Source organism: Natrix helvetica (genome assembly GCF_964273705.1).
Source record: "Natrix helvetica genome assembly, chromosome: 1".
Lineage (NCBI taxonomy): Eukaryota > Metazoa > Chordata > Lepidosauria > Squamata > Natricidae > Natrix > Natrix helvetica.
The window spans coordinates 57,154,159-57,226,247 of NC_138548.1; the positions used below are offsets into that span (position 1 = coordinate 57,154,159).

At 40.1% G+C, this 72,089-nt stretch overlaps 1 protein-coding gene across 4 annotated transcripts; it reads left to right on the forward strand.

Annotated features, from left to right (window-relative positions):
• The first annotated feature begins 5,321 nt into the window (after nucleotides 1–5,321).
• Nucleotides 5,322–52,178, forward strand: SYNDIG1L (synapse differentiation inducing 1 like). 4 transcript variants are annotated; one of them, XR_014173959.1, is made up of 6 exons: nucleotides 5,322–5,896; nucleotides 38,567–38,676; nucleotides 39,006–39,469; nucleotides 43,341–43,478; nucleotides 48,235–48,441; nucleotides 49,607–49,725. XR_014173959.1 is itself a non-coding variant. In XM_081937250.1 (5 exons), exons 3-5 carry the CDS (start codon nucleotides 39,053–39,055, stop codon nucleotides 49,763–49,765), a joined length of 714 nt encoding a protein of 237 aa, XP_081793376.1. In that variant the 5' UTR covers nucleotides 5,322–5,896; nucleotides 38,567–38,676; nucleotides 39,006–39,052; the 3' UTR covers nucleotides 49,766–52,178. The 4 variants fall into 4 exon arrangements, 2 of the variants coding, with proteins under 2 accessions (XP_081793376.1, XP_081793377.1); XR_014173960.1 differs by having other exon boundaries at nucleotides 48,238–48,441; XM_081937250.1 differs by lacking the exon at nucleotides 48,235–48,441 and having other exon boundaries at nucleotides 49,607–52,178.
• The last annotated feature ends 19,911 nt before the right edge of the window (nucleotides 52,179–72,089 follow it).

The window sequence follows — 72,089 nt, forward strand, 5'->3', positions numbered from 1 at the left end:
CTGCTTTAGCCTTTGCCCTAGTAGCAATCCTCTTGAAACAGCAAAAGTAATTGTTTGAGGAAAAATCTAGATTGGTGAAATCATGTCTTATTTGATATCACTTACTATATGAGATTTACTTATGCATTGGTAAACTTGTTAGGTCTCAGGAATTAAACAGCATCAGGTCTGGTTCACATTCAGTTGAGATTCTCTCAGGAAATCCAAGGACTGTATGCTAGACCAGGAAATAAAACAACTCAGAAGAATGCAAATGGAAACCATATCAGTGCTGCTACCAAAAAACTTACATGATCCATGAAGTTACTAGAAGTCACCTGAGTCAACAACGTATTTATCTTCTGTAAAATTATTTTAGCAGAATTTTTTGGAAAGACATGAATTAATGCCTACCTATAACAATTAGACTTGGACTACAAGGCAATCAAACCAATATATACTAGAGGAGATCAACCCTGACTGCTCTTTAGAAGGCCAGATCCTGAAGATGAAACTTAAATACTTTAGCCACCTAATGAGAAGGAAGGTCTTACTGGAGAAGAGACTAATGCTGGGAAAGATTGAGGGCAAAAGCAGAAGGGGACGACAGAGAATGAGGTGGCTGGATGGAGTCACTGAAGCAGTAGGCATGAGCTTAAATGGAATCCAGAGGATGGTAGAGGACAGGAAGGCCTAGAGGAACATTGTCCATGGGGTCGGAAAGGATTGGACACAACTTCGCGACTAACAACAACAAATAACAATTAATCCATTAGCTCCTCTTCTGTAATATTTATGTGAAATGTTTCTCTTGCAAAGATCTTGCACTTTTTGTTGTGATAGTTAATTAGAGCTACTTGCTTTATATTGGACATTGGGGAATGTGGCATTAGGGATATGATTGTTAGGGTAAATGGAAAAAGATTGCAGCAGTCTAAAGTAGAAATGGGCACTGTTATACTAAAGGTTTCATCATGCTTGATCATTGGCCATGTTGGGTAGGGGGAAACTGGAATTTAACAATACAAGGACAAGTAGTCCTTATGTGCAATTGCCTTATTCAGGAACCATTCACAGTTAAGACAATGATGAAAAAGAAACATTATGACCAATCTTTTGTGACCTTCACAGGTCTGTAAAGCAAAGGAAAACTGAAGTAAGATCATAAACACAGTTGTATTTTCATTTTAAAATTGCTTTGCATAACAACTGAGTTGCAACTCCTAATTGTGGCAATTCTGTCCCAGTAGGCAGAGGGTCATATGTTGCTACAAAGACAAAGCACAAAAACAGAAACAAAAACCTGAAAATGCTCACTGAAAAGAAACCACATCCAAGTGATACTATGCGTGAACCAGAACAGTCCCAGGTCAGACTCTGTGGTTTAATAAAATTAATCAGGGGTGACGGAAGAAGTGTTCTGTTTTAACCCTTGAGAGCAACACTGAACTGCTGTAAACAGAGCCAGTGATCTGATTCAGTATAACAAAAAGGAAATGAAACCTGCAAACTTATATCAGTCTTCCCCAACTTGATGATTGCATTTGCTTTAGACCTAAGTCCCCTGGCCAGCATGGAATCATGGCTGAACCTGGAAGGTGAACGGAAGAACAGAAGCACCATGCTAGTAATGTTGTCTAATGTTGTATACTACATCTTCTCATTTGAGATTCATAATTACTGAATTTAGGTTTTTTATTCAGGGTGAATTCCATGCATTATAATGAATTATAGAAGCCACACACCTGTGTAGCATAGTTGTGCAATTGTTTATGGCCGTGTTCTTGGGAGTTGGGAGGCCCTGGAGGATCTCTCACTGTCAGAACAGAGAGTTTTCTTGATTATTTTAGACAAGATACTTCTGTTGAACCTGTATGACTCAATACTTATCAAGGTCTCACAGATCAGTGACTCTCTTCAATGTCTGAGTTGCATTTACAAGAGTCTATGAGTCCCAATCCTGGGGGGAAAAACTAATAAACTTGAGGTGGGCTAATATGTGATATAATACTTTAATTTAGTATGCTTGGGACATACTGTATTTGGCTCTTTTGTGCACACCAATCACTTAAAAGTAGTTTTGAGTTAGTGTTGAGATAATAGTAAGTAGAACTGATATTCTCTGATATTGACCCATAAAAAAATCTGACTTTGCAATGTGCTGATATACATCTAAAATCTTTGAGGCCAAGTATACAATAAATTCAGTGGACTATCTCTGAGCAGCTTTTCAGCTGATTGATTGAAAAGTTTGGTTTGGGCTTCTTAAATGAGGAGAAAGGATATCTTTCTTCTCCATTTGCCATATTTCCAGTTTAAGTTGCTCCCCTCCCCATGATTCCCCCCACCCTAAATTTAAAATTAAGGGAAAAGTATGTATTTTGACCTAATAAGGAAAACAATGAAAGGATCAATGTAAGAGAATATTTGTATCTCATGTTAGAACTGTGGGGTTATTACCCAAGCAGGTAACATCATTAGTGCCCTGATGATGTTACCTAATTGGATAATGAAATGTCTGCAAAAAAACAATCAAGCTCAGTGAGCCCCAAGGACCCCAAAATGTAAGGAATCATATAAAACATAGAAATGACAAATAAAGCTTTAATCAGCCTTCTCTCTCATTCCCTTTCCCCAACAGAAACATTTCACTTCTCATTGCAAAATTTGCATAGCTTATTTTCTTTATAAAGGTTTAAATGGGAAGTATAGTTAACTACTTAGGCATACATCTTTAAATTGTGACGCATAAAAACAGCATGACATAGCTGTTCAAAAATTATTTGGGAACCTTGAAGAATAGCACAGGTGAGAAGCAATATTAGATCCCAGGGATTAAAAAATGAGAACACTAGATTGAAAATGTTCAGGCAATGGAAGAGATAAAGTCAGTGAATGCTTTAAGGCTGCCTTTCTCAATATGATGCTCTCCAGAATGGACTTTCAATTCTCAGAACAGCTAAGAAGGATGGAGGGGAAAGGGAAAGGAAAGTTAGGGAAGGATGATATATAATGTAAAAGAAGCAAATTAAATACCATCTGATGGCAGCTTAAAACATTAGCGCAATAAGCACTTGGGGAGGAGTATTGGTGAGTGCATGGGAGTTTTCTCATTAATGTAGGTGTACATGACTGATTTTAATGATTTCAGAGAAACTCTCATAAACAAAGTTGACCAAGAACCTGCTGATATTTTTCTAGAAGAGCAGCTGAATAATAACAATAGTAACTGGACAAATTCCTTGTTACATCATGCATTCATAGCTTCATTGTGGACCTAGGCAACGGACAAAGACCTTCATGTATCAATTATCTTTATAATCAAGGAGGTGCAGGAGGATTTCATGAGGGGTCTTACAAGGACTCTTTGCATATTTACCTTTCCCAGAAAAACCCTGCATTTCTATCCAGAATATCTTTGGTCCAACACAGCCAAAATGCAAAACCGCTTAACTTCTTAGTGAAGTGGATGTCCTTTTAAAACTTTGTGCCAAAATGTATTACACAATAGGTTAGATAATAGTAAATTGAACCAGATTTTCACCTAAGAATACTTTCCAAAATAGGTAATAAGTAAAATCCACATTAATAAGCTATTTAAATAGGAAATATATTGCCATGGAAGAGATAAATTCTGCTCTTGACCCTTCCAATTGCTGAGGCAGACCAACTCCATACACTTCCTCCATAGGGAAAGACCAGAGCAGAAAGAATTGTTAATATACCAAATTTTGAGGCTTAGTGATAAAGTTAAGGAATACAGGATGGAATAACATTTGTGGTTGCCTTTAAAAATGCCCCGGGTTAAGATCTATACAAGTGGTATATCATTTTACTGTATCTGATATCTTCTTGTTCATTCTGATGAATAGTGCTTTGATTTCTTGATCTATCTCACCTTTTTGTCCTAGTATAACCTAAGTGCAGAATTTCTCATTGCTTGTTTTCTTTTAAGTGTAAGCACTGAAGATTGGACCTTGTCTATATAAGATATAATTGATCTTTCCCCAAACTGAATTTCCATATTCAGCAAAAACATCTGAAATCAGATGCTGAAACTGAACAAATATAAGGAGCCATTATAATCATACTTGGCTTTTATCATCAGCCTGTGCTCATCAGGGATAGATTGTCTCTATACATAGAGTACAAAAGTCATAGCCAATGGCTATTGATGAATCTACTCTCTGTTGAAATTACTCAAGTCTTTCTGCAACACTGTATCATCATAAGTTGTTTCACTGTGATCTAACTGGCTATTGGCAAAAAAAAACCTAGATGATTCTTGGTTTGATCAAACAAGAGGTCCCTTTGACATTGCAATAAATCAGCTGCAGTATACACACAGATACAATTGTTCAATAACACAGGAATAAAATTCTACTGGAACTAAAACAGAGAGTCTACAAAGATATAAGGATGTAGACGTTTACTTGCATTTATTTTCACTTACACAGAATTTAGAGACATAGGTGAGTTATTCATCCCATCCAGCCACTCCCTGCCTCCAGGTGTTGGTCTGCTTGGCATTTATCACAAAGGAGATAACTGTTTACATGAATATTTGGCATACCCACAGCAGTTATAAAGGAATCTGAATTCTTCAGAAAAGGATCCCACACTCTTTTTGTCACCCTCTTCCCTTGGTTGACCAAACAAAGGGGTTGGGAGAAGATGGATCTTTACAAGCAGCCCATCACTGAATCTAAACAACTTTGCACATAGACTGAATTAATTAGCCATATTTTTTTAAAAAAATCTTAACTTGTTATCCATTCTTTATTCTTCAGACTGCCATTGATTAAAAATTCTCCTGCACCCAATCTTTACCTATGGAATTAATTGAAATTTACTCTGTGGTAATTGCACTTAGAATCAGTATAGTAATGAGTTAGTTTATATGCTACAGTTAAAGATACTGAGAGAGGTGCAAATTAACATTCAACCAAAAATTTAAAAAAAAAACCCGTTTTGGTTACATTAGGTAAATTGCTTCATCCCCTTTCTTGAAAATATCCTCTGGCACAGGTGAGAACATCTTGAGGTTGCAACTTTGGTGGGACTGGACTGACATACCCTGCTCTGCATCAAGGGAAGAAGGGGGCATGTAAAGGGAGGTGTTGAATTGTACTGGTATAAATATACTGATATTCCTGGTAATCGCCGATGTGAATTGTTTCAGGATAAGAGGCAACTGCTTGGTATAAAACTTGGTTCGTTTATGCAGTAAATCGAGTCAACAAGCTGAATGAGATGTGCAGTTGGAAGGAAGCTTCATTAACGACCACGAATTTTACTTTGAAATTACAGTAAACATTCATGGGGCTGAGTTGTTTAAAGATCTTCCAACGGTAGAAAGGGGGGGGGGGGAAGGAGGGGGCAAAAAGATGGAGCACAATCTCTGGAAGAGGTCTTATGCTTCCTGACTGCCGTTGACTAAAACAGAGCTGGAAGCCCTGAAAGAAAAGGGAGGCGACGCAGGACGGAAAGGCAAAAGCTCTGCCTTAAGTTAAAAAAGAGAAGAAGCGCGCCGGGAGCAGAAGCCCCGCGTTGGCAGCGCCCCACTGAGGCGGCAGGCGCGCCGAGTGGCGGGCGCTCTCGTCCGGAGGAGAAGCCAGGCTTTGCGGCAGCCGGAGGGGCCGTGAGGAGCAGCGCATCTCCGCCCGTTGCTCTCTCAGGCGCATCCCCAGCTCAGCTCTGACTCCGCCTGTGCCGCCGCCGCCGCCGCCCTGCCTCTTGGGCTCCGCGCTGCTTCCAGCTGCGGACGCTCGCCCGCTACCCGAAATTCTCCCGCCGCCGCCGAGGACCAGCCGAGCGTGCCCAGCCGGGGGGAGGGTCATGCCTGCGCCCGGCAGCCTACGCCCCGCCTTCCTCCAGCTCGGCGGGTGAGGCAGCCTCCTCCTCCTCCGCCGCCCAGGTAAGGCTCCGAGAAGCGCCTTCCCTTTCCCCTTCTTTCCCCGAGCGGGCGGCTGTTTTGTGGGACTGCGCTTCCCGAGCAAGCCCGGAAAGTTTCCAGCTTCGCCCCTTCCCCTCAAGTCTTTGCCGAGAGCCGGGGCGGCTGTGGCCGGAGGACGGACCGCGGGGTGGGGACGGGGGGCACCCGGCGGGCAAATGCGGGGAGGGCGGGGAGAGAGTTTCTTGCCTAGTCCCGGACGGAAGTTCGCGGGGCGGCGAGGCGCTTTTCGTCTCGCCCTCGGGAGCCTTGAACGCGCGGGAAAGGTGGCTTCGCTTCCCGCCACGCCGAGGAACCTGAGGGCGAGCCCGGGCTGCCGTTACCATGCAAGGTTAGTGGGCTGCTTGTCGTTCCGAAGCCGGGGCTACTGCCAAGCAAACCTGCTGGAACGGCTTGCCCTAAAAGGCTGTTCCTGGGCAGTTGCGCTGCATCCGGGGGAGGAGAGCCCCCTGCCGTTTCCTCGCCCGCCGCGGACGCTGGCCGCCTCTCGCACCTGCTGGAAGGGCTGGAAAGGCCGCTTTGAAACGCCGCCGCTGCCGCCTTCGGTGAGCCTCTGCACGACTCAGTAGGCGCTGGGCTCTAGCTGGAGACGAGTAGATGCCCATCTCTTGGGAATCGAGTCCGATATGTGTCCGTTTCAACCCTAACCCTAACCTTACCCTAAGCTGAGCGAGGCACTAGTCCCAGGTCTGGCAGTTACCTTTGTTGAGGAAAAACTCTATAAATCCAGTTTCTGAAGAAAAAAAAACTTAGATTGGAGGAGGCGAAGAGACCCTGTGGACTTCAGAAGGGTATTGGAGTTCCTTGTGAGGTTAATTAGGGAGAGGATTATCCTCAGCCATTCGTTGTGCTCTGTGGAAAGGATTCGAATCCAGAACTGGAAAGTTAGGGTTGTTTGCCTCTGTTTAAACAAGACTCCTTCTGTTGGTATGCTTGGTATTTAGCAGAAGCTCAGGTTCTCTCAAATCTGGACACACCTCAGAAGGGTCAGTTCTGGTCCCAATATTCCCAGCTGTGGCTGTGCATTCTGGGCATGGCAGTCTTGACACCTCTGGAAAGCACCAGTTTGGGGCAGGCTTGTTTGCACCTGATGTACTGTACTTTAATTTATGCCATTATAATCTGACATTTTCTGGGCATGCTGGGATCGCAATGATTAGAATTCCCTGCCCAGACCCAACCTATTTTAGGGCACCAGATTATGAAGAGCTGGTCTAATCTACAGTTATCTAAATGATTAATAAGTCTGAAGGTATCTAAATAGTTGATATTTAGAGAAAGCCTGGAGTCAAAACACCTTGGATGAAGAAGCCATCTGAGAACAATTAAAAGTATGATAGGAAGTTCTAAGGAGCCCAGCCTGCCAAACAGGAACAAGAGTTTATTGGATTTAAGGATAGGCAGAGCCCGTTTCTCTCTCCCAGCTTTAGGGGTCTATTAACTATTGGACCACAATGGCAGCATTACAGAAGTGATGCTTACAGTCTGTAAATATGTTTCGTACTTTGCATCTATCATTACTTTTGGTTCACATTGACTTCTAATTGAATATAAAATTGAAAACTTGGAAGAATAAACCTTTGGTCCCAATGACCAACTTAGATTAGACCCTGAATATAAAATTAACACTAGCAAAACAAATATTCATTTAAAAAAAAAGGATCTCTGCTGCTTTCTGCCTGTCTTCAAGAACATCCACCTCTACACACATAGGAGGAGAGACAAAGTCAGGGACACTTCTGTTGCCTGCATAATGTAGCCCCTGTGTTGCAAGAGTCTCATACCCCATTTCCCCATCTCCTTCAGCTCATCCTGTGAAGCCTGAGCCAACCAAACTCTACCATGTCCTGCTCTTCGGAAGCCTATCATGCTTCTGGGTATGAGACTGGATATCCCTCTAGGCTTGTTGCTGTGACACATTTCTAGCTGTTTCCTCCAGGCAGGTTAGTTTTGTCACAGGTAGTTTTTGCCACTTTCCTCAGAGGCTTTCTGGAGAATAGCTTTCTCCCTTCCTCATTCCCTCTCATTACAGCAGGACTAGAGACATGACTATCATCATATAAACTAGCATGGAGTCATTTGGAGTGTGTGGGGGGGGGGGGGGATGCAGCAACTCATGTGTAAAACCCTGGAAGGCTTTCTTTCTCTGACTCTGGGAAAATTGGCTTTATAACAGGCACTTCTTGCGATGGCCCTCCTGCCTCCCAGACTGCTTTGTAGAATAGAATCCTTTCTTCTTTGCAAGAAAAGTCATTCCCAGCTATGCTTTCATCTTTATGCCTGGGACTGATTTCTCATGCTGGTTTACCGGATTGTTGCATGCTGATTCATTAATTAATTGCAGCTTTGAAATGTGAAGTTCAAATCGAGTTTTGTTCAAACTGCTGTTCAAAAAAAAAGGGGGAGTTTCCTTTCATCACCTATGCAAGTCTCGTTATCTTCACATTTCCAAGTGTATGTTTGTTATTTAACTAAGATATGCTTAGTGGAAACCTATTATTTCCTTTTTCTATTGAGGATTCAAGTATACTAAATTGGCACCTAGTTTAATTTCAACAATTTGACTGGTTTGAGGAAAGACAATGAATTAAACACATACACACTCGTAAATCTTAAATTTATTGTTCTAACTTTGCTAAGAGAGTCAAAAATGCTTCATAGTTTCAAGATGGAGGGAAATTGGATTCTATTGGAGAAGGACATACAGCTTTGCAATACACTTATTGCCAATCCCAGTTCAGAGTTGTAGGACCTAAAAGTGACTAGGTGAGCTCTGTTAACAGAAAGTGTTGAATGAAGGGTCGGTGCTAGAGAAGCAAGGCAAGTAATAATTTGGTACTAATGCATGTAGGAAAGAAACTGTGGGTTAGGTAACAGAAGATGACTAGAGATAACCTATCCTCAGCTTTTTAGGTGGCAAGTATGTGATTAATATTTAAATTCAGAAAATGATGGGGTTATATAAAAAGGAATTATATAATCCCCTATAATCATATATAGGAAAAATGCTATAGTGGTCTACATAGATTTGTTTAATGCTACAATAGTGATTTTTCTCAGCACACAATTAAGGGATTGCTGCATGCATTAATTGCGTTGTTTGTCTAGTTTAAATGGTGACAAAGCTTCTGTAATTTTCGTGTACAATCATATATATATCAGCTGTCTCCAATCTGGCAATCTCCAGATTGTAACGCTCAGAATAAGCCTGAAGTGTCAGGCTGGAGAAGGTTGATGTATACATCAAAAATGAATGTAAAAAGAGAAACTACATGAGATGCAATTTACATTCTGTGCAAAAGCCTAAAACATACTCTTTAAAAACAAACATTTTTTTGTTTCTGGTAACAGATATGTAGAATGCAGAGCTGAACGGGGACTGCTTAACTACTTCTCCATCTTCCTTCACCCTCCCTCTGTAATATCATCTGCTCTTCCTAGAACAGTTCCAAAGGCAAATTTGAAAGAGCAAATATATGGAATTCAGCTAGAGTGGAAGAAGATGGGGACTAATACTTATCATTAGCCTATCCCTAAAAATATTACCTATTTCCTTCTCCCTTTCTTTGCCATTTTCTAAAATTACATTACTTTGAAAAACTCTCATGTTCTTTTCCAATCTAATATCCCTTCTTTCTGAAGTGTGTCTGTGGAGCATCTGGGAAATTATTTCCCCAGAGAGATGTTTTATGAGGACTTTTATAAGAGAAATATGTTTGTCACATTTTGCTTTATTCCCTCAACTTTTCCATTTTTTAGAAAGAGATTTTCAAAGGTGGTCTCTGAAGATTACAGATCTGAGAGACATAGACATTTTGTTGAGTTAATGGACTAAGAACAATGAGTCAATCCAATATTTGTATTCCAAGACAACCTACATTTTAGAATAACCTGCACGCTCACAATAATATTTCTGGCATTTCCTCATCTCAAGAGTCACTGTTTCCACTATCTGAATGCAGAAGAGAAAGGGAAAAAGCTAAAACAGACTAAGCACAAATCTATAGATCACAGAGCCTTGCTTGGAGATTTCTTACCCATGCGGTTCTTAAGTAATGCTCTGTGGATTTCAAGGGAAAAGGGTGCTTTGGAGCATGCAAGGGTGCTCACATATTCTTGTTGGTGATTTTTTAAACTAGCTGCAGCAGGATTCCAAAAAGAGACATTTAATTGAAATAGTTGCTGGCAGGGGTTGCATAGGTACTCTTGTGGATCTTTCTCTTTCAAACTCCAATTTTCCATAGCCCTAATCATTAAAACACCAAATATTCAAGACCTTGGGAGAAAGGAAAGCTGAAACGTGGAGAATAGTTTGGCATTTAATGTGATCAGCTTGATCAGTACTTTTCATTGAAGCCAGTAGAATTTATAGCTATGACTACCAATGTTGTTTCAGCATTTGAGCTGAAATATCATATGAAATATGATAATCATGTTCTTCAACCATTGACTGATTGACAGAAAATAATGGCAAAAAAGTTACCGACAAATGATGCAGTGAGAAGAAAAAAAGGAGAGCAGATTTCAAATGAATTATACACTTCCAAAGTGTCAATTACTTTAAGTGATTTTTGACCTGGATCAGCTGCACTGAGATATATACAAATCTTTTCAGATATGTGCATGGAAAAGTGGGCCAAAGCAAGGCGCTTGGGTGCATTTGCTCTGTGATTTTCAGCAAGAAAGAGATCCTCTTTCCCAAGCAAACTAGCCAAAGTTGATTTAGTTCTTCAACCTGTCTCCCTACATATGTCAGCTATCAGCTGGAAAGATCCTACTAATAATATAATTATAATGAACAGGTCATGATACTGCATGTACTGTATTAAATAATCTAATCAGTTCAAAAAGACATCCAAAGTGCAATTAGGTAAATTGTTGATGAATATTTAAAAATGCTGGCCAGTAGATCCTTAAGCACTCAAGGGTTTTTTATGAAGAATATTTTTGTTCAAAAAATTTACACTAAGAGTTGTTAATAGTGTTTCAAATGGTAAATAAATATGCTGTTTTCAGTTTAATGTTCTGGTACAAAATTTAGTTTAACTGGGCCTTCATAACTGAAAAGATGAAAAAACATAAACAAATACAATCATAAACTTCTAGTTCAGCAAAAATGTGAATGCCTGTATTCTCAAAGGCAAAAATCAAGGAAGAAGTGTGTTTCTTTAATTGGTGAGCTTGCACTTTTAAAATGTTCATTCAGTAATTCATGATTGTAGAAAGATTGAGAAATCCTCTCTAGAATACTGTCAAATATTCAGTGCCTGCATTTCAGTCTTTTCCCTGGGGCCCAAGATAAGAAAAAAAAAACACCAAATACTTTGCAAAGCAGTTCTGTCTGTAGAATTGCACATTTACTTGTTACAGCTTCCAAACCTAGTGGTAAAGGCTATGTTTTGCATGCAAAACGACTTCGAGGCAGCTGTTGACATTTCCTGTTACAAAGCAAGTAACATATAAAGAAGATCTCTTCCTAAATAGACATTGTTGGCCCATATGGAGAAAGAGTCCAACCTCTTCTGCATTTCAAAACATTTTGCTATTTTACACAAAGATCAATATACATGTTTGTATACTCTTAATTTTACGACAGCAGCACTCAGTTGTGGCTTGAATTGACACTTCAGATAATGTTCCCACTTCATTGATACTAATGAAATCGTTTCACATATTCAGCTGTAAATTGTATAAAATTATTAGAATACATTCCAGTAAGAACTAGCCTTTACTCTGTAGAAATGTTTCTCTGTCCTTATATTCCAAAGTAAGAGAAGCCAGAGGTTTGATAGTTTGGGCAGCTTCAGATCACACTGTTTCATATTCTGGAAAGCAGAAAATTCTATAATGGTATCTTATGGATAATTTCTCTTCTTGAAAGGTTGACCTCTGTCTAGTGCGATTGGAAAATCATACAGTTTGGGAGATATCTGCAAGGATGTCTAATCCATCCTGAATTGATACAAGGATTACCAATTTCACCATTCCTGATATGCAGCTGTTCAGTTCCTGCTTTAAAATCTCTTGTGGAGACCATAGTTCCAAGAAAATTGTAGAGTTACAAAGTAAGTCCCCTTCCATACATGTGGAAAGGGTGAATTTTCCACCTTTTCTTTGATTGGAGGAATTAATCACTTTGATGTAGTGGTTAAGGCACCAGGCTAGAAACCGGGACACCATGAGTCCTATTCCCATTTTAGCCATGAATGCCGTCTGGGTGACATTAGGCTGGTCACACCATCTCTGCCCAACCCAGATCACAAGATGGTTGCTGTGGGAAAATAGGAGGATGAAGGAGGATGCATTAGGCATGTTTGCTGCCTTGAGTTTAGAAAAATAATAAGGGCTGGGTAAAAATAAATAAAATAATGACATCAATTAGTCATTTCAGTATGACTAACCAGTGAAGTTTTACTGTATTTTTATTTATTATATTTGAAAATACAGTGATATTATGAAGTATCATATACACCCAATAAAAAAACAATGTACTATTATGTAAACATGTTTTTTTTTAATATAAAACAATATGGCAATATAGAAAAAGCTTATCATGCTATTTTGAAGTGTCTGGATGGAGTTACCAAAGCAGTGGGCATGAGCTTAATGGATTCCAGAGGATGGTAGAGAACAGGAAGGCCTGGAGGAACATTGTCCATGGGGTCACAATGGGTCGGACACGACTTCGCAACTAACAACAAAAGAATGAGAACAAGAAAACCAGTGTAGTGATGAAGTCATTGGGCTAGAAACCAGAAGATTTTGAGTTCTAATCTTATGCATAACAGAAAAAAAATGAGAATAAAATGACAATATATTCATAAGAATAAAGGGTTCTCATTTTCCTTTAATGCTTCCATTTTCTTATATAAACGGATTAATATCATTGTCTGAAATATCCATATTTTAGAGTTCTATATAATAATCAAAACAAACATTCCTGAATCTAGTGCACTTGAATTGTAGTATATAAAAATGATCTATGTGTAGGTTTGTTGACTGGAAGAATAAATTATTTGATGAATTAGATATGTTATACTATAAGGTTTATTTTTTTTGTACATCATTGAGATCCTTGAGCGTCCTTTCTTTTCATTTATATTCCAGTCGGAACTGAACTCTGTATCATTCTCAATGTCACTTTCTTTAGTAGGTTTATGCAACTATGGTTGCATGTGAATTTCTCTACTCTCACTGAGATTTGCAAGTTATGATTTAGTGTCATTTTTCAATCTCATTAGTTTCCCCTTCCAGTCTTCAGATTTCTACTGGAGTTGCTACATCAGACCAATCATATACTTTATCTGCATGTGCCTTTCTTATATCTACAATCTGTCAGATTTCCAGTTTTTATCTCTGAGCCAAATATGCCTAAATAAATGTAATCTGCCCAAGCAGATAGGCTTTCTTTCTTATATAAAATATTTGCTTGGTGTAAAAACCTTACCACTACAAAATGAGCTCATCATAATGTGAAATTGCAGACTGTATGCTATATATCATCAGTGTCATAAAATATGAATTTATAAATGAGATATGTTATTTAAAAGTTAAATCCATAGATTAAGTTCTAAAAATCTAGGTGAGCGATATAACCTTCCATAGATCCCATTGTTGGAAGAAACAATGGGTTCGGCTCCAAGTGGGAAAAAAGACACTGGAGACATGGAGGCTGCTTGGAAAGATAGTTTAATGGTGGACAGGACCACATGGCTTGAGTCCTGAACAAAAAAGGTGATCACATGCTTCAATGTTGGGGAGAAGAAAAGAAGGAAGGATTGAGATGCTGAGTCCCTGGTTTTATGCCCTCTCTGGCCTTTGATCTTGAGCTTGTATTCTGATTGGTTGTCAGACTCCCATGGGGCCATACAGGGGCAACTCTCTATGCTGTGTTTTGAATCCAGGTTTGCTTGAGTTCTCAGATGCCATGTGGTGAGTTGGGTAAATATTATCATGCCTTAATCCCATCCTCCTGGAGCTGAAGGGGATAACTCTATTATGTAAAGGGCCTGGCTTGGCCATCTTAATGGCCCATTGACAAAGTGGGTGGGGGCAGGAAGCTGCAGGGAGCTATGCTGTCTTTAAAACATGTTTCTTCCTTTTCACATCCGGGGAAATATAATATTCTGCCATTTCAATATTTCCTGGGATATTTCATTTTTCTGGGAGAGGGCTGGGTGATAACTTTCCACACCATATTTCCAGTTATATTATTATAAAGGTAGTGATTCAGCAGGACAGAAATCAGAAATAAGGATGTTCCTTAATAACAAGAACTTTGAACATCTGTAGATATAAATGGAAACCTGAAAATATTGTGGCATTTCTTCACTAAAAATTTAAAAATAAACAATAGGAGACTGCCACAGTTTTTTCTGTCATCTGTGCTTCATAAAATTTCTTGAAGGATTTTTTGAACAATTGTGTTTTGATTTATTACACTTAACCGTATTTTCACCAGCACATTCTGAGGAAAAATACTGTTGAACACATGTCATATTTTTAAAGGGCAAATTCATTCATATGTGTCTTAATTATTTTATCACAGAGATACCTTTGTAAATCAGCTCATGGTCTATAATTGTAAAAACTGCAAAATTACGTCTTCGTCTTTCAAAAGTGAGTTATAGTAGATGAAGCTGAACTTTGTTAGATCTCTTTTTATTATGTGAATGTTTGTAAAGTGTGAATGGGATTTTAGGGTTATGTGAGAATGACCCTAAATCATTAAAAATCAAAGCAAACCTTCCTGTAAATCAGTAATACAGGCATGGTGACAAATCCATGAAAGACACCTTCCTATTGCCATTGGAGTAAGGCCACCACAAAGAAAAACTTTATTTCCAGTGAACAATAGTATGCTCTCTCACTTACTTCCCAATTTTCCCACTCTTGTACATTATTTTGGTATTCCTGCTAATATCTAGCCTAACAACCAGCAAAATGCCATGGAAATAATATATTTGGACTTTAGTTAAGGCATTTGACAATTACTTATAAGATAGAAAAACACTGGCTATATAGCATTACCACCAGATGGATTCACAACTGGCTCACCAACTGGACTCAAAGTGTGATCCTCAGTGGAACTACATCTATATGGAGGGAAGCATGCAGTGAGGCACTAAGGTTCTATCTTAGGCCCAGTACTCTTCAACATCTTCATAAATGTTTAGATGAGGGAATAGAAGGGGAACTAATTAAATTTGCAAATGATACCAAGCTGGGGGGAATAGCCAACACTTTAGAAGATAAGCTCAAGATCCAGAAGGATACTGACAGATTTGAACATTAGGCTCTATCCAAAAAAACGGGGTGAGAAAAGTAAGGTTTACACTTAGCTAAGACAATCCAAATGCACAGGTACAGAATAAGTGGTACTTAACTTAACAGCAGTAAGTGTAAGGGGCCTCTAGAAGTCCTAGTGAACAACCACTTAAATATAAGCCAGCAGTGTGTGGCAGCTGCCAAAAAAGCCAACACAGCCCTAGACTGCATCAACAGATCACATAAAGTATTAGTACCATTTTTTAATGGCTTGGTAAGACCATACTTGGAATATAGCATTTAATTTTGGCCACCAAGTACAAAAAAGATGTTGAAACACTAGAAAGAATGCAAAGAAGAGCTCTATGCTCTGTATTCAGCCTTCCTATGAAATCCCTTCACTTTTTACCTCCATCTGGATAGACTCGTCCAGCTCAGTCACTCTTCCTATACCTAAAATAGGTGACTCATCCTGGTTTCCCTTGTGCCTACTGTATTTCCCAATTTCAACTTTGTCAATGCCTTCTGTGTATCTAGTGTGTTTGGCTCTTCCAGTATCTTTTATGTTTTGTCCTTTCAATGTGGGAGTTAAAATAACCACCCTTCCTTTCTCAACCTTGTTGTCTCTTGGAATTTGCTAGTACTTGGGTGGACTGCTTTGCTGCTGCTACCTAAGTTGCCAACCAGCGCCTGCCTTGCTTTCTACTGCACTCCACCTTCCCATTGGCACGCCATTCTTCCCTTTTGCCTACAAGACTTCATATGCCAATGTCCAGGCTGGTCTTAAATTTGTTTTGCTTATGATGCTGCCTTGGCTTATGAAAGTTGGGCAATCCCTTGATGGCTGAGGATCAACATTTGGTTATTAGCAGAGGATCCAAATACCAGAGTATTAGTTTTTGTTTGTCATAATGGTAGTATTAAATGTTTCTTTATTTTTATGTACCTGAAAAAGTCATCTAAAAAAAACAAGAAAGAGAGAGAAGGAGGGAGGGAGGGAGGACAGGAGGGAGGGAAGGAGGATGGGTATCACGTATGGTTAGAAACTATAGCCAAAGACAGCAAGAAATTCTTTACATGGGTTACAAAAAATAAAGATTTGGATGGAAGTAAAATATTATTTCAGGAGTAACAAAGAGGGCTATAGAAGGAGATTTCAACAGGGTGAATGAAAGTAAAATGAGATTTAGTGGAAGAGAAGGGATTCAATAATTTTACAGATTTATCATGCAAGATAATTTAAACTGTACAACTGAAACAAATGATAGAAACATTGGTGTCCAAGAAAAAAGTAGTGAAAGGGGAGGCATATATATTAATGGGAACGCTAAACGTAGCCCCAAGTGTAAAGAGTGTAACTATAGAAAGGTTGTTGCTGCCCAACTTACTTAATATGCATGTGAAGACTGCATTCTATGCGGAGAGAAAGGCAGCAAGAACGAATGCTGAAATTATAAATGGAGTAGTTTCTTAAGTATGTCTGGGAAGCGTTTGGCAGAATTCTGATCAAAACAAGGCAAGCAACATTTGTGAAATGCAATGTGACTTTATGCGAAGCTGGAGTTGTGCAGCTCAGATTTTTGCTCTTCAGCGCATCACTATACAAATGTGAGGAAAAAAGGATTAGTGTACGTTTGTTGATTTATATAAAGTAAAAGGATTTTAGTTATGAAATGTTCTGTAAAAGTATGGAGTTGAAAGTTAGGATGCTGAATATGATAAAAGTGATATATGGTGGAAGTAAAAGTATGTGTGGTAGTAAATAAATTACATAGGAAATGAATCAACATTGCTCAGGGAATAAAAGAAGATGGTGTTTACAAATGTTATCAGGAATGCTTATGTAACACATTAGAAGTGCATTGATGGAAAACATGAATACACATGTACTTTTACATCAGCTGTGCTGTTTGCTAATAACATAAATGGCTGATAGCAAGTGTTGGATACAAGAAGTGTAAGTATGATAATTACTGTTTAAAATAAAAGTCCAGGAGGGAGGAAATGTAATGAACATTCACAAGCTATATATGAATGCTGAAAAACCAGAAGTATATAGACAATATATGTGTATTTTGGTAGAATATTTAGTATTAAGGATGAGAAAGTGATTAGATTTTAGACATTTTAGTGTTAATAGAAATTGAATGGATAATAAACTGCTGCAAGGGATTAATGTTTGTTAAAAGAAGCAAACAATGGTTTTGAATGCAAACATGCTTCTCTCCACTTTGATATGTGGAACTGAACATTGTGAAACAAAAGGAGAATATTTTTTTTTCTTCCATTCAACCTTATATGATACTTGGAGACTGCCTGGAAAAATCTCTGTTGGTTTTTTTTGGCAACTTTTTTTTCCAGAAGTGTTTTGCCATTGCCTCCTTCATAGGACAAAGAAAAAGTGACTGTCAAAGTCACCCAACTGAGTTTGACTGTACTGAAAATGGGAGTAGAAGTCACAGTTTCCCAATTTCTAGCCTAATATCTTAATAGGTAATCCTCAAGTTACAAAAGTTCATTTAGTGACCATTCAATGTTACATCACTGAAAAAAGTGACATGACCATTTGTTGCAGCATCTCTGTGGTCACATTATCAAAATTTAGATGCTTGGCAACTGGCTCATATTTATGACAGTTGCAGTGCCCCAGAGTCATGTGATCTCCTCTTGCGATCTTCTGACAAGCTAAGTCAATGGGGAAGCCAGATTTACTTAACAACCGTGTTACAAATTTATCAACTGCAGTGATTCACTTAACAATTGTGACAAGAAAAGTCTTAAAGTTGAGCAAAATTCAGTTAACAAATGTTTCACTTAGCAACAGAAAATTTGGGCTCAGTTTTGGTTGTAAGTTGAGGACTACCTCTGTATCACACTTGCTGTAATAACTGCAAAAGGGAATAGTTGGTGGCCATGTATATAGGTATGTTTGTTAATGTTATTTTAAGCCTATTTATGACCTACACTATAACTTAAATATGATTCCTTCAGTCAAAATGGCAGAAAACAATAAAGCCAATTTTCAGCAATGACAGTTAAAAGGAATTTCAAGGTCTGCAAAAGAAAAAAATGCCATAGAGCTACATATAACCCTGGGGCCACAGACTGCTCCCCCTTGGCATATATTTTAACATATAGAAAATTTATGCAAATATACAGCCTTTTTTGTTCTAATTCATTTCCATTATGATGCATTCACAGACATCCTAATTCTAATGGGCTCAATAGGCCTTATTTCTAAAGTCCCGCACATTATTCTTCAGCATTTCTAGCAAGCAAGAAAATTTCTTCTTCTTTTACTCTGAAAAAATTCTTTTATGTTCCAACCTTTGAATTTATGAAACATGTTTCAGAAATTCCAAGAGCTCCATGGATATATGCTGATTTCAAAATAGAATGTATGGTTTTGCACTTGACAGCAGAATAAATCTAAAAATAAGTTGTTGCTGATATGTTCCTTAAATATACTGAATTATTATTGTTACTCAGCAGCAATGTATTCTGGTTATGCAAAGACAATTACAGCAATAATCCCTGTCATCTGAGGGATGAAATAAAGAAAGAACAATGGTATCAAAAATAGAGAATAATTTTAAAAGGTAGATAAAAAGGGAACCTAGTTATACAAAAAGGGAAAATAGCATTCTACGTGAGTAGAATGCATATATTTCTAAAAATAAATATATGCCACCAATTTGACTTATCATTTGCTCTTTTTTTTTAAAAAAAGGTTGATGTTAAGATGCATAAAAGATAAGGCAAGGAACAAATTATTCAAATCAATTTATAATTAGTCTTATGACTAAAACAATAATAGGAAAAGCAAAAGCAATAAAGCTATCTGCTATCAAAGTTCATTCTAGTCAGAGATGGTAAAAAGTAGAATTTGGCAGTATTGGCATTTGGATGACATCATGATGTAATTGTGCAAATGATGTATTAATCAACATGGTGAAAAATGATACAAGTACATAATTCAAGTCATTTGTGCAATGATATTGTGATGCAACGTTATTTGGCCACCTCTCCCCTGCAGACATGGATGTTTGGTTGTTATTCTTTAGAAGAAAAAATATCTCCGCATAATCCCTTCCCAAATTTATTTTATTTTTCTTTTAATGAAGAATATAAGGACAGTGTTCTGGTTGCACCACAGACATAAGAAGTAATAGAAAACCAAACAAGAAGTCAATATTTGTGCAGATTCTTGTCCTTTTATATTATCTCATCAATCCCTGGATTCTATTTTGAATGACATAAATTGGACCCCAGCACATAAAGTAGGCACACTTCAAGAGCACTGAAACAATTCATTATATGCCAATCAAACCACTTCAGGGTTGGGTTCTCAAAGGGTGAAATCAATTGGACATAATTGTCTATTAATTGCAATAGAATCTATGTATACTATCTAATTCTGTTATGCTTTGCCCAATATCTTCATAATTTTATCATCAACAACCTCACTCATTTGTTGAAACGCATAAGAATTTATCTAGATTCTATTAATTAAGGCTGCTTGCCAGATACATATTAGATACGTATAGGAATATACTATAATAACATTAAATCAGTCATTGGCTCTGTGTATTCAATGTCTTGAATTACAAAATCTGAACTTGTGAAATATGATTTCCAGGGCCGCCTCGTGAAGATATGGGGAAAGAGGTCCTGGGGAGAGAGGTGTTGAATAATTCACACTTCTTTCAAGTCCAGCTGCTATAATGTTTGGTGACTCAGCTCAAGTTAAAGCTTTGCCTAATACTTCCCAGCTAGCTGTACGTGCACGATTCCATCTTCACTTTTGTCCACAAAAAAACCAACACTCTTGCTTTCTGCCAGAATCGCACCTAAGCATCAGCAGCTCTAATCACTCAGGCCAACTGCCTTTGGCTGAAACACTGCATGCTTGGACAAAGCGGAATAGAGATAACAGACGAAAATTTTGATCCGTGGAATAAGTGTTATAGCAATATGACCTGTGAGTTTTTATTGATTATATATAAGTGTTAATATACAATAAGTAAGGCTTTTGAACCAGTTGATTTAAAGGTGTTTCAATGAAATGTAAGTGGAGGAGTTCTCTAAGACAAGGAAACCCAGAACGATTTCCAAGTAGGTATGGTGCTCTCCAAGAGATCATATGTATATCATGGACTTCAGAGATAAGTGGTGGCATGAATATCTGAGGGAGGTTTGCACACAATATCGAATAATGCATGCAATCAGCATACAGCTCACAAACACAAGCTGTTTCACATTTGCTAGGAGCAGCTGGCCAATTTTATTCCAACCCCAGCAACAAGCTTTTTATGAGGACAGTGCTCTTGGCAAAATAATGCAGTATTATTTCAACTCAAGTCAAAGGCACTTTGCCAGCATGACAAATATGTGTATATAAATTTAACATATCCTGTGTATCTCTTCAGAAGAGTCCCAGTGTTAGGATTAGAACGCTAAACTAGTAGTATGAAGCAGAACTGAAATGGACTTCTGGATTGGTAAGGTGTGGTAGTAGAGATGACAGTGCAAGAATGCTTATTTAGGAAAGTCTAGAAGAAGGCCACATCAGGGTTGTGCTTGATCTTGGAGGGCCGTGGTGGTGGTGGGTGGTGGTGGTGGACATGTGGGCATGACATGGGATCGCACCTCCGCAGACATGGTTTTATACACTTATAAAAATAGAGAGGCGGACATTTCTGTGATTTTATTTTTTTAATACTTACTTGATCACTTTATAAGAGAGAGACCAGATCAAGAAGCTGACTCCATAGGAAGACTAGAATTATCAATTATTGACATAGGCTATAGTAGCAGAATAATTTAAGCCTGAAAGGTAAAATATTTTAACTTTCCTCCCTTTTATAATCAAGGACATCCTCCTGCAGCACTCTGGAGGCCCTGTTTTGGGCCTGGAAGGCCTCTTGCAGCACTCTGGCGGCCAAAGCCTGTTGCTGGGGATGGGGTATGCGTGTGCAGCCACCTACACCCAATTTCTGCTAGCAGAGGCACCATGGGCTGGTCCTTTGCTATTTCCAAGCAGCCCCGTGGGCCAAATCTAAGCAGCCTGCAGGCTGGGGTGTTTGACACCCTGGTCTAACACAATTTCCCCCAACCTTTTGGCACTAGGGACCAGTTCCATGGATAAGAGGTTTTTGTGTGCTGCCTGCATCCCGTTAATAGGGCTTCGCTTGGTTGTGTAGCCTGGTTTCTGGCATGCCACAGACTGGTCCCAGTTCACGGTTTACTTTGAGAAAGTTTACTTTGAGAAATAAAGGTTCTCCCTATAGGAATAGTCTTTCAAGAACTAAAAATCATAGAATTTTTAGTTTCTGGAAAAGTGCTTATATACAGACAAAAAAATCAAGACCATATGGACTTAACAGGCACAGCTGAAAGTATAAGCACAAATCCAGAGCCAAAACCTGAGTTAACTAATCCAAAGGAAAGTCAGCATGGTGTGGTGAATGTAAGTTAGTGTTTCTCTATTTTAATATGTGTAGACTTCAGTTCCCAAAATTCGCTAGCCAGCTGGTATAAGGTGTTGGATGAGAACCAAGAGGTACACATTTGAAAGCCGCAGCCACAACCCAAACTTGATAATGTAAGTTATGACTTATTACAAGCCTTGTATATAGACACGGTAATCTGTCAGTGCTTCAACTATGTGATTGATAAGTGTATATAAAGAAAAGCCATATTGATTTAATTAGAAAGATATATGCAGTTGACTTCAGTTAAGACCTGTTGTGCATTTAAATCTTAGTGACTGGAAGAAGAAGAAAAAAACAGGAAATGGTTGCAAATACTGAAAGTATAGCTCATAATTTTAAAAATGGTAGCCTCCTCTGTTGTAACTATTCAGCTCAGTCCAAGGCACTTGGTGAAAACATTCATTTAGAAGTAAATGCACACTGAGTGTATAAACAAAGTATTAGGGTCAGGATTTAGTTTGCTTACTCTTAGCAACCATTTGTTACTCAACTCAGTTGATTTCAGTCTCACACTTTAAAAATTATGCAACTGTAGTTATTTTGTTGGCTTTATCTTGTTTGTTTTGCTAATTAGGTTCATAAACCAAACAGGCTAATGTTCTAAATTGTATTCCAATTTACATCTGTAGTATGGCTGTTTTTATGGAGTCAATAGTATGGCTGTTTTTGCCTTGGTGTGGCTGCTTTTACGGAGGCAATAATGTCAGATTATCAAACTGTTCTTTTATGTTAACTAGCATAAGAAACCTCACTGGATCTCTTTTGAAAGCCACCCAGCAGATGTTCCTGTGCATATAAAAGATACTGTGGCCATCTATGTGCTTCAAGGTCCCTACAGGCATTCTAAAATGGGAGATTCATTAAGTACTTTGTACACCATCATACACAGTTGGTGGGCTGCCTTCCTGCCAGCTCAGCTGAGTTACTATTAGACTGGAATTCTGTCTTTCAACCTGGTTGTATGATCTCCCGCTTGAATTTCTGAAGTGAATGGATCTGCAGTATGCTGAATAACTCTTATTCTGGTTTAATATGGGCTTACAGTTTATCAGTTTTTATTCAGTAAATTTGCATGGCAAGTCAATTACCTTTGTCATCTAGGTAAAATGCAGATATTACACTACTAATGTTAGATTAGAGTGGGCAAGCTAGAATTTGTGGGTCATGGAAAACCCTAAATCTCTTCTTTAAAACTCTGAATCCCTTACCGATCAATGCTGAAACCTAGTCTGCACTGGATTTTCCCTTTTTTAAAATATATTGCTAAATATAACAATGTCCCTCAATGAAGAAGATGGCCCTCAATGTCTAATGTGCTCCCATTCATGATATGTTGTCAAGTCTTCTATAATAATTCTTGGCATGGATCACATATTAGGTTATAATGGGCTAGAAACAAAATAGTTTTATTCTCTAGTATCCAGATTTGTATTTGAGGGATAAGCATTGCCACAAATCAGTAATGTCTGTGTCCCAGAAAACTAGAAACATCGAGAAATTTGCTGAGATTTATTTAAATCCTGATAAATGTTGAACTTGGTTTTCTTCTAAACAAACAGCTCAAAGAGATGGTAACATTTTTAATGGAAGAGTCCATTGCAGCACTTTAGGCCATAGGCAGATAATGTATAAAAGGCTGTGGCACATTCCCAATGAATCAGATTGTGGGTTGGAGGAGCATTCTGCCAGATGCTATATATTTCCTTTCAAATGCTGTAAAAAGCTTTGGGACTATTGACCAGTAAAAGCTACACAAAATTATACTGATTATGCTGTAGAACAATGGCAGTATTCACTGAGAAATTGCATTGTTAGTAAGAAAGGTAGTTACTGAGAGGGTACGTACAAAGAGTTTCCCACAGACTAATGTCAATATTTGGTTGAATCAGGCAGATCTGACTTCCAGATCTCCAAAACAAAATTATTCTTACTCAGAACTCCTTTAGAAATCAAACTAGAGGGTAATATAGAGCAACAGAGACCTCTAGTGAACAAATAGAAATTGCATTAATTATCTGTTTGATAATTCAGTGTGTCATTTGTGACCATTTAAAGATTTGCTATTCATGAAAATATTTGACTATTTTTAAAGGTGGAGAGCCAATAATTCTATCTTATTCCATGAATTTAATGTTATTGTTATAATGCCTTTGTACCAGTTTAAGACTTGTTCCAGGGGTGGGTTGCTGCTGGCGTTACTGCCGGTTCACAACCTGGGTGCAACGTGCATGCGAAGAACAATTTAGTGAACTGTGCACACGCAGTCACTAAAATCCAAAATGGCGGTGGACAAGCGAGGGAACTGGTTCAGGGGCATGGCAGGCCTGGGTCACTGCCGGTTCTGCGACCCAGGCCTGAATTCCACCACCGGTTCGGCCAAACCGGGCTGAACCAGCAGCAATCCACTTTTGGCCTGTCCACACCTAAATTACTGTGTGGGAGTGACTCGAGCAATTCAAAATAATAAAGAACTACCCTTCACACAACTGAGATATGCAGCACATCAATTTTAACTTCAGAAGGTGTCCTCAAAAAGCTACTTCAGCATCTGTCTAACACTTTTTAAAGCAGCTGCTTCTTTTACTGGGATTCTGGAGCTGCTTATTGTTAACCTGTAGAATTCATTTTCAAAAGCTGCAAAATAGCAAACAACGTGACTGATTTTAAGTTGGAAGTATACGAATTCATGAAAAAGAAGACTATCAATGACTGCCAGCAATTATGGCTGCTCATTATTTCCTAGAAAAGAGGCAATAGATCATTCACAGCAGACCTGATCCATCATTTGTATTCCTAAAAACTCTTCACTGCAAGACTTTCAAGACCTTCTATGGTCCTAACTTCCATTGCAGAAAAAGAGAGAACTGAAGATTAATATGTTAATATACAGATTTTTTTAATGCAAATAGATTGGCTGCAGAATTGAGGTAGAGCGAGATGAACAGCTTTATAGCTTTATAACTAAACAGATGCAGTAACTCCAGAGAAACCCCGCAGCTATTGCTGCTGTTGTCACTTCATTGAAACTCTTTAGAAAACAGATTAGAATGAAAATTCACCTCCAACTATGCCACATGGTTGGCTTCAAGATACTGTATTAAATTATGATTTTTAATGGTAGTTTGTTAAAATATCACAAACAGTTCACATATTGACTATGTGCCATCAAGTCGGTGTCAACTCTTGGCAATAGATTTTCTCCATTACAATCTGTGCCCAAACTGTTTCTTCGGGTCTTCCAATGGTGCACCCATCTCCTTGAGTAACTGAGTCCATTCACATTGCCGATGGTCATCTTGTCTTTCCTTTCAACTTTCCTAACACCCCCCAAAGAGCTAGGTCTTTATATAATGTGTCCAAAGTATGATAATTTGAGATTGGTCATTTTTGCCTCAAGTGAAAATCCTAGGTTGATTTGTTCAATGATGTATCTGTTTGCTTTCCTGGTTATCCATGGTATTCTTCAGAATTTTCTTTAACATCAAAGTTCTAAAGCATCAGTGTTTCTTCTATCCTGCTTCTTCAAAGTCCAAGTTTTGCTCCCATGAAAGGATCACCAGGGGAAAACCACTGATTGTACAATTCTGATCTTTATACATATAGATACATCCTAGTCAAAGATGGTATTCAGCCAGTTCGGACCAGTTCGGGCGCACCGGTAGCTTCGATTATCAGCCGGCCCTGCCCACTCACACCCGCCCTATCCTGTCCTTTATTTCCGGCGTAGATGTCATATGAGTTCCATCTTCAAGGAGCATCATCAGGTTGGTATGCAGGACGGTTGGCCTTGACCGACACCAAGCACTAATCTCCAGCATGTGCAGTAGACGGTGAGACCAAAACTCCCTTTTTACAACCTCTCCTGTACTTAAACTTCTCCTCCCAAATACCAGCCCCCCTCTTCCCCGTTTCAATGGCAGCTGAAAGCAAATAGCGAAACAGAGGCTGACATCCATTATGGTTTTGCCCAATTTCTTATCCATCCAGTTCCCCAAAAGATCTTCTCGCAATGGACAGGATACATGATGCAACTCCTTGATGAATCCAAATTCAGACTACCATTTAGGTTGCAATGAAAAAAAATCACAACAAACCAATAATATAGACCAGGGGTGACAAACTCACATCATCATGTCAAGCGACTTTTTCCCCTTCACTAAAATGGGGGTGGGGTGGCCAGCACGTGATACATCCAGCCTGCAGTCCATGAGTTTGACACCCCTGATGTAGCCAGTAATAATATTGGAGAAGTGATGGAGAAACTAGTTTTTACTCAGTCCTGGTTATTACCAGGTACCACTGAATGGTTAAAAATCTCTGAAGATATTAATGGGGCAGTGAAAAAAAAGGTCTGCATGTGCTTTGAAAATGGTTCATAAATCCTTTTGACCTTACACAGCAAAGAATACTATTCATTAAAGCCTTTTTCAGGCTTCTGCATTCTGCTGTTCAGGAATTACATTGAGTGGGCCATTTACAAAACATGTGCAACTCTAATATACTGAACTCTGAAGAAAAAAAGGTTATAAATACGTGTGTTTTTTTTTAACCTTGACACTTTTCTTAGTACTGAAGTTCAACACATTGGTCTAAAATTTAACATTCTGGCTTTATAGAGGCTATCTTGCATGGCCTATCTTGCAGCAGCACAAGCAGGAGCCTTATTTATCCTTCATTCCACTGTAGAGAAATTGAATTCCAATTTTGCTTGACTGCAACTGGGAAAAGAAATACTGTATACTGTAAACTTCATACTTTTGCAGGAATCGGCGTAACTCCTCCCCATCCCCCAACTTTAATTGTTTTCAGCTATATATATAAAATGCAACTGGAGAATTTATGACAGCAAAAGTAAACTTTTGACTACTCTCCACTGAGATGCCAGCACTTTCAGGAATTTTATCTTTAGGCCTCATCAAGAATTCTACACCTCATTTTAGTTTTTCACCATTAGCAGAGAAGTCTTGGCAGTAAGGAAAATGCCTCTGCCAAAAAACATTTTTATCAGTGAGAATAAAGATTTTATTCCCATCTGAACATTGGCCAATTTAACTAGTGTATCTCTAAACAACAACACATAATAACCCAATTCTCAAAGCAATTTAGTCTCTGTCAGATCCAGAAACCCATCAAAGGGGCAGTTGATTCTATTGCTATTACTAGGCATTTCCCCCCAGCTTTGTTGAATGAGTACTTTCACATAGGTGAATTAACCAAACTCCCCCATAGACTTCTCAACTTTCTAATCTTCCTGTTGGTTTAATCCTGCATTAGCAACACCTTTCATATTAACGCTACATCAGGTGCTCATTTCTTCTTGCATTGAAAATCCTTTTCTAACAAGGTTCTTCTTAGCAATCATTAATGTAGGTCAGGAAATTCTATTTTGTTCCCTGGCAACATATGAAGAACAATTTTAGAGCACTGCAGATGGCCACTTAGTTCATTTGATTAGAATCACATAGTCAAATATCTAAGGAATTTGAATCTATATTCTTGAAGAAATTAGAATAGGCTTCATTTGTTACGTGGGAAAAGGAAGAAGAGAATGGCTTCACTCATTCATTCATTCATTCATTCGCTACTGCCTTACATTTCATAAAGCAGTAATACCATTTAGTAAAAGTCCTCTTATAAGTTATTCAACCAGTGACCATTCAAAACAGCTGCCTATGATTATATGGCATTTTTTGGTATGAAGGCACCCCCCAAAAATTGGATACAAAAATATTGCATCAGTAATAATCAATGTTTTGAATTAGGCCCTGAAACTGCTTGCCAACTAATGGAGTCCTTAACTACATAGGTGTCACTGTGCTGTACCAGCACCTGTAACTTCTGTGCCATCTTCAAGAGCACTCCTAGGTAGAGAATATAGCATTAATCAGAGCAAGAGATGTCAACTGGAAAAGTTAAAATAGTGAGAGGAGGTAAACATATAAATTGTATAAACAAACAAATCAGTAAAATGGAGAAGAAGCCAAATCCTGGACAATCTCACACTGGACTGTCCCAGATCTTAATATCTCCTCCTTCGCTACCAATTGGAACCACCCACAAAGGAAAGAAGAAAGTCACTGCAATAACAGTGTTCCCAGATTCCAACTCTGGTAGGTAGTTTGAAATGGATGGGGTTGAAAGCAATTGGTTCTCTGCCTGGTTGCTGGGTGGGCGTGGCCTATTCAGCCTCCTGCACCAAGGGGGCAGGCTTTGGAACGTTTCCTTGAGCCTACAGGAGGGTAAAAATGGTCTTCCCCGGCCCCCAGAGGCCCTCTGGAGTCCAGAAAGAGGCCTGTTTTCGTACTTCTGGTAGGGCTGTTTTTTGCCCTCCTAAGGCTCCGGAGGCTTTCCTCAAGCCTCCAGGAGGGCAAAAACGGCTTCCCCTGGACTCCGGAGGCCCTCCAGAGGCCAAAAATGTTTCCGGACTTCTGAGAGGCCCATTTTTGCCCTCCCAGAGCCTCCGCACAGGCCTCCACTTACCTGGCATGATGAATGGCCCACATGGAGACTCCTGGGAGGAGACGGGTGGGCAGGCCAGCCAGTCCTTGAAACTACCGGTTTTGCGAACCAGATGTAAAATTAACATCCAGTACGCCTGAACCAGTGCGAACTGGCTGAATCCTACCCCTGGCCTGAAACCATTCCATGGTCAATGTTAAACAAAAGAAACCTTCTAAAATGTGTAAGAGAATAAATTGCCCAATAAAATAGCTGTTTTTTTGTTTTTGTGGATTTATTTTGTACACACCATGGATGAAACTGCAAGCACACATGACATCTTCTAGGTCTGCCTATTCAATAATAATAAAATGGTGTGGGGAGGTTGACTCCTATGCCTATGATAACCAGAAAAAAGGGTGGTATAATGCAATTGTCCCCAGGACTATAAAAATTATTTTATCTATGTAGCATCAGAAAAGCAACAAACTGTGAGAAGTCTGATTATTAAAGCAGGATGAGCAAAATTTTAGCCCTCAAAGGATGCACTTATTTCTACTGCTGGCGGGATCCCAATCATTTTGAGCAGGGTTGCTGTGAAGAGAAATAGTGCATATAATTTCTCCTTACTTTCAGCAAATCTGCTTCAGATTGTTGGGTTCCTGCAGGTTGCCAGACAGTTGTGACTGTTGGCACCACACTATCATGACAAGAGTGCATTCCCAGCATAAAAGCACCCTGTAGCATTCTACACCACATTCATGGGGGAAAGAAATCCTACATTTTTTCCTATCATTATGACGAAAGGGAATTTGCTTTGTCTCTCAAAAAGGAAAGAAGATTTTGAGGGAATTTTATCAATGGAATACAGTAATGTGTTTATTTACTGTCAAGGTGGTATGTGTGAATGTGTTCTCCTTTATTGATTTCTTGTCTTTCAAATAAATCAACTTGAGATTCCTGGGTTTCTCATGATTCAATTATTTCCTCACTTCTATCAATAAAGTAAGCCTCAAAAGCATCCTTATAATACAGCAAGCTTAGTAAACAAACTGAAGCACTTATGTATCACAGGAGAATAAACTAGTGGGAAATTGCAGGCCAAATTTCAGCAGCTCAGTATATAACCCCTTAGGCTACAAGTTGCCCAATCAAGGCATAATAGATTCAGAAACTCTATATAATAATGAATGTAAATATAATCATTGTCATCATCATCATCATTTTAGCCATTGTCTATCAATTCCAGGATGAAGGCCTCTTTCACATGTTTCCAACCCATACGATCCAATTAGGTCTTGAGAGGTGTGTGTGTGCATGAGCGCACACATATACATGCTACTATATATTATATGTGTATAATATATTAATATATTATACATGATATATTATACATATTAATATAATTATAATTTGAATTATTTCAGATAGAAGCAAAGATTTGCCTTGTCTTTTTCTGTATAGTAGTTTCATAATTGCATCCGTAGCTCTGAAGTTCATATGTCATAGAGTGTTTAATTTGGTTGAAACGAGGACATTAACTTTCACTTTTTCCAACATGTTCCCAATATGAATGCTACATTCTTTTGAAATGTTAAGGTTAACTAATGTGCACTTAATTTTCCTTATTGCCCAAAAGTTCATGAGGCTAAGGAGTCTAACATCTGAGGTATACCCACAGTGCAAACAGTACATGTAAGTGAAAAACCTGTTTGTGTCATTCATCTTTAACACCAGCTTTTCCCTTGGCATGTACATTTAGCTTTTCTTGTGCTATGAACTAGCGTTAGTTGCAAGCACTCTAGATTCTAATGCTATGGATTGAGAATACCAATGCCTTCTGCTGCCTTAAAGAGATGGATTTAAAATGAGAATGGATCGTGGCTGCTGTCAGCAAATTTTATCTGCTTCAAAGCTGCTTCACTTTGAATTGATTTTGATTTTTTTATATCTTGAAAGCGTGATGTTGAGTAATAAAATCCAATTTAAACAAAATACATTTTAGCACAAGAAATGTCCAATCTGCTTTGCAGATCCATGTGTGATATGATCAGCATTATCTCTGCTTTACCATGTATTCCCTCCACAGAGGATTCCTCTTTCTAGCCTAAATCAGATCTTTCTTAGGCCAGCAGGATTGCTACCCCAAAAGAAGCTTTGTTCTTGGCAATCACATTTTGTCAAAGCAGTCAGCAACTATCACAAATAAAAGAAATGTGCCACTCCACATTCATCTTTTTCTTTCTTTTTCCCTTCCCTTCATTAATATGTTTCTTTTGGATGAGAAATTGAGGGATATGTTTAGAGAACCTGCTGATATTAATGCAGAAAACACACCTGTGGCTTAAATCAGGATAAGGCTGACCACAGCACTGATGGGACATGAACATCACAATGAATGGCTCTCCTAGATATAGCTTGCAAACACTAATTAATGAGACCAGGTTGATATAGCTGTGCTGCATAGTTTCTTTGCATATTGCATGAGTCCTGATGGGCCATGTTCCTTCTTTCATTTCTTCTCCATTCATTGCATTTTATATACTTGGTATCTGTATTTGATTATCATAAAACTTTCTGGAATTGGCAGCCATAGTTTCAGGCTCTATGTAAATAGCGAATGTCTTTGTGAGATCCTTAGTCTCCCAAGATTTGAAATGTGGTTATAAATTATTAAATGATATTGGTTAATTTGGCTTTAACTTACCAAGAATTTGTAAATATAAAAGCTCTGTAAATATAAAATCTTCAGAGATTATTTCTGGGCTGCTATGCACTAAGAAGAGATTGATACTTCTTGCACATAATGGGAATAATGTGGAAATAATGCACAGAAATAACTTTAACTACTAAAGGTTGCATTTGCATTTTCTTTATTTGCAGTTTACTTCTCTGTAACCCCACCAAATTTCCTGTGGGGCAATTTAACACTAATTCCTCAACAACAGACTCCCCCAGATACTATATAGAATGTGTTTTTCCTTTTGCAACCTATTCAAGAATGCAATTGGTACAATGACTCTAACATACGTAAAACTACATCCATCTTACCCATCTTCTCTTTCTCTCCATTCCCCCAATTAAATTAGCCTACTAACATATTCTGCAGAAAACAAAAGCTTGAGACTATTTTTTAAAAAATGATTGGCCAGAAATGTATCGCTGTCTGGATATCTGATATCATCAAACTAAAACCAGAAGATTTTCCCCAGAAGTATGAAAGAGGCACCATGGCAGCCATTCTTTAACCTGAGATATACAATTCTTATTATTTCTCTTTGCCATGTTGGCTGGATTTGGCAAAATAGAAATCCAAGATCCAAGAAAGACATGGAAGGTTACTCTGTATTGATATGCCAGGAACCAGCAGTGGGATTCACTTACCTTCCCTACCGGTTCACAAATGTGAGCGTGCATGCATGCTTGCTTCACTAGCACATGCCGCGTCTGTGCATGCATATTGCCTTCTGCGCATGCACAGTGCTTGCACATTACATTGGGGCAGGTAGGCAGAGCCTCCCTCAGTTGCCACTACCGGTTTGCCCGAACCAGAGAGAACCAGTACCATCTCTGCTAGGAACCCAGAAAATGCTTTACACTGAGTTAAGCCATTGCACTCACCAATTATCATTAACAGTGATTAGCAGCAAATTTCCTAAAGTTTCAAGCAAGATATTTTCATGCCCTTTTTGGAAATACCTGAGGCTGGAATGTGGATGTTTTGTATGTAATGCATGTGCTATTAAATTGTGTAGCTCATCATAAGTTTTAAATGACTATCATCTGAGGGATGAGTGCATCTAAACCCTGAACTGAGCCTCCTGTAACCCAACTCAGACATGTCATAAGTTGTTTTTGTCAACAACTTCACTTTTTAGAAAATGATGTTCAATGACTTGCCATCTCTGACCTTTTCTCATATTGAAAACAAAACAAAGTAATAGTGGCAGCTTCTTGCATCTAGAGACATTCTTGCCCTAAAGAATGATCTAAAATAAGTATTTCTGTCATCAGTGAAGAAAGACATTCTGTAGTTTTTTGTGTGCATCTGCCAGTGTTCTTTAATTGATTAGGCCTTCCTTTGCCAAGTTGACAGAGGGTTTGCAATGATGCCACACATTTGTTCAGCCTAAAGAATCTTCTGATCAATCTATATATCTCGACTTTTCAGACTGATTCTTCCAGTCAAATCCATCAAAGTGGTAGCTCTTCAAGGGTGCAAACATCCTTTCTAGTGGTGACACTGACCACAAGAAGAGTGGTATATAAATTTGATAAATAAATAACTTTTATCTGAAGCTTGAAACATTTTTTCAATTTTCCAAACCAGCCTATAATCCTGACCGTCTAAGGTCTTCTCACATTCAAGTATTTGATCTGAATCTGCTGAGCTTCCTAGTGCCTGCTATCTGGTAAGGAAATATTCAGTATAGCACATATTTTTAGTCAGATCAACTAAAGACATTTGTTTTCTGATTCTTTCAATATTCCACCTTTACATACTGTATTCAACTCAATTCTATAACAGAAGGGAATAATTGCTAGAAAAATCTTTCTAGAATCCTGGAAGATGATAACTTGCATACAATATTGCTGCAAAGAAACATAAGTGACTTTCCATGAATTCCCCAAAAGCTGAACTTGACATAAAACTAATATTAAATTTAACTGATAATTGATGGAAAGGGGATGGATGTCCAGTCTTCTTCATTTCTGTGCTACCTAAGGAAGATGGAAAGAGTGTTCTCTGCTCCATACTTAAAAAGCCAGCAAACATGATAGGGTGTTTCTTGAGCTTTTTTAAGGTGTACTGCCAAGACGTTTCAGAGATGGTATTCAGCAGGTTCTGACCAGTTCTGGAGAACCAGTAGCAGAAATTTTGAGTAGTTCGGAGAACTGGTAAATACCACCTCTGACTGGCCCCACCCCCATATATTGTCTGCATCTCGAGTCCCAGCTGATCAGGAGGGAATGGGGATTTTTCAGTAACCTTCCCCTGGAATGGGGAGCAAATGGACATTTTACAGTAACCTTCCCCTGCCACGCCCACCAAGCCGTGCATGCTTACCAAGCCACGCCCACAGAACCAGTAGTAAAAAAATTTGAATCCCATCACTGATGAGTTTCTATTAGACATGAAGTATGGAGTTGTTTACAAAAAATACTTCTCAACTAAGAAACTTTCTTCTTTAGTATTGTTTGCAGCTTGTTGATATTCAGGGGTGAAGAAAAAGAACCCTATATAAATGCATTGGCACTGGCAGATTTGCTGCATTGTATATTTAGAAGAAAACTTTGTTAAGAGGCTTCCTACATCTACTGTACTTTTCAAGTATACAAGAATGGTTTCTCCAGTGCCCACCGCCCCAGTTTTAGCTGCTTTGTGTCTAATCAAAACCTTCTAGTAATATTTTAATTTTCTTCAGTTATTGATATTGTTTTTTGTGACAATATTTTTCCATTCAAATGATTTCATTAATTTGTGCCTTAGCCTTCCCCCCCCCAAAAAAAACTATTAACAATGCTCTCCTATAAAGCACCAACAGAACATTGAAACATGCTGTAGCCAGCAAAATACTTCTGACAACTCCACAGAAGGCTCTTTATCAGTCCTTCAGGCAGCCATCAGTTCACACAATGATTTCCCATCTATCTCAATTTAAGACAATGCTGGCAGGAAATTGTCATAAACCCAGCTGCCAAGGACTTGTTAAAATATACAATTGTTTGAGCAAGAGGCATTCCTCTCCAACCTCTTTTGATTCATATGCTACAGATAAGCAATTTTGCTTAATAGCTGATCTAATGTTTTATTAAAATAAAATTTACATTTATATAAAAGTTATTGTCTAAGTCCCTTTCCTGCCTTCCTTCTGAAACCTCTTTACAATGAGCTGACAGTTGGATATCTTTGGACATATGACAATATAATAGTAAATTGTTATGAATTGTAATTCTGCTCCTGCTGAAGATAAGCACAAAGCTCTGTTGTAGCTGGTCTTGGTATTTTAAATGTATAAGCCCTATTTTGATGGAACCTTTTTACATGGCTATATCAAAAATCACTGTATATCATAGACTAATTTAGTAATTGACTAAAAATTAGTGATGCGATTCTTCTAAAAAATCCCATTTGCCCATTACCAAAAATATTTTCCCATACTTAAAATCACGATTTGCCAAAGCAATTGTGGGCCATCCAACTAATCAGAATGTGTGCAAAATAATCAAAATCTTGCCCTAGTGTGTATCTGACTATCTTTCTGTTGGCTTCCATTTGATTTTGCCTTTTTTTTAGAACTATTGATAACTATTTTTTTTTTCAAAAAAGAAGATAATACCATAGCTATTGGTTTTCCCAGCCCTACTTAAATACATTGGCTTTGCCAATGAATTACAATTCTTAGAATGTTACAATAATATGCAATATAATATGCTGATGTCATCAAGCTCAACTAAAAGGCACCCCAGATATGTGTTTCTTATAATTTATATGCACTGTCACTGCAAAGGGGACATTTGTTATAAATGTAGCATGGCACAGATAGAAGATGTTTCATGTCAAGCAGCTTTTCATTCCCTTTTCTTTCTTGATTTCCACTGTTTCCTTGCAAGTTTCTGTCAAAACACTGAAGAACACTCTAGTAGTCCATTAGCACTGAAGAACTCTTTAGCAGTCCTTTAGCATGCAAAATAGATCACGCTTACTGGAACCAATTGCAACTGAAAGGGCTGTAATTCATTGTGTTCCTCGCTTGTTTATCATGCATAGAAGGTTTCTTCAGGGGATGCCAGACTCAGATCTGTGCCGAGACCATCTGCCATTCACTGTAACTCTGCAGGAAGTTATGATCCAGCATAAAGAATGCACTATGCATTTACATCAACTACTGTTCTCCATCTCAAGCTGCCAAAAAGAAAGGGCAATGTTCAACACATTCTAACCATCATGATAGCTTTGACCTTCTCATCTTTTCATATGATTCATAGTCTGATTTCACTACCTGCCATAATGAGGCTGGCATAAGGACTCAAATAAAGTCAGTGTTCAGACAATATTCTGGCAGAGAGTAGAGAAGTACAAGCTCTCATGCCCAATTATGCTGCCAAATACTGTCATTTTCTATCAAAACTAAGGTAAGTCCACACTTTGTTCCACTTTCTAATGTCTATACTTTCCTTTTTACTGTGTTCTCAAAGAACTATGCAACATACAGCCCAGATCGTTAGCACTTTGATAATGAATTCCAGTATCATACATTTCAAATCTGTTGTTCTCCTGAAGCATTTTCATAGTCTGTTTATCAGTTTCTAACACAATATTAAGTAAGGTAGTTGCAAGAAATTGATGTAGTTATGTAGGACCTGGACAGTCCTGGGATGACATTGGATGATCTAAAGAAATGCAAGAGAGGAAACATAAATAAACCATTCATTTTAAATGTAAGGTTAAAGAAAAGGACTGATGTGCCAGGAATTCATAATCTCCAAATGCACTAACTATTTGGGAACCTTCCCCCCATGCCCCAAATAAACCTTCAAGACTCTTCTACTACTACCAATAGTGCTTTAAAATTACACCATTAGTAGAAATGTTCATGCCAGAATCCTCAACTATAGTTCTACCACCAGGCAGACTTTAGTAATTTCCAGCATTTTTTTTTCTTGGAACCTATTAAATACATTATGATGTGTTGTCTCCAACTAAAGCTTACAAGCCAAAGGAGCTCTTCATTCTGTTGGGCTTGTAACAGGCAATTGGACCCTTCTTTCAGCAAACCAGACTATAACAGATAGGTCCAACTTGTTTAGCATTCTGCATATCCTTGTGCCATTTGGAAAACTCGTATGCATGGATGGGTAGGCAACCAGTATTTATTACATAATTGTTACAACTCAGAAAAAGGTAAATAAGCATCCATATGAGTAGGAAATGGTAACCTGATTCTCCATAAAGCTTTCCAAACTGGCTGCCATTACCACAACTTCTAACAGTGAATTGCATAGTTTATGTGCTATATGAAAATATATTTCTTTCGGGGGATTCAGTCTCCTTGTAATTAGTTTGTGGGCGACCTTGAATTCTAACCTTGTGAGAGAAGGATGAAACCACTTCTCTGTATGTATTTATGCTGTGCTGATTTTATTGACTTTGTTATATCTCTCCTTGCCATCTTTAATGCTACACTAAACATTTCCAGTTGCCAATTGTAAGGTAGCTGTTCCAGGTCCTTATATATTTTGGATGCCATTTTGATGCCTTTTTAACTCTATAATATCCTTTTCAAGGTAGAAAGTATATTTTATATTAAGAGTTCTATCTGTAATCTCATGGCAACTATCCTAGACCCAAAGTGTTTTCAAACAACACAATTTTCACAGCCATCCTGAACAAAAGCAGAGTACCCACCAGCCTCACCTCTAGGTAGACATTATGCCAGGGAAAAGGAATTACACACAGAGAGGCTTTGTATCTGGGCCACTCCTCTACAAACTTCACAAATGGGAGAGACCTGGCAGAAACAGGTTATGACAGTTCTACTTGGAGGCAATTCTGGGAGCCAAGCCGCATAAGCTTTAATAGTTAAAACCAGCTTTTCAATTGGACCCGGAAGCCCATTGGAACACATGGCGATATTCATAAACGTCACTGTAACAATTGGCTACTATGTCCCATCTGCATCTCCAGCAGTAGCCATTCTAGGGGAACCTCAAAGTCATAGATTTGGTCTTTCAGAGGAAATATCATTCCATTAGAGTCAAAATTGGAAGTGATGGATTCCAGATTGTTCTATTTCAGTTTGTCCTATTCAGGCCTCCACATCTTCCACACATCAGGACAAGATTGCTAGATTTCCAGTTTGGCCTAGAGTAGAAATGTGCAACTAACTGTCATTAGCATATCACTGGTACCTCATTCCAAATCAATGGATGACTTCTTCAAGTGAACTTCCATAGATGTTAAAAAGCAAGGATGGGAGAGCTGAGTCCCTCTTGCCACTTTACAGGTATTTCAGTCTGGCCTTGAGTGGGGAAACAGTTGCTCAATCCAGGGAAAGGAGAAGGCATTAGAAAGAGACTCAGAAAAGCTCTGCTTTGACTGATGTCTTAAAAGGAGGCAGTGAAGGGTTTCAACAGACTTTCAAGATTCTGTTGATATACCCTACACCAATGAAGTAGCATTCCTGGAATTTCAATGAAGCCTGTTTCTTGATTTGGCCTACCTTGAAGGGCTGACACTCACAGTGACTGATGCTATTTGTTCAAGAAGTCTCGGAAGTATTACAAAATAGTGTCCCTGCTTTCAATTGTCATAGGTGATCCAGAATGATACTGTATCAAACACTGCCAAGAAATATAAAGTTGAGTTTCCCATTTATTTACCCAAACAACCATTTCAGTCCCAAGTCTAGGTCCGAACTCAAAGAGGAACAGATAATCCACTTTAGCCAGGATGCTTTCCAACTGACATCCCCAAACTTTACCCAAAAGAGGAAGTGGAAATGAAGCAGTGGTTCTCCAGTTGCTGGATCTGAAGAAAGTGTCTTTAGGAAAGACACTTCTCCCAAAGAAGTGACCTTTTAGGGGAGATAAGTAAGTAAGTAAGTAAATAGGCAAGCAAGTATTCTGGATCATGCGTTGCTCTAAGTCCCAAGAGGGACATGGAATCAATTGATACGTGATAGAATTGCACAAGCAAAAATGCTCCCAGATTCAAGATGTTGTTCCAGTTACATTCACTCAGCTCCAGTCACTCTTTCCAGATCCTATCCAGGTCCATTAATACCTGTGTCAGACTAGCCAACTCCTCCAAGTTGAACATAAGATTCAAATATGGCCATCCATATGGATTAGACTAGAGATTATCTAGAACAATCCAATGGTTGCCATTGAGGCCATGAATTCTTGATTCCTACCAAACCCCACCTTTATCAAGGAAATTGGCAATAAGATTGGGGAGCTCAGTAAGGAAACTTGCCAAGCAGCAGAGGGGAAAAACATGAGCAAGATCTCTAACTTTTGCTATAAAGCAATCAATTTCATTTGTAAAACAGCACTCTGGTTAAGCTTTGTAGCTGTGGCTGCTGAAGAACCCCAAACCCAGAAGGCAAATCTTGGACAAGGCCATACCTGGGTAGGTAGTATTAGTACATTTTGGTTATGCATGCCATGTCTGCTCATTTATGAAAAATCAGCTTGTAAACAAATGTGATCTTATTAGAAATCTGGAGCTAACCATAGCACCTTAAGGCCAAAACCATTAAATTTTACACACACACACAAACACACACGAGAGAGAGAGAGAGAGAGAGAGAGAGAGAGAGAGAGAGAGAGAGAGAATGTAACAAACCACAATATATTTTTATGAGAAAACCCACTTTATAATCTCATCTGAAAATGTCCATGTATTCCTCCTTTCTGTTTTTTTAATCAGATGCTCTACAATCCCATGGTACTTGAGATTTGTCCAAGGCTTTCTGAAAATTCCAAGCATATAACTCTTTGATCATCCATGTCTACACTGACATTCAAAAAAGCAAAAAGGTTAGTATGACATGATTTTCCTCTCTGAAAACCATGTTGATTTCTTTTTATCATGACTTGTTCTTCTGTATTTTATTTTTAGTGATTCTTTTGAACAGGAACAAAGAAAGAAAGGTTGATGTTTAGTTTAGATAGGGAGCTTCCTCAATTTTTATCTAAAGAGCATTGCTCAGGTGCCAAGGGTCAAGTACAACTTAGAACTTATCTGACTGCAGTCCTTGGATTTCCACTAGTACAGACTTCTCTATTATAGATATAATCATTGCTGAATTCATTAATTCATTTCTACAATTTATGAATCACTGGGCTTTCATTTGTTTTTTTTTCAGAACACTGATTTATCTTTAAAGCATCTGCCATTGAGTTTTAAAGGAAAATGGAAAGTGTGAGTGAACTTCAGAATCCACTGTTGGCCAAGAACAATGGACACCTTCATGGTAGCTGTACTTATCACCAGGATTACCATGGTCATCGTTGTCATGGCAAATTATATTCCTATATCTTCCAAAATTCAGGTAATGCAAGGACACACCAGTTGTTGGATGCCAGTTCTCTTCAACTGGCTGTTGAAGCGCTGTATGGTCCAAATTTCATTCTGGTGAAGGATGAAAGCAGTGTCAAAGTCAAGGACAACAAAGGTGACAATTGTGAGACAACCTTCATGGAAAACAAAGACCCATCTGCTGATGTTTCTGATGAGCAAGAAACACAGGGAAGATCTCTAATGGAAAATGATATCAAAATCCAGACAGTATCTTATGAAGTAGAGGAAGAGGAATTGCAAGAATACGAGGTAAACTTCTAAGGATTCATTCATAATATACACTCAGAAACTTCTGAGTACACATTCTTAGGACTAATTTTTAAATAACAATTCTAAATGTTTAATATAAAAACAATAATAATACACAAAATAGAGATTATATATAACACAATAACTGCTTCTTCCCAAGAGACATCTGTCTTGATTTCAGAGAATTAGAAATTAAAGCATAATTAATTAAGAATAACATGACTAAGACATTTTTTAGTAGCTTAGGACCTTAGAATCTAAATGTGGAATGTACTTAAATATGAAAAATGGCTCCATTACCAATACTCAGGAAAAATAATTTTCCAGTGAAATCCCAAATCCCCGACTAATAAATTGAGCATTCAGCTTGAGAGGAAAAACAAAAATACCTTTTAATTCAAGAACTTTTAACGTTAGCATTTTGCCTCTAACTGAGGGGAATGAGAGGATATGGCTTACAGAAATTATAAAATCCATTTTTCCTCCCAGTATGAAACTATAGTATTAAGAAGGGGTGGGGGGAGTGTATGAAAATGCAGCTGGAAAGAAGGTCAAATGAAAGTATGAAGGGAAGGACTGCAAAATACTTCATAAAAGGAAAACTTGGAGGCTGAGAATGCTACTGTACTTAAATGCCAAAGTAATAATAGATGTCCTAGAAATATTATAGCAAGGTAATGCAGAAGAAGCAGGTTTCAGTGGGAAAAAACAAAAAATCAATAGGATGCCAACTGCTTTGCATTAGGGGTGGAAGCTGACAGCAGTGAATGCTGTTCTTACTTTGTTTCAGTATTGCTATTACCATGATCATCACTATTATTATTATCATTGTAATTTTTTGTTTTACTAGTTCACACAGAGTTATTTAATAACAAAAGATTGTGACACTAAGTATGAATAATTAGAAAACAAGTTCAGATGAAAGGAGCTGAACTTTTTGCTAACCCATATATTTGACACTAAGCTATAAAAGCAATAAAAGTCCTTTAATATAGTACAACTCAAGCTGTTAGCATTATCTTCCTTTTTTATTTTCTAGAGGCCAGATTTCTGCTCAAATTATGGGAATTCTTAAAAGAGTTGCCCATAAAAATTGAAATCAATTATTTGAAGACGTGCATTTCAATATCTTTGCTCCTGATATAACAGTAAATTTTCCCCTTCCTTACACACCATCATTAGAACTAGATTAGTTTTGTATTCTGATTACTTGTTTACCTACAGACACATTTTATGCTTTTAGCCGCTATTGTTATGTAAGACTAGAAAAGACAGCCTTTGGCTAGTGAGATGGGTGAAACTTAATATTATAGGGAGGGGCAAAGGACATATAGGTGGGTTGATGATGCATGGTTTTAGAAACTGGGCAAGAAAAAAGCATCTCCTCACAAGTAAAAGAAATGGGAGGTAGAGAAATCCATCTTGGTCAGTTCCAGTGAAAGTAGAGTGGGAGGATGAGCTTCCGAAAAGATTCTTATTAATGAAAGGAATGGCAAGTGAGGCATGAGAGTGATATGGGTGCTTGTGTGAGTGGGAAAAAGGCTAGTCTAAGTGGTGTTTTTTTAATGCTTGCCCAAGAGTATCAAACATATATGGTTGGATAAGTGAAGATTTGCAGGTTGGCAGGACCAGAAGGTTGATCCTGAAGATATTTTTCTTGGTCATGGAATGACAGAAGCAGGCAACTGTTGGTAGATTTTTTTACCCATCATCTTCATTGCATTGGATGGTCTAAATTTGTGAAAACAATTTATAGTCCTATTTTGGTCAATAAAACCCTACAAGGCATCAGATACAGTGGTGGGTTTCAATTTATTTTACTACCAGTTTCCTAGTGTGCGCACGCACATGCAACACTTCTGCGCATGCGCTGAAGCATCCAGGCAGGTGGGCGGAGCCTCCCGCCACCACCACTATGGGTTTGCCCGATCCGGGGCGAACTGTCAGAAACCCACTTTTGATCAGATACCTGCAGCACTGTCTGCTAACATTGGAATCTAACCAGACAGGAAATTTGGGAAACAGCAAGGAATTCATATTCTTCTCTACCAGGATCATACTCTGAAGCAGCCTTCTCCCAAAAACTTCCTGCTGAGGTTTTATTATTTTTACTTATTTTATTCAACCTATTACTTCATCGTGTTTTGGTTTTCAGCTTTAATTGAAAAATTCCCTATCATGCCTCACTGCATAAACTTTTCCAAAGATCATCTTTCCCAAGGAGAGCAAGCTAATCTGCTTTGTAACCTTTTAGAAAGAGAAGTAGCCAAATCATCATATGGCCTTCCCTTATGGAAGCCACAGGGTGCCATCCCAGACATAGGTGCCATTTTGGAAACAGCCACTACAGGATGACAACAGGCGAACTCTGTATAGGAAGGCCACATGGTAGATCAGCTGCTTCTCATTGGGAAAGATAATCTTTGGAAAACTAAGTGGAGCAAGGTATGACATTGGGAGACCCAAGGATGTGGGATCCAACAGAATGGGAAGCCATGCAAGCAGTGTCTCAGGTGGTGGGGGAGGTCCTGGGAGGCCTGGGGCAGGCCATGTGTGAGCTTTGGCAGCTCAGGAAGTGCAGGCCTCCACCCCATGTCACAGAGCCTCCCCCATCCACCAAGGCACCCTGTGCTCCACTAAACAACTCATGTAATCGCTTGACAACCACAATGGGGAAAATCAGCATTATGTCATTAAGTGCAGTTATCATGTTGGCACCTCATTTAATAACTTCCACCACTTATGACCATAATTCTGGGCTCAATTTGGGTTATAATTTGAGGATTACCTGTAATTGTTGAAAATCATTTGTCTACTATTGTCTGAATGAAATCCTACTAAAATCTATAAAATACTGTTAGACATTCAAACTAAATAAGATATGGACTGAAGTCAAAGAGACTTTCTCAGTCAGCCTTCTGATAGCATAACTACTTCCCTAGCAATGCCAGGTATTTTCATTTTTAAGACAGACACCAGTGGTGAAGACTATGCCAAATACTATCTTTTAGATCTCTGTTCTCAGTGGATTATTCGTATTAATGTCAGTTATGTGGCAAGTAAGGATCCTGGAGCCTGGAGGTTGACTCTATTCCTTGAGTTTGAGCTGGACTTACTGCCTTCTCTGTTGCAACACCTGCCCTCTGGAATAGTAATATGATTCTCACCCTGAAGATGTTCCATAAAGCACTGAAAACTTGGCTATTTTCTCAGGCCTTAGGACAGGTGGTAGGTGAGCTCCTGTAAGTTTTTGTCTGGCATGTTTTGTATGTTCTTTCTTGATGCATATCTTTTATTATTCTTATATATTCAAAAATGTGAAATCCCGTCATATGCATCGAATTCTTCCCAAGAACCTACAATATCACAATGTATCAGCACAGTACATATGTGGCTCTAAGCAGTGTCACCTTTTGTAATTGACTGATGGAAATGTTGTCAATGCACAGTTTTCTAAGTGCCATACAAGGTCTTTTGACATGGCACCCAGTGTGCTGATAATCACAGAGACCAATTTATGCCATAATCTTTCAATTATTCATTTTCAGAGCTTGATCTCTTTTATCATTATTATTATTATTATTATTATTATTATTATTATTATTATTCCATCTGTCTAGAAGAGTCTGGCATATCTACCTAATCCACCCAAATAAATAAAATATTGAGACAATACTACATTCCTCATTTGGGAAGTTTCCTGCCAGATAAAAATTATTCGCCTCCCAGATATCAGGAGAAATGCAATATGTTGTCAAGACAACAACATTAAACATGCATAGTGTTTGGATTTCTAGTCCTGCTGGATGCTTTGTGGGGCAAGCTTACAGTTTGCTATTGGTCATTGTTCTCAAATTAATTTACTTTCCAGAGTGACTCTTCAAGTGATAGCGAGAGTGAAGATAATTTTCTGATGCTTCCTCCACGAGATCACCTAGGCTTAGCCATTTTCTCAATGCTCTGCTGTTTTTGGCCCCTGGGAATTGCTGCCTTCTGTTTTTCTCAAGGGGTAAGAATGCACATCTACTAATATACAATATGCATGTATGTAAACTAGTCTTGGCTTACTAAATGTCTTTATATATGAATCCTACCAAGTCTAACTACTCATTGTTTCTATTTACTATTTCATAGTAATAAATCTAATCTAAAATTACTTGGGATTTTCCTGAGATACAAAATGCTCCCCGCATAGATTTTTTTTTCTTTAAAGAAAAAAACATAGCTAGGGTCAATGAGTGGCGGGGGGGGGACCACAATGTTGCTACTTATGCTAATGAACAATATATACATGAAATAATTGCTGTTATGTTACTTCCGTCTGACTTGTAGTTCTACTGACTTCTGTCTGTAGAAAGCTCAGATCTTCTGATGACTAATGAGTAATGTCTGTGTCTGAACAAGAGAGAAATATTAGACTTCTCAGTTTTGCAGATATCTAGATATCTGCTTGGATCTAAGTTAATAAACAGGTGAGACTCAGGATTTATCATCTGTTCTTTAAGAAATGTTTTTTTTTCCACTACTGTGGGCTTAATATCCTGAGGAGCATTGCCATCTGTATCTAACCTCCATGAGATCAAAAAGATTTAATGTATATCATGACCCAAACTCCATTCTTTCTTACTTTCTGATGTTGCATGCAAATACTTAAGAGGCAGGGTTTGTGTCATAATGTCCTGATGCGTATTTGTCATTTGCTCGCCTTGCCTCTTCATGAGGCTCATCCTCAGGAATATTACCTGTCTGAGTTACATGCAGGTATGGAAAAGACATGAAACCAATAGTGGACAGGGAGGAACCAGAGGTGACTAAACCTATTTTCCTCTTTTTCTCAAACACACACCTGCATGTATCTTTCTCACTCTCTTTTCTTCCCTGCCCGTCAAGAAAGAAGAATATATCTCTGTTACCAGAAATTGAAACAGCTATAGCAAAAACTTTTGAAATGTGTCTAGAACTGCATAAACGTACACCAAGGACTGCACATAGGCCTAAACCACAAGCTCTCCCGTCCCCATTTTAATGCAGTCTGGAGCCTTCTAGGATAGATATTACATTGTATTAAAGGAATTCTGAACAGTTGTGTTCAGAGTGTTCAAAACAAAGATAGGCCAAAAAACTGGACTTTTTAAATACAAAATAGCAAAATACCTCTTTACCATAGAGCTACTATGATCAAGGTGAGCATTATAATAATATACTGTCGGAACTAATACTCCTTTTCATATAATTACCTTGCTCATATCAAAGCACCATTCCTGAAAAATTATTTGGGACCAGAAGTAACATATCCAGTCTTACACAGCAATAACATTCCATTGCAAGCCTTTCATAAAGGAAGCATCCATTTAAAATTGAAGGCTGGCAATAAAAAATTGCTAATTGCTTTTCAAAAAAAGACTACAACAACCTATGCAGAATATCAATATTTCTGCATTCAAAACCATAAATAAACTTTGAAATCGTATAAAGTAGATGTAAGCATATTATCAGGTTAGCAATCAGATGGCGATCATCCTTTAGTAAAACGTTTTTTCCTCTTCAGTCTCAAACATGATAATAAAAAGAGTGTGAATATATCATGTTTAAAATAGAAGGATGCAAAGTGCTTGAATAAGTAATAAATAAGCAATATGACAGCCAGTTTGGTCTAAGACGCCAGGCTAGATTGTGGGAGACCATGAGTTCAAGTCTCGCTTAGCCATGAAAGCCAGATGGGTGCAGACACTTTCTCCCAGGCCATCTCACCTCACAGGATTATTATTGTGGGGAAAATAGGAGGAATGTTGGAATGTTTGCCACCTTGTAAAAATATTTTATAATGATGGGATGCAAATCAATCGATCAATACGCAGGTAGCCCTTGCTCACCAATCATTTGAACTTACAGCAGTGCTGAAAAAATGGAGTTGTGACTGAATCTTTAATTTTTGACCATTGCAGTGACCCCCGTCATCATGTCATAAAATTGAGCCAGCCTGCATCTATATCCATACCCCCTAATCCCTCCCCCCCCCCAGCTCACCTTCCTCATCTTTCCCTGACTACTGTCTCCCGGGGTCACCATCTGATCAGCATGGAAGGTGCTGCAACTCGGGGGTTTTATGCCACAGACTTGTGGCTCTAGGGTGCTTGACACAGCCCCTTGCTTGACACAACCTTGCACAGCCCCCATCTGCCTGCCAGCCCGTTTGCAAGGCACCTGTAACTTTCAACTTCCTGCTGGCTTCCTACTTGGTGGTTGAAAGCTAGCAAGAAGTTGCAAGTAGGTCCTTGCTTAACCACCCACAATCCTGACTTAACAATAGCAGTGGGCACTGCAGGAATTGCCACCACTAAGCCATGAGGTCATGTGATATGGTGCTGTACAATTGCATTGCTGAGCAACAGAAATTCCCAATTACCATTGTTAATAGACAACTGCCTGTAACATTGCCCCACAATGTATTATTTTATTCCATTTTATTTAATATCCAGTACTTAATAGGCCTGGTACCATTCACAAATTTTACTAGCAGCTTCTTGTTTCATAGGTTTTTTTAATAGGTTCCAAGACTGATTGTTAACAAGTGCACTTGTATCTTTTTAACCAGAGGGGTAAAATAGTTTGTCTGTTTCTTTTTAACCACCACTATATTCAGTTTAAGAAGTAATTTTCTTTCTGATGCTTATAAAATGTTGACTGATGTCAACAGAATATAACTGTTGTCTCCAAATTTGGGACGCTAAGCTTGAAATTTAGAGAGCTTGTTTTGAGATCTTCAACAATGGCCGTTAATGATGCTGTCCTGACCTGCTGGTTTGCTGTTTACTTTTTTAAAAAAATGTGGCTTTAATTGCTGAGGCACGATTAAGACTCAGCCTTCTTGCTTATAATTGCTTTCTAATTGAGAGATCAAATTGTCTCTCTAAAATATGTGCAAAATGCAATATGAAGCTTACTTTTTACATGTTCTTGCCAATTGGTTTCTACTGAAATATGCTATCAGATTGATCCTAGAGAAATTAAAATCTAGGAAAATAACAATATATAAATACAAGAATTATCTGTAAGTATTATTTTAGTCTTTCAGATTATTTAAATATGGGGTATGCTAAGATTCAACTCAACATTCTATATAGGTGTTAGACAGTGGTGGGTTCCTGCTGGATCGCACCGGATCGCGCGCGCTCCCTTTCAGCGCTCCACCTGGCTTGCGCGCTCCCTTTCAGCGCTCCACCTGGCTTGCGCGCTCCCTTTCAGCGCTCCACCTGGCTTGCGCGCTCCCTTTCAGCGCTCCACCTGGCTCTCGCGCTCCCTTCCGGCGCTGAAACCGGAAGTACAGTTTTGCCCGGCCCTGGCGAAGCAACGACGCCTGTCTGCGCTCCACCAGCTCGGCTGGGAACGGAGATGTTTCCTCAGCGGAGCGGAGCGCCTGGCGCTCCGCTCCGCTGAGGAAACATCTCCGTTCCCAGCCGAGCTGGTGGAGCGCAGGCAGGCGTCGTTGCTTCGCCAGGGGCGGGGCAAGACTGTACTTCCGGTTTCAGCGCCGGAAGGGAGCGCGAGAGCCAGGTGGAGCGCTGAAAGGGAGCGCGCAAGCCAGGTGGAGCGCTGAAAGGGAGCGCGCAAGCCAGGTGGAGCGCTGAAAGGGAGCGCGCAAGCCAGGTGGAGCGCTGAAAGGGAGCGCGCGCGATCCGGTGCGATCCGGGAGGAACCCACCACTGGTGTTAGATAGGGCAATGAGAAGGCAGACTCAGGTTTAACACAACAACAGCTCTTTATTACAACAGTCAAGTATGTACAATCCAGCAGCAGTTAGGTCTGACAGCTCTCCTTTTATAGGGAGCTGTCAGACCTCTCAACCAATCAGATTAAATCTCTGTTCCCGCCTGAACAGAGGACTGGAGTGGAAACCACGGTAGCTTGTATTAATATCTAACAATAGGAGTTTTATTATATCTATAATGTGTAGTTTGAAAACTATTTATAATACAACATTAAGCTATACAACAATCGTTTCAAAAAGCAATAGATTGAATGCAAATTCTTTTGCATTACTGCCATATTGTCTGAATGCAGAGTTCATACAGAAAAGTACCAAGAACTGGGCTGGGGCGGGAAGGGGGGGGACAGAGAGAAAGAGAAAGCCACCTTTCTTACCTCCTTTTCTCCTTTTCAGTCCCCAGTATTGCCTTCTCCTCTCTTCTAACCCTCAATTTAGAAACGAGAAAAAAAATCAGTCAAGATCACCTCCTTCTTTCCATCAATGGAGCCTCTAAATCAGAAACATCTTGGGGAAGGAAAGCACCTTTTATCTATAAGAAGCAGAGTCTGGAACCAACTCACATGCATAGACATACACAGACATACAAAATGCATTAGAGAGGAGCAATAAAAGAGCCTACTGGTAAAACCTTTTAACACTGCAACCCAATTGCTCCAGGAAAGAGAGACTCAGTAGTGAGCAAATGTGTACTTGTTTCCTCAGAGCTAATGATAGTCAAAATAAGACTTAAGTCAGTATTCTTCCTTTATTTTGAGCTTAGCTCTACCCATCAATGTGACACAGTCTCGCTCACTCTGCAGGAACCCACACTGAGGCCCTTATACCTCCCACCCAAAATGCCAAATATAATTTACAATGACCAATTAGCATAAGACACAAAATGTAGTTAGCAGCCATTTAAAGCACAAAGAGGATAGACTTTAGGGTCATCCATATCCAGACCAAAGTTGCCTTTACAGGTTCTGGTAGGGAAATAACGCCTTCTCTCTTATCCCAGCAGAAGACCTCCCAGGTGGAAAATTTACTAGACATACACATGGATTCTGCCAATTGCACCCATACCTGGATTAAGAGGCACCTAGGACTGTCACTGATGTTTGGCCATTTGCATTTGAACTATTGCATATGCCACACATGCAGCTATTTTTGAAAGCCACTTGAAGGCTGCTGCTGGTTCAGAATGCAGTGGAATGGATGGTTATGGGTATGCCATAGTATTTCTACCTAACACCTTTGCTTCATGAACTGATCTGTTACTAGTAGGCTTTCAGATGCAATTCAAGGTGCTGGCAGCTCTCGACAGGTGCTTGTTTTCATCTATAAAACCTTTCATGGTTACACGAAGGACTGTCTTCAGTAGTTTCTGCCCATCTTCATATTATCAGGCAACATACAGTGGTAAGCCTTGGGTTCCATCAATTCAAAAGGTTATCTGATGGACTACAGGAAGTGGACTTTCTTGATTGAAGTATCTGCCATCTAAAATGATGCCCTCCCTGAGATTTGCATCCCTCCCCCAGTCCTATTCAAATGAGTCCTTAAAAGCTCATTCTTCACCCAGGCCTTGGACTTGAGTGGTTGGTTGTGGTTACAAGGCTGGCTTTTTTTCCTGGATGCTTGGTTTTGCCTTATTATGCTATAATTGTTACATGTTATACACACAAATTGGAGTAGGCCTGCACATTTAAAAGATGTTCTTCTAGAATTGTCATTAAGAAACTGGCTGGGTTATGCTTCTTATATGAACACAACGTGTAAGTATTTTGGTGGCATTGGATCAATTCATTTCAAATGAAATATTTGTAGAAGCAATAACATACCATTACTGAAGGAATAGAGAAGTGTTGGACCAGGGAGGAATTGAACATTCCATATTATTTGGCAATGCAGCCAACAAACAGCTCTCAGCACTCCCGGAAATCATAGCCAAACTTTAATCTCTAATCCTTGGACAGGATGTGTGATATTGATTGACAGATAGATTGCAAAATGTTTATTTATCTTGCAATTGATTTATAATTTGTATATTAAAAAATGAGATGAGTGGAAAGAGAAAATCTTCACAGGAATCCTGTCAGCTTAGCTATATTGATTGACTCAAGCTAATCCAATAAAGTTTATCGCTGAGTGATGATTTGAACCTGGGTTTCTCTGGTCTACGCCAGAATCATAACTTCACATTAGTTTTCAATCTAAGACTATAATAGAATTAAATTGCTTTATTCATCTAATCCAGCCACAGTCAGAACTAATTTTCAGTAGACAAGAAAGATTCCTTTGCTGAAAAACAACTGATGTTATGCACTATAACAAGTTATAGTGAATAATATACAATACAGTAACCTAAGTATTTCTTTGTTTGTTTCCAGACAAGTAAGGCCATCTCCAAGGGGGACTTTCACCAGGCAAGCTCAGCTTCTCGACGGGCACTCTTCCTCGCTGCACTTTCAATTACCATCGGCACAGGGGTATATGTTGGAGTGATTGTAACACTGATTGCTTACCTTTCTAAAGGTGGGCATGTATAATAAAGACTGTTACATAAAATGCCCGTCATTCTTCCCCGATGGATAAACCTCCTGGATTAAGTGCTTTAAATGGCATAAAGGACAACATGCTTACAAAGACTGAAAAGGAGCTTTTTTTTCCCCCTCACACATTCAAATGAATTGTATAAACTTTTTTTTTGAATGAACACTGACCTACTTTGCATTATAGCCTGAAAAGCTATTTTTAAAAAAAAAAACACCTTCATGCAAAAATGAGTGCATGCTTGAACAGCCTGGATTTTGAGACTGCCGAGAACAAAAGAGGGAAATGGGATTTTTTTTTTAAAAAGTCTTCAGCGTGTTCTCAGACCAATTTACTTGTGAGCTAAACCTGCCATTTGTGAGGTTCAATTTCCTATTGGGACTAAGCCCCGGTCTTGTTCAGAGCACACGGTAAAAGAAAAGAAAATGGGGGACTGATCATTGAAAAACTTTCATTAGGGTATTTGTCAAGATGTTTCTATTTTGAGCCAGAAAATCTAGCTACAAGAGCAATTCATCTGTGAGTATCATACAAAGTCAGCTTTCCCCATAGCTCTCTTTCAGAGCCATTCTCATACAGCTTGCCTCTCCACCTAGAGTTCTCTTCTATGTCAGATTTTCCCTACAGTGTCATCTCATTCATCTTTGAAGAATCATATTCAGCTGTCACTTCAGTTATAACATAGCACCTGCTTTAAAGAAGAAACAGAAAAAGTATGTAATTATAGTCATTCTAATTGAACAGCTTTGGGGAAATCCTCTGGGCCTTCTATTTTTTAATTATGTTTTAGGATGCATATTACAGTATCAAATAGAATGAATTAATATTATTTCAGGTTTTATTATGACATGCAAAACCCAGCAAGAGATAATGCAGCATGATTACTTTTTAATCATATGTAAAAAAATTTATTCTGTGTGACATCATATGGAATCAACAGGTAGTTCTTGCTTAACTACAATAATTGGGACCAGCAACTCCATCACTAAGCAATACAATCGTTAAGCACAATGTCACTTGACCATGCTGGCAGTTATGGCAGTTCCAGTTGCTGTTGTTAAATGACTCCTGTGTGGTCATTAAGCATGACATCATATGATTACCATTTGTGACGTTCTGCTGGCTTCTTTGCTTGTCGAAAGCTGGCACTGAATGTCACAAATAGTGACATGAACAGAGGAAACTGTGACTATTATAGTTGCAAACCAGCCACCAAGCATCCAAATTATGATCATGTGACTGCTGGGACAGTCACAACTACAAGGACCCAGTCAAAAGTCTCCCCATTTGCAGCACTATTATAACAATTGCTAAACAAGTGATTGTTAAATAAGAAACACCTGTATTAAAATTTCCCACAGGTCAGATCAATTATTGGGATTAGTCCAGTTAAAAAGAGTTCTAAAACCACCAGTAACATTTCTACATAAAATGGCAACCCTTTAGTGTCTAATGTTGTACAGACACATACATAATTAAATTGCATACAGATTTTTGCTATTTCAGTTTTTATAAGTCCAGATATTTATTTCTATGGCTATTGCAGACACTAAGCCTAAATCAAATCAAATATGGGTAACATTGCAGTGATCTCTTCACACCTAAGAACAACCATCAAGTTTTGTTATTTCTTCATTTTGAGATTTTTAGGATTCTATTGGGTCCGCCATATGGTAAGTATGCATACATTTGTTAGTGAGATAATTCAGTATTGGAAGGATCAGTACATTGCATCCAGTTAAATATAATGTCATTTTTATTGTGTCTTAAATCTCCATTCTGAATCTCTCATTGCCCTTAGCCTTGGACTGAAAGAAAAGAATGCCATGGAAATAACTTGAAAGCTGATTTTAAAAAAAAAAAAAAACCTTGCCTGCTCACCGCTAGCAATGCTCCAGTAATACATAGTATGCTTCTGGGTGCCATAGAAGATGCTAGGATTACTATATTAAAATCTATTCCCATACAATCCATGATGCTTCTGTAGCCTCATGGTAAGAAGTTGAGTATGTCATAGTTAAATCATGGTCATCTATATTAGGCAGAATGACTTTCTCTAAATCAGCTTGCTCTTCACGCAGGATTTCTTTTAATAGCAGCCCACCTATGCTTTAATCTTCAGACCTCTTGAAAATATCATAGGCCTTTTCTATTCATGCAATCACTGGATAGTAAAAGATGTGTACAGTGCATTTTTTTAAAAAGAATGTATGTTCTCCTTTTTTATTATTGATAATTCAACTATTAAATGTTTTAATGTGCTTAGAAGCTGCCCCAATTTCTTAGAGATGGATAGTGTAACAATTGTAATATAAAAGTAAGTACATAATCTTCCATCATCAAAGCAGATAGTAAACAACAAACTGGATTCTGAACTGAGAAACAATGTGCAAAAAGTAGCATGTTCCTTTAAGGCAGTGCTTCTCAATTATTTTCTGTCATGCCCCCCCTAGGAAGAAGAAAACATTTCGCGCCCCCCCCCCCGCGCGACTGTAAATAGTATAATTTGTCTATAAAATTGTTATAAGTACACCTCTGCATAACATAGCACACCGGTCTTTCCTCCTCTCCCACCATAGTCACATGCTTTCTTTCCTCTTTCCCTCTTACTTGTCTATCCTTCCTTCCACCCTCCCTTCCTCCTTCCCTTCCTTCCTGCCTCCCTTCCAGTTCCCTCCTTCCTCTTTCCCCCTGCCTGCCTGCCTTCTTTCCCTCCTGCTTATCTATGCTTCCTTCCTTCCTTGCACCTCCCTCCCTTCTGCCTGCCTGCCTTCTTTCCTCTTTCCCTATCCTCCTATCCTTCCTTTCTCCCTCCCTCCTTCCCTGCCTCCCTTCCAGTTCCATTCTTCCCTCCTTCCTTCTGCCTCCTTCCTGCCTGCTTGCCTTCTTTCCTCTTTCCCTCTTGCTTGTATATCCTTACTCCCTCCTCCCCTTCTTCCCTCCCTCCCTGCCAGCAGCTCCTCCAGCATCCCAGCTGGAAGCAGCAGCACAACAGTCGCCGTTACCAGGGGCGAAGGGTTGGCGGTGGCAAGATCGGGCGACCGCCGCCCCTTTGTCCCTTCCCCAACAGCGGCTGTTGCGCTTCCGCTTCCAGACGGAATGCTGGCAGGGAGGCGAGCTACCTGCATAAAGACGCCGCCGAGGGCATGGCAGAATATATCCCGGCTTGAAGTGGCAGCGCTGGGGACTGCTCAGAGACTCATCAGAGCCGCGGGCTGGAGCTGTGCAAAAAGTCTGCTTGGGCTGGGGGGGGGAAGGGAGGGAAGCCTGGGACAGCCATGCTTCCCTTCCTCCCACCCCCGCCTGAGCAGGCTTCTTGCACAGCTCCAGCCCGCGGCTCCAATGAAAATCCACAGTCCGAAGTGCTGCCACTTCCAGGCGGGATATATTATGCCTCGCCCACGCCGCCGCCGCCACCACCGTTGCACCCAGATGGAAAGGGAGCCTTCGCGCCCCCCTTTACGGAGCCTCGCGCCCCCCCAGGGGGGCGCACCCCACTATTTGAGAACCGCTGCTTTAAGGGGTAATAATTAATTCAAGCTATATATTTTCCCCAACCTATGTTGTTTCATTGTGAAGTACATTTCTAAGTATGTCCAAAAAACACAAGTTTAATTTTACTTATCCTTCTGAAACCAAGAACTCTCATTTTCCTGGGGACAGAAAATTTAATTCTGCCTTTCACTGCTTGAGGGTGTTATTAGTTACTGAAGTATAGAAGATAACTGTCGGCTTAAATTTGGGAAGATCAGACATACAGTATAAGAAATGTGCAAAATCACTAAGAAATAGTTGCTTTTTATTTCAGAGATGTATCTTTGATTATGTTTCCTCCCAAAACTTACACAGTAGATGTATTTTGTTTGTTAACTCACTCAAAGGATGATAATTAAGAACACTGATGTTTTTCTTATGCTTCTGGTGATTCTTTTAGACAATTCAGGGAAATGAACAAACTAATAAATAAGTACTAAGGGCTGCCGTAGAGATTTAATTTTGAATAGTAGTTCAACACTCCCATTTATATGAAATTTGGAAGTGCTGGGATCAGCTAGAAAATAATTGAATGATGTCCCTAAACATTGCTAGGTCAGGAGAAAGATGTTCAGGAACTGGGGAGATGAAAAAATTAAAATTGGGAATAGACAAGAACAAAAATGAATGGGAAGAAAAGACAACTGGAAATAAAGTAGTGGCCATAACAGTAGTAATCGTTGAAACTTGTGATGAAATGTCAACAATGATAGATCCTTTAATTATCTTTAGTCCACAACAGGCTTGTCCAACCTGGTGTCCTTGTTTAAATGACAATTTGGGAAAGCTGGTTGTTGTCCAATATATCTGAGGGCACTACATTTGAGAAGGCTGGTTTATAAACATGGCCCTTGGGTCCATTCTTATACAGTAAAATACTCTGTGAATTAAGCCACAAATTGAAATATTGTAGAGAAATTTTCTAGTTATGCTTTCACCAAAAACTTGGAACATTGCCTTTCATTTTGTTCTTCTCCACGTCCGTCTCCAAGTTTCACTTTGGAGACTTTCATACATCTCACTCTTTTTCTCCAGTTTCTCTCATTTGCACCTGGAGGTACAGACTGGAATTCTTCTGTCACGGATCCTTCTGCACATTGCAGTTTTTCTGTAAAAGGCTCAGCATGTTCTGTATAGTTGAGATATATGTTTTATTACCAAGTGGCATGTTAATGTCTGACATTTCTATTGTACTTGAGCCATAATGGAAAGAAGCACATAAGAAAAGAAACCTGTTCAAAAGAAACCTTTGAAGTGGCCCATTTTGTTTTATATCATTCAAGTTTATTTATTTAGCATATGGTGATGCTACATGAGTCAGGACATTACAGTGTTAATACAGAATAGTTGTTTGGCTGCCTAAGATTGCTAATCTGTTCGGTTCACACTCACGTGCTATCCAGAGTGCACCACAGGGGGTGAACTAACTCCACACTCAAAATGGCTTACAGCATTCATCCTGGGCTTTTTCCTTCCACCGGTGTCTCCTCACATTTGGGCTCACATTCAGTCAGGTCCAGCACCACTTGGAATTGTACTTCCACATGAAGCATTATTTCATCAATATAGTTTACTTGGACTTCAGTAAGGCATTTGATAAGGTAGACCATAACCTACTACTAGATAAAGTAGAAGAATGTGGGTTAGACAGCATCACCACCAGATGGATTCGTAACTGGCTGACCAACCGCACTCAACGTGTAGTCCTCAATGGAACTGCATCTACATGGAGGGAGGTATGCAGTGGAGTACCCCAGGCTCTGTTTTAGGCCCAGTACTCTTCAACATCTTCATCAATGATTTGGATGAGGGAATAAATGGGGAACTCATCAAATTTGCAGATGACATCAAGCTGGCAGGAATAGCCAACACTCCAGAAGACAGGTTTAAGATACAGAAGGATCTTGACAACCTTGAACATTGGGCACTATCTAGTAAAATGAAATTCAATGGTGAAAAGAGTAAGGTTCTACATTTATGCAAGAAAAACGGAATGCACAGGTACAGTATAGATGATACCTTGCTCAATAGTAGTAACTGAGAGGGATCTTGGAGTCCTAGTGGACAACCATTTAAATATGAACCAGCAATGTGCAGCAGCTACCAAAAAAGCCAACACAGTTCTAGGCTGCATAAACAGAGGGATAGAATCAAGATCACGTGAAGTGTTAATACCACTTTATAATGCCTTGGTAAGGCCACATTTGGAATACTGCATTCAGTTTTGGTCTCCACGATGTAGAAAAGTTGTGGAGACTCTAGAAAGAGTGCAGAGAAGAGCAACAAAGATGATTAGGGGACTGGAGACTAAAACATATGAGGAACGGTTGCAGGAACTGGGTATGTCTAGTTTAATGAAAAGAAGAACTAGGGGAGACATGATAGCAGTGTTCCAATATCTCAGGGGTTGCCACAAAGAAGAGGCAGTCAAACTATTTTCCAAGGCACCTGAGGGTAGAACAAGAAGCAATGGGTGGAAAGTAATCAAGGAGAGAAGCAACTTAGAACTGAGGAGAAATTTCCTGAAAGCTAGAACAATTAATCAGTGGAACAGCTTGCCTCCAGAAGTTGTGAATGCCCCAACACTGGAAGACTTTAAGAAGATGTTGGATAGCCATTTGTCTGGAACGGTATAGGGTTTCCTGCCTAGGCACGGGGTTGGATTAGAAGACCTCCAATGTCCCTTCCAACCCTGCTATTGTATTATATTTTTCTCACCAAAGTGGTATCTATTTATCTACTTGCATGTGGTATGCTCTCAAACTGCTAAGATGGCAGATGCTGAGGCAAGTGATGGGAACTCACCCCATCATGCAGTACTAGGATTCAAACCACTGGAGCACAGACTTTCTCCAGCATCTTTAAGGTACAGAGACACCGTGCTATTTTATTCCAGTTAATAAAAAAGCAGATTTTTTTTAAATTAAATCTTTGGACACTGATGTAGAAAAGAGCTTGGGATCAGAATGAATCTGCTCATTAGTACAAAACTAACCACAACATCTCCAGCCTGTTGTTCCCAGATCTTCTAGTGGTTTTTACCCTCCAACATGTCTTTCTTTCCATGTCTGCAGGTCCCAAGTCAACTGCACTTATATTTTTCCACCTTGTTTTGTTTAATATATGATAGAATCTGAAATACATTGCAAAGTAAAGTAAATCCCAGATTTTCCAGACAATTCCTAAAGTCCCATCTACACAACCTCCTTCCTTCCACCCCAAGACAATCCACTTTCAAGTTATTGAGGATACATCAATTGTGATTCCATTTGGTACCAGCTTGGTCCTGAGGCAAGCAGAAGCCAGATCAAGGTGATCTAGTAGGAAAGTGTTTTCCCCATAGAAAAGCAAGGAAAAAAATCTAGGTGAATGTTTTGTGTCATCTGAAGAAGAGTTCTTCCTAAGATTGGCATTCTATAGACCTTCAGTCAGCCTGTTCCAGGATTGCCTCTCCCATTTAGCCAGGGACCTCTGGCCATTTTTTTAAGCCAAATGTGACTCTTTTTAAGATCACACCTAAAGCCAAAATTAGAGGACCACATTTCCCTTTAGCTAAGATTTGCGTGACTGGTGTAGGACTTTAAGAATGTGGTTTCCCCACCTAAGATTGGAAGAGAAGCTGGAAACCTCCTGCAATGGTTCCTCCCAGCTGGGCGGATCCTACTCCCCTGGCTAAGTGGCTAGTTCTTTTGACAGTCCAGCCACTTCTAAGCAGCATATTTTGGCAATACTAGTTGTTCAAAGATAGGAGCAGCAGATATCTAGGATAAAGAGCACACAGGACTCCCCTCAAACCAGCAATGAGAATCTATAGTGGCCATAGTAAGGAAAAGGGAAAGCAATGGGAGAGCTATTTAACTAGTTATTATCCAGAAAGTAATCCTGATTGCTCTCTGTGCAGACAGCAACTTTCCCAGCCTTATTGCAGAAGTGTGGCAAAAAGACTTTGGGGTTGGGGCTGGGGAGCAGGCAAAAAAGGACAATTTCCTCCCATCAGAAATAGATATAAACCCTTATCAGTATTTGTGAACCTTTAGTCAGTGGGGAAGAAGAGAAATGCCTAACCAGTTTTTAAATCCATCTGTACAGCGCTGACTTTGGATGCTATAGTCTAGTGTCACAACAGCTCACACTGATCACAGGTTCAGCTGATTATATTTATTACTCATGATGTACAAAGTAGTCTATTTGAACATATGGTGGTCAGAGATGTGACTGAAATCCATCTTCTACCCTACCATATATCCATTATGCCCTATTTACATCTGAAAAGTACAACAGTACTTTTTGCAACAAATTAAAGTCCAATCGCTTTTGCTTCCTGTAAGGCTACTTTTCTGATACAACCATTGCTTGCAAGCCTAGATTTGACTATGGTGATGTTTAAAATAACCCAAATGAATCCTCTTGAAGATTTAATGGGTTTAATGAAACATCACTTCTGTTTTGAATAAACAGGCTCTTTTAAACAATGTCATTTAGGAAACCGTTATTGGTGTATTAATAGCTTTGGTTATTTCTTGCCATATCTTTGTTTGTCGGTTCCATATAATTCCATCTCCCTCACTAATCAATCTAAAACTAAGGCAGTTTATAAAAGCATGTTTTGACAATGCTTGATAAATTGTTGAATGGATGCCTCTACAAAATTGAATTTGGCAGTCCAAAAGCATATTAACAAATAGTCTTGCTCTCTTTTCATTTGCATATTTCACAAACTGCCTAAGCATTACAGATTATATTTCCCAAGACATTTATATTGATTCACAATGCCAACCCCAAAATGCGGATTTTCGGTTGTAGATCGTTTCTCATTGCCCCACCCAAGTAACAAACACTTCATACTTGCTTTTATGTTGGCATTAGCATGATGATCTTAGTTACAAATAAATTTATAACCTTTATGACTCCTCTATTTATTTCCTGGGAATCTCTTCAATATTACAGTTGAGCAGTTTATAATTAACCATGTAACACTTTGGATTCAAAGGGCCAATAAAAACTATATAAAATGATTAAGGGTGGGAAATGACAGTTGGGTAGGATAATGGGAGGGGGGGGGGGGAACAGACATAAATGTTTCCTAGTTTAAAGATTCAGTGGATGGTTTCTGGCAGAGAAGCCCTGGGACTGAAAATGAACCTGTCTGCCAAAAAAAGATATTTACCTGTATAATTGTTCTGCATTTGCCATTGAATTCGATATACAAATGGACAATTTTTCCAGGCAGAAATCCAGATTATTTGATAAAAACCAGCTGGATGTGTATTTCAGGATGACAATCAAGTTTGGATAGAGCCAAAGTTAAAATTATTGGAATCTACAATATGGCACAAAAACCACATAACGTTGGACAAAGGCATATTTTGCCACAGGTTCCCTACTCTAGTTTAAATATTGTACAGGGATTTCTGAGGATAAACTACACAAAAGAAAAGTTCTCTTAGACCTTTTGGCTGATGGCTGAAGACCACAAAGTACTACATTTCTATTAAAATGAATTAAATTACATTTTTCTTCACCAACTGTTTAATTTTGCTACAAGGAAAGAAACTTTCTCTGAAAACCATTGACAGTTTCAGAAATTGTTTTCCATTAATAAACTGAATTTCTGTTAATTCCAGAAGGAGAGAGAACAGTGTGAATGTATTCCCTTAGGGGTGTTGCAAAAATGAGGATATTAGTTAGAAACAGTCTGGAGGGGAAAGTATGGAAATTGAAATCCGTGGTATCAGCATGGAGGCTGCCTTGGAATAACTTATAGATTCTGCAATGTGTTCTGCATCCCCTGGAGCAAAGGAAACATGAAAAAGAATAATCAGGTGAAGTGACAACTGTAGGAGTTTGTTCAGACTCTTTTAAAACAGAACTCCAGCCTCAAGAACCATTGTTTTCTAACCTGAAGCCTTCCTGGCCCATTATAGTAAATCTGCAGGACTTTGTTCAATAAATAATCTTAATAAAATACGCCAAATAATAAACCTATACGCAACATTTTTCCATTCACATTATTTCAGTAATTCCTCCAATTATTCTGCAGTAATATTGTTCCAAGAAAGTGGCTTTCCACAGTACCAACTTAAGGTACTCTCTAGCTACCCTTTTCAGAAAATTATACTGTTATAATATTTGCTGTACTGCCAATCTTTAATCTGCCTTTAAAAATCTTTAAGCTGGCCTGCTACTGGATGATGATGTCCTGATTCAGGATATGTAGGAATGTTAAGTGATCAAACAATCTAGCTTTTCTACCCCCTTTCTATCAGCAACTGGTTGGAAACTATCCCTTAATTGCAATTCTGATGATCTGTGATCAGTCAAGGCTGGCTTAGGAGGAGAATCTGCCCCCCCCCCAAAAAAAAACAGGTGAGGTTCTCCTACTTACTAGTGGAATTGTCTCCAATTATAAGGATATAAGGAAGAGTCCAGTCTCATTGCTCAAAGGATGACCTTGTGTAGAACATTGTTTCCTGACAGTGAGAACAATTAATCAGTGGAACAGCTTGCCTCCAGAAGTTGTGAATGCCCCAACACTGGAAGTCTTTAAGAAGATGTTGGACAGCTATTTGTCTGAAACAGTATAGGGTTTCCTGCCTAGGCAGGGGGTTGGACTAGAAGACCTCCAAGGTCCCTTCCAACTCTACTATTGTATTGTATTGTATTGTCCAAGCACTAGCAGTTGTGGGTGTGAAAGAAATGTCCTTCTGGGTTTGGCTCCAAGTGGGAAAAAAGACACTGGAGACATGGAGGCTGCTTCGAAAGATAGTTTAATGGTGGACAGGACCGCATGGCTTGAGTCCTGAACAGAAAAGGTGATCACATGCTTCAATGTTAGTGGAGAAGAAGAGAAGGAAGGGCTGAGATGCTGAAAGTCCCTGGTTTTATGCCCTCTCTGGCCTTTGATCTTGAGCTTGTATTCTGATTGGTTGTCAGACTCCCATGGGGCCATGTAGGGGCAACTCTCTAGGCTGTGTTTTGAATCCAGGTTTGGTTGAGTTCTCAGATGCCATGTGCTGAGTGGGTGAAGGCTAATCATGCCTGAAGGGGAGCTGAGCTGAAGGAGAGAACTCTTTATTATGTAAAGGGACTGGTTTGGGCATCTTAATGGCCCATTGACAAAAGTGTGGGCAGGAAGCTGCAGGGAGCTATTCTGTCTTTAAAATATGTTTCTCCCTTTTCACATCCAGAGAAATATTCTGCCTTTTCCATATCCATATTTCCTAGGATATTTCATTTTTCTGGGAGAGATCTGGGTGATAACTCCCTATATTGGAAAGAGAGAGATAACATCTTAGCCAAAAATACTTAACAGTCATCTGGTGGATCTCTAGAAATTAACCAAATGGTGAATAAAGCATATGAGTTTGCACTTATGGAAAAATTGTCATGGTTTCCTCACTGTTTATAAAGGAAAGTTGAAACAGCTCAGGAAACCTCTAAGGTGTGTCATTATGAGTTGGGGATAATATGAAGCCAAAGTCATGCGTTTACTAGGAAACAATGATTGTGTGGGTGAGTTAGTTTCTTGGATGTGCTGACTGAGATGCTTATCAGTGTTGTTGTGAGCCAATTTTTCAACTGTTGTTTGTGTGATTTATAATCCTGTTGCTTACTTATTCTGTTTTTAATTGTTAGTCACTCAGAGTCATGTATTGGAGAAGGTCAGTCTTATAAATTTCATATTCCTTCACACAATACTAAATGGAAGTGGGAAAAGTCTCCCAGAGGCACAAATGCTAAATCAAGATTGACATACAATACTAGCCTGGTGCCTTAACCATTTGACCAAACACAGTGTTGCAGTATTCAATAAAACAACTATGTAAGTAATAAAAATCAGGGCCATTATTGGAGGAAGGCTCAAAAATGAACTCTGCAATTGTGAACTCCATTTTGAAATTTTTGGCTACCAGGGGTGGTTATCAAAACCAAACGAAGAGTCAAAAGTTCACTGGAATTGTCCTAATTTAAATTGGTTCTTGAAAAGTATCTGGTGTTTCTTGTGCTTTTGGGGTACCGAAGCCTGAATGCCCCATGAACATCTCTGGAGAAAGAGATGGAAGGGACCTTGGAGGTCTTCTAGTCCAACCCCCTGCCTAGGCAGGAAACCCTATACCATTTCAAACAAATGGCTATCCAACATCTTCTTAAAGACTTCCAGTGTTGGGGCATTCACAACTTCTGGAGGCAAGCTGTTCCACTGCCTCCAGAAGTTGTGAATGTCCCAACACTGGAAGATCTGCCTGAAGATTTCAATCACACAGTTCAAGAATAAAATGAGAGACCTGATGATTAGAACTGCCTCTAGTCTAATTTCCTGTTTGTCAAATGGCCAGGCTCCCATGGTCATGTCTGTCCAATGTCTTCAACTCATAATCTCATGGCTGAAGTGGATGAGGCAGGATGCAGCAGTTCCACGACAAGAAGTCATTATGAAAACCTCTCTTGGCCCTGAAAAGAAAAAAGAAAAGAAAAAGAAAGTTTGAACTCCTCTTTGCTCTGCAGCAGGAAATTGATTATTATGTTGAGGCTTTATTCCTGTCTGCAATAAGAAGTCTAATCTAGCTGGATCACTTCCGAGAGTCTCCTGAAAAGCCAAGCCAAAAACTGAACAAGGGGTTAAGCATTGATGGAAAAGCTGTGATTTACTGGCAAGTCCTAGTGTGAAGCCTGACACATGGTCTCTGAAGGTGAAGGGTTCAGTTTCAGTATTTAGATCACAAGAATTCAAAGAGTATTCATCCCCTTTACCTTTTGAGCTAGCCCCCTCTGCTGCCATATTTCAAAGAATATAGGAAGGCCATTATTCAAAGAAAAACCAAACCCAAGCATAAGTAACACTAATCAGGAAACAGATTTGATCAACAACAGTATACATTACTAAGGTTTTTCCACTACATGACAATGAAGGGGTTTATTATTATTATAGCTTTATTTTACTTTTATATACTTAAGGGTTATGCACAAAAGTTGTTTCAGGTGACAAAAACTGTAGAGATCCATCTCAAGGAACTGGCAGTAGAGACCCCTTCTATGTCAGGATTTGGAGATCAGTTTCATTTGTTTCAACCTAAGGAAGTGGACATTACAATTGAATCAGGTCTCTCCACAAATGTAGATATGGCTTTTGATCATTTTGGATGATTAGATCTAGAAAGACTATCAGAGTAGACAAAAGGTATTCCTGAATGCCTCCTGAAGATGCATACCACTTTGGCAGAACTGGTAGTTCCTGTTTCACTTCTGTCTATTTAAATATAAATGAGGTCCCAAAACACCTGAGGACAGGACAAGAAGTAATGGTTGGAAGCTTATCAAACAGATCCAACCTAGCACTAAGGAGAAATTTCTTGTCACTGAGGACAATTAATCAGTGGAATTGCTTGCCTTCAGACTTTGTGAGTACTCAATCACTGGATGTTTTTAAAAAGAAATTGGACAGCCATTTGTCTGGAATGGTGTAGGATCTCCTACTTGAGCAAGGGGTTGGATTAGTATATCTCAAAGGTCCCTTAACTGTTATTCTGTATTCCCCAGCCCATTCTAATATTCCTTTTTGAACAATGTGATGTTCATTTAGTTTTAAAATATAGCAAAAATGGAATGTCTAAATACATTTCAGTTTGCTTTAAGTATGGGCCTTGGAATCAAAGTCTTGATCATTCTGACAGATTTTAGTGTGGGACAGAATTAGCAAGACTTTCTCAGATCAATCAGTGTTAGAGGAAGAAAACCTACATATTTCAGGGACTGTCTGTCTCCAATTATTTCTGCCTGTCCTACAAAATCTAACAGGGCTAGGAAACTCTGGGTCCCATCAATTAAACAAGGTTGTCTGACTGGGCCTACACAGTATGCCTGTCCTGTGGAACACCCTGTCAGCATTTTAAGACCAACAACTTCTCCCAACTATTGGAACAGATTGACATGTAAGCGTGCTCTCCATATAAGATACTATAATTGTGTTACAAATGCAGTGTGCATTTTATTCTCTTATTGTTGTTTTGTAAGATATTTCAACCCTGTTAGCCATCCACAGTTGGCAGCTGGCTGGGGAATTCTGGGAGTTGAAGTCCACAAGTCTTAAAGTTGCCAAGTTTGGACACCCTTGCTCTACAAGTAGCCAACCTATACAATAAATAAGTCAGTGAGTTAGTCCCAGGGACATTCAATGGTTTTGGAAACTACCATATTTTTGGAGTATAAGGCACGCTTCCCCCTCCCCCCAAAAGTGGATGAAAATTTAGGTGCATCTTGTAGACCAATTATGGGCATTTTTGGCTTCCCAAACCCTCTGTGCGTCACATTTTCACATTTCCCCCAAAAGCACTCTGTAGGCTAAAAACAGGCTTGTTTTGGGCAAAAATGGGCCTGTTTTTAGCTAAACACGCCATGTGGAGCACTGCAGAGTGCTTCTGGGGACCAGGGAGGGCGAAAAGCGTGGAGGCCAAAAACTATTTAGTTCTTGTTTTCCTCCTGTAAATTTAGGTACATCTTATAGACCAGTGCGTCTTATAGTCCCAAAAATATGGCTAGGGCAGCATGTTGGATTCAAAGACAAGTAGGTGCTTCAGAGTGCATAGGAACACAAATAGCATTTGTTTTTGATGCCTTATAAAATTGTCTTTTCTCAGAATCAAACAGTGGCAGCGATCCCAGGAAAGGTTTTGGGAAACTTAAGAAGTTACAGACAAGTGTTATGCTTGTGCCATCCCCATCCCTACCCCTCTCCCACTCCAAAATGGTACACAGCCCCTGTAACTAAGATAGTTGACCATTTCTTTGGAGAGGGAAGATAGCATTCCTGTGCAGGGCTCCTTGATACCAACGGTCGTAGGGAGGGGCAGGTGCGAGGACAGATCAAGAGCGCGTAGTCGGTTGGGAGACCGGGGTTTTTGGTCATTCCCGGTCGTTCGTACCAACCCCTGCATACTAGGTGGTCAGGATCTACAGACCCAAGGCCTGAGACTGATGTTATGCAACGCGAGGTCCGTTGTCAATAAGGCCCCCCTCATCCACGATCTAATTTTGGAGGGGGAGCTGGACCTCGCAGGAATAACCGAGACCTGGTTGGGCCACGAGGGTGGTTTACCCCTCGTGGAAATGTGCCCGCCAGGTTATCGAGCATTTCACCAGCCTCGGGCCCAGGGAAGGGGCGGTGGGGTAGCAGTGATTATCCGGGAAGACTTAGAGCCGAGAGAGTTCACTGTGCCACAGACATCCGGGTGTGAGTCCCTTGTCGTGAGATGGGGCCCAGGGAGGCAGTTGGGCCTGCTGATAGTATACCTGGCTCCTCGCTATACGTCAGCGGCCCTGCCTGAACTCCTCAAGCTGATCTCATCGGTGGCGGTTGAGACCCCCAAACTGTTAGTGATGGGGGATTTTAATCTGCCGTCGATGGGAGAAGCGTCTGAGGGGGTTCGGGAGTTCATGGCTTCCATGACAGCCATGGACCTGACCCAGTTAATTCAGGGCCCTACTCACGAGGGAGGCCACACGCTGGACCTTGTCTTTGTCTCTGGCCAGTGGACGAGTGATCTGGGAATAGGGGATCTAGCCATTTTTCCCCTGTCATGGTCGGATCACTCACTTCTCCGGCTTGACTTCCCTGGTGCTACCCCCACCGCGAGGAGGCGGAACCGGAAGGCATTAGATGGTTCCGCCCCAAGCGCCTGATGGAACCAGATAGGTTCCAGACGGAGCTTGGGCCACCTCCTGTGGATCTGACCCGCCCCCGAGTAGAGGACCTGGTGGACGCATGGAATAGTGCGACTACCGGGGCCCTAGACCGGGTGGCGCCTTTGCGGCCTCTCCTGCGGCGACGAACCACCCTGGCCCCTTGGTTTACTGAGGAGCTAAGGGTGATGAAACGCCACAAGAGACGCCTAGAGAGTCGTTGGAGATCCTCCCGTTCCGAATTTGACCGAGCACAGGCACGAGCCTATTTGAGGACGTACCTTGTGGCATTAAGAGCGGCCAAACGTCAACATTGTGCCACTCTTATTGCGTCCACAGATAACCGCCCTGCCGCCCTGTTTCGGGTGACTCGCTCCCTCTTGTTTGAGAGACCGCGGGAAGCCCCTTTACAGGGCAGAGCAGAGGAGTTTGGGAAATATCTACAGGACAAAGTCGCTCAAATCCGGATGGGATGGGCCCCTTTCAGTGGTCCAGTAGAGACGCCCGTGGCGAGTCTTGAGGGACCGCTTTGGGAGGAGTTTGACTCGGTTGCCATTGAGGATTTGGACAGGTTGCGTGGACATCTGCGACCCACCACATGTTTATTGGACCCGTGTCCCTCCTGGCTTGTACTGGCATCCTGGGAGGTTACGCGCGACTGGCTCCTGGGCCTAGTGAACGCCTCGTTGGGTGAGGGGTCTCTTCCGGCCACCTTGAAAGAGGCGGTGGTGAGGCCCCTGCTCAAGAAGCCTTCCCTGGACCCAACGGACCTAGTCAATTATCGTCCTGTCTCCAACCTTCCTTTTTTAGCGAAGGTTGTAGAGAGTGTGGTGGTACAGCAGTTCCCACGTCACCTGGAGGAAAATGATTATCTAGACCCGCGCCAGTCCGGCTTCCGACCCGGGCACAGCACGGAGACGGCCTTGGTCGCATTGGTTGATGATCTCTGGAGGGCCAGAGATAGGGGTTGTTCCTCTATCCTGGTCCTATTAGATCTCTCGGCAGCGTTCGATACCATCGACCATGGTATCTTGTTGCACCGGCTAGAGGGGCTGGGAGTCAGGGGCACCGTCTTACGGTGGTTTGGCTCCTACCTCTCTGACCGGACGCAACGTGTGTAGGCAGGGGAGCAGAGTTCGACCCGGAGTGCCACAGGGATCGGTGCTCTCGCCTCTCCTGTTCAACACATACATGAAACCGCTGGGCGAGATCATCCGTGGTTTTGGGGTGGGATATCATCTGTATGCTGATGATACTCAGCTATACATTTCCAACCCGAACCACCCCAATGAGGCCGTCGAAATGATGTCCCGGTGTTTGGAGGCCGTACGGGTCTGGATGGATGGCAACCGACTAAAACTCAACCCTTCCAAGACGGAGTGGCTGTGGCTTCCGGCCCCCCGGTTCAACCAGGTGTTTCCATCTCTGGCCATTGGGGGCGTGCAACTAGCCCCCATGGAACAGGTGCGCAATTTGGGCGTCCTCCTAGATGCCCGGCTGTCCATGGATGACCATGTAACAGCCGTGGCAAGGGGGGCGTTCCATCAGGTCCGCCTGATGCGCCAATTGCGCCCCTTATTGGACCGGGATGCCCTACGCACAGTCACCCATGCGCTAGTGACGTCTCGCCTGGACTACTGCAATGCTCTCTACATGGGGCTTCCCTTGAGATGCACTCGGAGACTACAGTTGGTCCAGAACGCGGCCGCGCGGGTGATTATGGGGAGGACTAGATACTCCCCTGTAACACCTCTCCTGCGCGAGCTGCACTGGCTTCCTGTGGTCTACCGAGTGCGTTTCAAGGTTTTGATTATGATCTTTAAAGCGCTTCATGGCACAGGACCTAGTTACATGCAGGATCGCATCCTGCCCCACACATCCCTACGACCAATTCGCTCACACAGAGAGGGACTTCTCCGGGTGCCGTCCGCCAAACAGTGTCGGGGGGCGACACCCAGGAGCAGAGCCTTGTCTGTGATGGGCCCAGCCCTGTGGAATGACCTCCCCCGTGACATCAGGATTATTTCCGATCTCCACTCCTTCCGTGTACAGTTGAAGACCCACCTCTTTCAATTATCTGGCCTGGCTCAACCGTAATTTTTCATATTCCTCCTGACTGTCTTTTTTAAATTTTAAATTCTTATTGTATATTGGGTTTTTTATTATTGGGGTATGTTAATGGTTTAAAATTGTCTAAATGTTGTAATCTATTATTCCTCCTCCGTGCATGTATGTCTTTGTATATATGTATGTTTATGTGTTTGTACATACGTGTTATGTTTTATATGTCCTAGTGTACGCCGCCCCGAGTCCTGCCTGGAAAGGGAGCGGCTAATAAATTCAAATTTATTTATTTATTATATTTATTATTTTTTAGGGAACATTAATTCTAGGTCTTACACTTTGCAAATGTAACTTTAATTCTGATGGGATTTTGTTATCGCCCAACGGTTCAAGCAAAGTAACAGTTCATGCAAAGCAACTGACTTCCCATCATCTAAGCTGCTAATAATTTGAAAAGAGGAGAAACCTAATCAGTGCAGTCTCCCCAATAGAGCAATCAAAATATGCAAAATACAGCATTCAAAGCAGTGTCCTTCCTCCTTCCATTAACATTTTATTTCATATTATGGGCATTTGCTTAGTGACTTTCCATCTGTTGGAAGAAATGTTTATCTGGGGTCAGTTCCAAGTGGGAAGAAAAACACTGGAAACATGGATACTGCTTGGAAAGATGGTTTAATGGTGGTGGGCGGGACCACTTGGTTTGAGATCCTGGGCAAAAAAAGGGAAGAGATTCTGTGAGTGCCTGGATTTTATGATCTCTTTGGGCTTTTGAATTTGAGCTTGTATTCTGATTGGTTGTCAGACACCCATGGGGCCATGCAGGGATAACTTTGTAGGTTGTGTTTTGATCCCAAGCTTGGTTGAGCCTTGCTGGGTGATGATGTAATGAAAGAGCTTTAGGATTTCTATAATGGCTCTGCCTAAAGAAGGTAGATCTTTGTTATGTAGAATAGACTGGCGCAGACCTTAATGGCCCATTGACGAAGGTGGGGGAGGGGCTGAGTTTCTGCCTCCCTTTTAGGGGAAATATTCTGCCCTTTTAATATTTCCTAAAATATTTCATTTTTCTAGGAGGGTGCTAACTTCCTACACATCCAAAACACATTGCCTTCTATTAGGGAATGAAGCTGCAAACCATTAATATATTACTTCTTTCTGTTGAATAATTATGTGTTGGGGAGAAGTTATGGCAGGTGAATAGCTTGAGCAGGTAGAGAAATGCTGAGCTAAGACCAGAAGCTGGGGTGATGTAAGAGGTCCCATTGTGGGAAAGCAGCTGGCCCCTTCGTTTTTTAAAACTTCAGAATCTCAAGTGTCAGCAAATACAATTTTCAGCTAATTCAGAAGTAAATCAAGTTAGTGCCAAATAGAGAGCATACAGATGCTGAGCTGAGCTGGGGCTAACACAAAGCTCCAGTGTAGATATTTCCTGTTCAGTGAAAGAAAATCTGAGGCATTAAAATAAAATGGATGCAACCAGTCGAAAAATGCTACTGGAAAAAAAAATCAACCACTGACATTTCAACTGTGGAATTTTGGGCCTCAGCTGCAATAGAAATAAACATGCTTTTAACTTCGGAATCCTAAACAAGTAAAGAGTTTAATCCACTCAACAAATGCATCTGAAAGTAGTAGGGCAAAAACTGTGGATGAACTTTCATATGCTGTCTTAGCCTCTGTGAGACGGAAATCAAGTCCTCCCACCATACATTCTCCCCACCATAACAGGATAAAAGGTTTAAAATCTCAGATTAGAATGAGCTCTAGACAAGGATTAAATGCAATGGGAAACACAAATGCAATCAAACGTTTCATTTATTAGTCTTCAACTTATGACCAGTCGCTTAGCAACCATTTGAAGTCATCACGGACCTACCGGGGGGCTACTTATGACCTGGATTCAAAGTTCCGACAGTCCCCATCCCTGCAGTCATGTGACTGAACTTCAGGTGCTTGGCCACCAGGCCTCATTTACAGCTATTTGTAGCATCTTGTGGTCACGTGACTGCATTTTACAACGGTTTTGCCAAAAACTGGTATTTACTTCCCGTTTTCTGCATGCCACAGCAAACCATTGGTTCACTTAACAATAATTGCAAAAAAAAAGTCTTGAAAACAGGTTGGCCGTTACAGACTCATTTTACAATCATTTACAATCATTTTGACCACGAGGGGGACAGTTTTCTATATAATGGGTTTTTGAAGAAGACTTGCAACTGCCTTGAACAGCTGATTTTGTATATTGCACTCTGAGAATAAACTTCACCTCTGATTGTCCCAAAGGTGCTTTTTTCAAGAGGCAACTGGAATTTCTGGGGTTTTTTTCTTTGAAAACGTTTCACTTCTCATCCAAGAAGCTTCTTCAGCTTCTTGAGAGTGAAACATCTTCAAAGAGAGCTGAAGAAGCTTCTTGGATGAGAAGCGAAATGCCTTCGGACTTCCGGTTCCGGCGGCCACCAGCGACGAGCAAGTGTTTGCTCGCTCCGGCTCCTCGGTGGGCTTCCCCACTCCTTGGGGGGCACAGGACGCCCCGGAGAGGTGTCCTGCCAGAGGGGCGGCATCGCGGGGGATCCCTGGATCGGCGGCGGCCAGCGGGAGGTCCCCCGCTTCGCCCAAGGCACCGGGGAGCAGATCGGAGGATGCGTGAGCGTCTCGCTGAATGCTGTGCGGAGAATGAACCAGCAGAAGGAAGCAGCGGCGGTGCGGTGAGGCGCATACCCCCCTCCACTCCCTTTGTTGAATTGAAGAACCTTTCAGCAGTTTAAAACTTTTTCTTTCGACTAACTTGGGAGGCGCGGCTGGAGGGAGGGGGATTTTTCCCCCCTCGGATAGGCGGCTTGGAACAATTCTGCTCTCAGCCCCAGGGGAAGGAGGAGGGGGGAGAGCCAACCAATGATGCCACACCCTTGCTTAAAGTGATTTTCTTTGAACTTAGCCCCATAATATACTGATGATCTGAAAACTTTGGGAACTTTGAAAACTTTGTTATGCCTCTAAACCCGAAGCTGGCAGGGCAAGATGGCACACTTCCGTTGTCTTCATGAACTGTGAAACCTGACTCCACCTTTAAAAATTCAGGCTTCCGGTCTTTGTCTCCGTGCTACTCAGACAAATCTCTTGTGGATTCCTACTCTTTGAACTCCCTGAGGTGAAAAACTTTACTCTACTGCCAGGCTGATTAGAGAAACTCCCTCCTGCTTGGACCCTTTGCCTCCTGGACCCATCTGGCTGCCCTGCCGCCCTAGCTGTCCATTCTCTACACTGACTGAGCTCTTTATTCTATAAACAATGTCTCCTAAAAGACCACCTCCTGGAAAACCTGGCTTTGCCACCTCTGCTCCGACATCAGCAACTTCCAGTCCTGCTACACAATCAAAGATAACAGACCTGATGCAACCTAAAAGTACAGAGATGGATTTGCAACAAATGCTTCAGCAACTTCTACAGGGACAAGAGGAAATTAAGAAACAATTAAAGGAAATGAAAAAAGAAATTAAAGAGAATCAAGCCCAAATTTATAAGAACTCACAGAGACTGGACCTTGTGGAGGGTGGGGTGGCAGAGATGAGGGAGGGGGTGGAGGCGGTGCAGAAGGGAAACAAAGAACTTGATACCCAACAAATGAAAACAGAATTTGAGAGAATGTCCTTTTATCTTAGATTTCAAAACGTGATAGAAGCAGATGATGAAAACATAAGGGACATCATGATAAACATCTTGGTCGAATATACCCATAAAGAAAAACAACAGATGGAATGGGAGATACATCTGGTTTATAGAGTGAACTCAGCCTATGCCAGAACACACAACGTACCCAGGGAGGTACATATTAAATTCCTTAGAAAAAGCACAAGAGACGAAATTCTGGGTGCACAAAGGGGGTAAGCCCTGACATACCATGATAGGGAAATAACCATCTTGAAGCAGATCCCCAAGAAAGTTAGGGAAAAAAGGAAAAATTATTCACAATTAGCGAATAAATTATACCAGAAGGGGGTGTGGTTCAGATGGTTGATGCCTGAAGGTATGTTAATATTCTGGGAGGAGACAAGAATTAGAATCAACACACCCATAGAGGCACAGGCCTTTATGGAAAAAAACAAAACACACCTAGAAAAAACTGAAGATCCTACAACGGATATGCAGGACACGGGGGGGGGGGGAGCTCTGCCGGCGGGGGAAGATGGGGCAATACCAAGAAAGCTCAGATCACAAAAATGAATAAGAAAATCTTTTTGACATAAACTGATCGAAAGTATTAATGGAATTAACATGTGGACTATATACTACTATGTATTAAATTGATTGAAAGTACAATAGAATTAATATGCTGACTATATATGACTATGTATTAATGACTTTTACACAGATGTATACTATGAGTTTGGAGGGAGGGGGCGCCTACCACACTTTGCAACTGCCAAAATTTGTATACTTTTTCCACTACCTTTTCCCTTGTAAATTTTTTAAAAAACCAATAAAACTTTGTTTAAAAAAAAAAAGAAGAAGCGAAATGCCTTCAAAGAAAAAAAGCCAGAAAGTCCAGTTGCCTCTTGAAAAAAGCACCTATGGATCAATCATGACCTGGATGACTAGGAATCTCCATAGACATTCACCTCTGATTCAAGCAACTGTCTGTATTCTTTATTCTTGGCCGAGAAATAAACAAGGGGAGGGGGGACACTTAAAGGCATAGGAAATCTAGCAAGCTGGGACTTCTGGAAAAAGTAATCATGGGTACCAAAAACCATCACTGAGGAAGAAAACCAGGAACCATCTCAGGACGTGAGACATCACATCTCAAGAATCTGGTAAGATTTCTTTCCAACACTCCTTATATGTGATGCACACCAGTCTTCCTATACCACTGTAGGAAGTTATCACCCAGCCCTCTCCCAGGAAAATGAAATATCTAGGAAATATTGATAAGGCAGAATATTATATTTTCCTGGATGTGAAAAAGGGAGAAACACATTTTAAAAAACTAAATTCCTGCAGCTTCCTGCCCATCCCCACTTTGTCAATGGGCCATTAAGAAGGCCA

Coding starts and splice junctions, on each gene's coding strand:
- SYNDIG1L (XM_081937250.1), top strand. CDS start 39,053: ATGGAAAGTGTGAGTGAACTTCAGAATCCACTGTTGGCCAAGAACAAT. Junction 39,470..43,340: donor AGGAATTGCAAGAATACGAG/GTAAACTTCTAA, acceptor TTTACTTTCCAG/AGTGACTCTTCAAGTGATAG. Junction 43,479..49,606: donor CCTTCTGTTTTTCTCAAGGG/GTAAGAATGCAC, acceptor GTTTGTTTCCAG/ACAAGTAAGGCCATCTCCAA.